General features: G+C 34.9%; 4 protein-coding genes across 5 annotated transcripts; 2 read left to right on the top strand and 2 right to left on the bottom strand.

Annotated features, from left to right (window-relative positions):
- Positions 1-21,332: 21,332 nt before the first annotated feature.
- Positions 21,333-27,405, top strand: LOC131609719 (chromatin assembly factor 1 subunit FAS1-like). 2 transcript variants are annotated; one of them, XM_058881507.1, is made up of 12 exons: positions 21,333-21,974; positions 22,171-22,270; positions 22,514-22,661; positions 22,759-22,942; positions 23,376-23,668; positions 24,284-24,604; positions 24,889-24,970; positions 25,053-25,193; positions 25,466-25,885; positions 26,035-26,172; positions 26,858-26,903; positions 26,998-27,405. In XM_058881507.1, the coding sequence occupies exons 1-12, from the start codon at positions 21,465-21,467 to the stop codon at positions 27,159-27,161; spliced, it is 2,547 nt and encodes an 848-aa protein (XP_058737490.1). In that variant the 5' UTR covers positions 21,333-21,464; the 3' UTR covers positions 27,162-27,405. The 2 variants fall into 2 exon arrangements, with proteins under 2 accessions (XP_058737490.1, XP_058737489.1); XM_058881506.1 differs by having other exon boundaries at positions 23,316-23,668.
- Positions 27,406-31,924: 4,519 nt separating this feature from the next.
- On the bottom strand, positions 31,925-35,268 carry LOC131609718 (putative metallophosphoesterase At3g03305). Its single transcript, XM_058881505.1, has 4 exons — positions 34,914-35,268; positions 34,556-34,797; positions 32,727-34,289; positions 31,925-32,636 (listed from the first exon to the last, which is right to left on the bottom strand). Exons 1-4 carry the CDS (start codon positions 35,143-35,145, stop codon positions 32,520-32,522), a joined length of 2,154 nt encoding a protein of 717 aa, XP_058737488.1. The 5' UTR covers positions 35,146-35,268; the 3' UTR covers positions 31,925-32,519.
- A 5,025-nt stretch (positions 35,269-40,293) lies between these two features.
- On the top strand, positions 40,294-41,118 carry LOC131614497 (uncharacterized mitochondrial protein AtMg00310-like). Its single transcript, XM_058886070.1, has one exon. It carries the CDS (start codon positions 40,294-40,296, stop codon positions 41,116-41,118), a length of 825 nt encoding a protein of 274 aa, XP_058742053.1.
- A 24,385-nt stretch (positions 41,119-65,503) lies between these two features.
- LOC131614496 (uncharacterized) lies at positions 65,504-68,906 on the bottom strand. The gene is made up of 3 exons (XM_058886069.1): positions 68,728-68,906; positions 67,054-68,683; positions 65,504-66,951 (listed from the first exon to the last, which is right to left on the bottom strand). The coding sequence occupies exons 1-3, from the start codon at positions 68,812-68,814 to the stop codon at positions 65,504-65,506; spliced, it is 3,165 nt and encodes a 1,054-aa protein (XP_058742052.1). The 5' UTR covers positions 68,815-68,906.
- Between the last annotated feature and the right edge of the window lie 3,183 nt (positions 68,907-72,089).

The following is a 72,089-nucleotide window of genomic DNA, read 5'->3' as shown; positions in this document are numbered from 1 at the left end:
GTCAACCACTGGATCTCAATCTAAATCGATCCCACGCTCCAGAACTACAGGAATACCTTGCACCTTCACAAGCCAACCTCACTGGATTATAAGCTGAGTAGTTATCTTTTCTTATTTTTATTTTACTCAATAACTAATTTGTTTATTTATTTTACTTAATAAATTTTCTTTTTAATCTTCCTTTAAATTTTCTTTTTTCTTCATAAAATCATTAAATAATTAATTTGTTTTAATTATTAATGACTCTTTTTTTTTAATTATTAAATGGTTAAATTAATTGTTCAATTATTAAATTAGTTTAGTATTTTTTATTAATTAATTAATTTACTTACTAGGGTTAGAAAATTTAATCGAAATCCTATTTTTACCGATTTAATTAATTAGGTAGAATACCAATAATTAATTAAATTGATTTTATTTATTCTATTGATTTTATTTAAGTCATACCTTAATCTGGGTTTACGAAGATCATTCCCTACACTAAGAATTTTCTGTTTCTTTGTGCATTGTTTTCAGGGCAATCTTCAGATACTTCCCGACTACGCGCCTCGCTCGTTACGAAGCTAAGTTCTTATTCCTATTTAATTTCTTTTTGCCACTTTTTTTTAAGTTAGGGTTAACTCTAATATTCACTGAATTAGCCATACACTCACCCTATTTTTATTTACGCCTTTTCAGGGTTTGTCGACCGCCAAAGCTACGTTTTTGGTAACCCTAAACTCTAACCTTTTATTTTTCTGTTTAATTATTACTTGTGTCAAACCCTATTAAGGGATCCGCTGGTTACAATTTCCCTCCCCCATATCTGTTTGATTATATTATTTAAATGCGTGGTTAGTAAAATAGGGAGTGACAACCATTAAATTGAATTAGCCTCACTAATTTACAAGATAATATAATTGAATATAATCACGTGATTGGTGCACACACGCACACTTTTGGGTAACCCTCTCTGTTGCCTTGTTGCCTCGTTGCCTTGTGTTTTTTGCAGAATAGTCAGTCCCTCGAATATGAGGATACCTCAGCCATGTTGCCTCGATAAAAGGTCATGAGACCCTAGAATGATGCTGCCTTCGATACACTAACATGACCTCGACCCTCGGAAGTTGCCCACGAATAAGGCTGAGGTATCTTCTGGTTGCCTACGAAAAAGGCTATTCTGATCATTCCCTTTAGACTACCTGCCTCTCTATGGCATGGGTCAGTCTTTGGGCGAATGATATCTCGACGACCCTTCAACCTCCAAACGAAAGGCTTCCTGCCCTCTTATGGCAAGGATAGACCCTTTCATTATGAAAGGCTAAAAAGAGACCTATCATCTGAGTTTAAGGTAATTGCCCCTAATTGCCTTGCAATGCTCAATTTTCATATTCTTTCTCACAATTCTTCAAAAACTGGCTACGCTCATTTATGAGTTAAAGTCCACTTTTTTTCTTTCATCTACTTTTTCTAAAGACAAACGAGCAAGCAAAGCAATTAAGAGCCCATGGAAAACCATGGATGTAAAGGGTGCCTTACACCTTCCCTTTGCATAAATTACCCCCCGAACTTAGATTTCTTTAAAAAGGTTTTTTTCTGTTTCTTTTTGCCTTTCTGAATTTGTTTGGATAAAATAAAAGTCGGTGGCGACTCATGCTTAACCGCGACATTTCGATCGATAAAAAGTCAGTTCACCGTATTACAGAACTGGCGACTCTGCTGGGGATTTAATTCGATAAAAGAGGGGTTACCTTAAAAGTCTAGGAATCACTTAAATGTTTTCTATTGTTTGCTTTGCTTGTTTTACTTTTCAGGGCTGTTTTGGGAAAATTGAAGGATGAATCCTATTCCCGGATTCAAGTACATCTAAGATAGGAAGTGGCATAGTCATGGCGACCTCCTTCATGTATGTGGAGGATTGGTCAATATGAGAGTTCACGCTTAAGTTAGGCCTCCATGGGTGTTTGCATGCTTCTCTTGTATGAGGGAGGTTCGTGCCGATGTCTGTGGGTGAGTCGGAGCTTAAGGACCTTTAGTTACCCTTAAACCATCCTGACTTTTAGGAACGTAGTGGGGGGACTACTCTTGATGTATGTTGAGAGCATAGTCGCCACCCGATACTACAGCTCAGATAGGTTCTTTCTCAAAGTATCATTGCATGGTATGTATGTATCATGTTCGAGGGTGCTTTAGGAGGGCTGACAATTCTGGGTCACTTGGTAGAACCCGTTGCCGAAATCTCCTTATCCATAGAAATACCCTTGGGAAGGACACCTGATCAGACTCCATGCAAGCCTTAAACCAAAAATTGTGTGACTTGTGTGACTTGCGTGACCTGTTTATGTTTGCTACTAACCTTTGTTCTTTGCAGGTTTTGTTAAAAGGACGTGTTTGCCCTTATTATCTCACACTATGCCTAATGAATTGCATTCGCATAACATTCATGACATCATGACATCATAAGCATAACATGATTTAACTAACCCTTTCAAGGATCTTAGGGATTTAGGGCGCACAATTTCAGGTGCCCTTATCAAAGGTTGATTTCCTAATCAAGGGGCAAGAGGATTTATTTTTCTCTAGTCGCATACCTTCCAATTCAAAGATACAATACCTAATCAAGGGGAAAGAGGATTTATTTTCCTCTAGCCATGTGCTTTCAAATTCAGAAGTATCCCGAATCAGAGGCGATGACCCACTCGATATGGTGAGCTTGATTCTCAAAGAAGGACGTTCAAAGACAAAATTTAGAATCCTTCAAACAAAGACGTGACCAACTCATTTTCTAATGCTGCTAACTAGATTCCTAAAGATCCTTGAAAACATTTCATTTGCATTCATAACATCGCATAACAGGTTTCCTATGATGGATTTCTCATCCTTCCTCGCTGTTTATTTCAGCATCATGAATCTCGAACAATCAGTTAAGGATCTCCAAGCTCAAAACACTGAGTTCCAAGCCTTGATTCTGAATTTGTCCAAGGGGCAAGAAGAGCTGAAAGCCATGCTGACTAAAAAGAAAAAAGAAGAAAAAAAAGGGTAAGAAGACTCAGGTGAAAAAGCTTAGACCGATCTTGCAACTCAGGGATGCTGAAGCCTCCGAAGAAAGTGATGAGGATGAGCAAGATGATGATGCTAGTATCAAAACCGATGCAAAAAGTAACCACGATTCTGCCAAACTCTCTGAAGAAGAAGAGGACTATTACCATGAGGACGAACATCCCAATGACAAATACAAGATGTTAGAAGAGCGCCTGAGAAGCGTAGAAATTCAGAAGATACCTGGGCTGGATTTTGAAGAGCTTGGACTTGTTCCTGGGGTCGTTATTCCTCCAAAATTCAAAACTCCCGCCTTTGCTAAGTATGATGGAGTCTCTTGTCCTAAACTACACTTGAGGTCTTATGTAAGGAAGATTCAGCCTCACACTGCTGATAAGAGGCTCTGGATCCATTTCTTTCAAGAAAGCTTATCTGGAACTCAACTCGAATGGTACTATCAATTGGAAAGTGCTAACATCAGTACCTGGGAGGATTTGATGGGTGCCTTCTACCAACAATATCGATACAATTCCGACCTCGCACCAACTCGCATGCAACTACAAAGCATGTCTATGGGCTCTAATGAAAGTTTCAAAGAATATGCTCAAAAATGGAGAGATCTAGCTGGAAGAGTCAAACCTTCCTTGACTGATAGAGAGCTGGTAGATATGTTTATGAATACATTGACTGGCCCTTTCTATAGTCATTTACTAGGAAGTTCATCATCTGGATTCACTGAACTCATACTGATTGGGGAACGTGTCGAGAATGGCATTCGAAGTGGTAAGATTCAAGCGGCTACATCCTCAAAGCATTTCAATGGGAGGTCGGATTCAAATGCTGTGTATGGGCAGAAAAGGATGAGCCATGATCAATCTATTGGGGCAGTTCTGAGCTCCACACCGGCGCCTCAACAAAGTCGTCAAGACAAACAAGTTACACCCAGACGTCAATTCACAAAGATCAACACGCCGCTAGCTCAGGCTTTACAACATCTGCTAAAGGCAAATTTGATCACCCTGAGGGATCCTCCTAAGAATCCTAACACCTCTGCTCCTAGTTATAAGCCCAATGCGACTTGCGCATATCATTCTAATAGTCCTGGGCATGACACAGAGAATTGTTGGCCGTTGAAGAACAAGATCCAAGATATGATCGACGCTGGTGAAATTGAGTTCGACCATCCCGCAACTCCTAATGTGATCACTGCTCCCATGCCTAATCACAACAAGATTGCTAATACTATGGATGGCTAGAAGGATGAACTTTTTAGATCATTAGATTTACTTTTGTTTGCAATTTCTATTCTGTTTGTTTAAACATTCGACTTATGATAGACATTATCTGTTTTAATAATTATCATCAGTGCATTGCATATGTTTGTCTTGAATACATTATTTCGTTATCACTCATTTTAAATTGCGTATTTACTTTGCATATGTTTTGTGTCTATTCAACTCTTGCTAAAGTTGTATACCTTTTGAGGGAGGATGACGAAAATGATACCGCAACCTCATACAGTATGCTTTGAATAGACTATGCTGACGATGTACAGGCATTGTTTCAATTCCTAAACAGTGGAGATATAAGGATGATAATCCCTCGTCAACCCTTTTTGAGCCTAAGAAGTAGAAGTTTCTTCCTTGTACTAATTAAAACCCTTGATCATAACCTGGGGCAGGGTAGTTCTTAGTTAATTTGGCGGTGCATTCTATTTCAAGAGAATCATTCCGTACACCTTCTAACAAAGGTTTCAAACACAAGCGTTCATCCGCACACATCAAAGAAGTGTTGGAGATGTCAATGATGGTTCATCAATCATCAAACAAGGCAGTCACTATCTTTCAAAAGAAGAAAAAATGAAAAAACACATACACGAAGAAAAGCCTGCTAAGTCAAAAAAATCAAAGGAGGACTTAGGCAAAAAATCAAGGCATCCCGCTGACTGTAAGCTCAAAATAGACAGTTCAGGCAAAAGTTAGGGATATCAAAAAGATGAAAACAGAGAAGTCAATAAATTCCTGAACAACACAATGTTGTGACTACCAAAAGGAAGAAGTGGCTGCCATCTCAAAAGTTCTCTTTGTTTACGAACCATCAACATTATCGAAGGCGCAAATCCAGAAATCTCTTGGAACCCGAATGCATAAGTTGAATTAACTGAGTTTAGGACTGAAGATCATCACGAAGAGGGGTGGGTATAAATAAACTTTGAGCCTTTATCCTTTGCTTCTTAAACCGTGAACCAAGCCACATTACAACCCTTGAAAGTCCTAATTGAAGCATGGTTAGTTCAAAAGCATATTGTCATCAAAAGGGTATCCTGACTCCTTAAGGTTTACCATAAATGCCGAGTTGATGTCACATTTTTACAAACGGCACATTGTTATAAATATCATGTTCCTACAAATGTCGTGTTTTTACATCTCCTGCTTTAATGTTTTTCAAAAACTCAAGACAAACGTATGCATTGCATCTCATGAATTCATTATTAAACATATTCTGCTACATAATTTCAAATGTTAGCATCAGAAAGAACTTGCACAGGGTACAACTAATGACTGAAAGTCATCCCGATAGACAAGATTACTCCGAGAAGCAGTGTCTCCTATGTATACAAGGGGCATGGCACGTTTGCCCAATCAATCTGGGGCAACTAAGTCAAGGTTTTGAAAATCTCTCAAGGATGCCAAAACAATCAGGGGCATGCATCCGAGTAGATATGGAGCTACTTCTCAACCAACATAGGACATTGTCATGGGCCTATGATTACTAGGGGCATGTCGCCCATAGTGCACATCTCATAAAGTCCTCGCAAGGCGAATCTTTCCAAAGTCCCTACTAGCAAGGGCAAATCTGTGCAAGTCCAGTATGACATCTTGATCAATACTCAATGGTGTATCCTAACCAAATCCAGGAATGGTAGTTACTATAATACTGGGGGCAACTTTCACCCATATCTCCCCACAGAGCCAGGTTCATAAGATCATATCCCCACAAAGTAATCATTAAGAAGATGTCTTCAAAAGTTCTCGTCCCGACACAGGGTACATCAAGTTACTGATCATCCCCAAGCAAGAATCATAAATCCCCAGCTGTACTTCTTCAAGACAAAATCAAACGACAAAATCACAATGATACAGAGATTTATTTTCTCAAGATACTCCAAATAGCATAAATCACTTTCATACATCATGTGTCATAGTAAATTCATACATAACATACATACGCCTTATTGCATAGGCATAACACTTTCATTCACAAACATTACAATACATGCATCACAATATTGCATAAAACTAATGTTCCTTTTTCAGCCTACTTTTACAATCAAATAAACATTGTCTTCTAGATATAGTGCAGAGATAATCAAGTCAAAGATTTAATTCTGACGCTCATTCAAGACAAAGATTTAGTTCTGACACTTAATTTTGGATATCTTCCAGAGATAGTTCAAAAATGATCAAGACAAAGATTTAGTTCTGACACTTAATTTTGGATATCTTCCAGAGATAGTTCAGAAATGATCAAGACGAAGATTTAATTTTGACACTCAATTTTGGGTATCCTCCAAAGATAGTTCAGAGATAATCAAGACAGAGATTTAATTCTGATACTTAACAGTTCAGAGATAATCAAGATAGTTATTTAATTTTGACACTTAATTTTGGATATCTTCCAAAGATAGTTCAAAGATAATCAAGACAGAGATTTAATTTTGACAATTATTTTGAAGATAGTTCAGAGATAATCAAGACGACGATTTAGTTCTGATACTTAGTTTCGGGTATCCTCCATGAATAGTTCAAAGATAATCAAAAGACTTAGATCTAATTCAGTTACTACGAACGGTGCTGACACGATCAATCTCCAATAAACTTTCTCTCAAGGCCCGGAGGGCATCTTTAAACCCATCTCCGACAAAAGTCCCTACTTCAGCTAGGGCAAATTTCTTGGTATTCTAGTGTTCAATCATCTTCCACCTTCAGATACCGACTGGCATACAAACCACTCTACATCTTCAGGTTTAAGATAATTGAACAGGGGCAGCTGTCATACCCCAAAATTTGCCCATACTATTTCTCCTATTCAAATTCAAATCAATACACAAAGCTCCAAGACACACTCTCACATGCCAAGGCTAAAAATGCTTCATTTGGGAGATATGGACCAAAACATTATAGGTTCTTCTCAAAAGTCAACAAAAAGTCACTTTTTTCAAAAGGACACACAAGGAGCATGGAAAATCATTTTGATATGAGACCAAAGACACTGGTTGGAGGACTCTCTAAGGTTTCTAGAAAGTCCTAGAACACTTCCATACCTCTAAAATTGAGAGAGATAGGCCTTGTCAAAGTTGGGCTATTTTCAAAGGAAAAATGTGAAGGAAAAGGCTTCAAAATTGATTTCTTTGCAAAGAGGCCCAATTATTTATGATCCAATCCTCATCCTTATGATTATCCAAGACCAAAAATATTATTTCCACGAATATATTTGATTTATTTAATTTATTATGATTTTTTATTCAATTAAAAAGGATTAAAATCAAATAAATTAAAAGAAAATCAAATATTTGATTCAAAGGCTTAAAGGAATCATATCTAATCATCAATTACACCCCACAATCATTCCAAATCAGTGCAAAGTAGAATGGGGGAGATTGAATCAAATTGTTGGCCAAATAATATTGTTTTTATGATATTATTCAATTTATATTGGATTTAATTCATTAAAATTCAAAATAAATTAAATAAAATCATTTTTAATTGGTAAGGGATTCTATGATTAATTTTTAAATCAAAAACCAAATCAATATCCCTTATATGGATCAAAGGAAACGTGGAAAGAGGACTAAAAAGAGTTTGGCTTCAAAATAGCAAGTTTAGGTGTAATTTGTAATCAAAGATTCAATGCATTCAATCTTGGATTTTCTCTTCTTTTGTTGACCTAAAACTCAAGCCATATAAGAATGCAAGAGGATCAGACTTAGGGGGGGGGTTTTGGACGAAAATTCATAAGGATTGCAGCAGACAAAACCATATTCAAAGCTCTTGAAAATTCAAAGAGAGGGAGAGGTCGAATTAAAGGTTACAGGCTAATCGAAGGAGTCTTGTTGAGTTAAGCACGTTCCTGGACACCCTCTGAAGCTACCTGTGTCATCTTCAAGGACCTACGCACGCTGACTCATCTCCCACGTATTCACGGTTCGCTCTTTTTTTTTTTAAAAACTCAATCTGCTGATTCACGCAATTTCAATGATATTCCGGCATACATACATGTTCCTATGATCGTTTGGGTTGTGTTTGAATCATCAATTGCAAGGTTTGATACGAGAATTACAAAGTGCCATGGTTAGGGTTCATGTCCAAGATTTTGGGGAAATTTAGCTATGGCTGATTTCAGACTGAATTAATCATGCCATCGGACTCGTGAGGCTGCATACATTCGATCCGGAATATTTGTTTGCCTTGATTGGTTTTGTTTTGCAGGTTTTAGGATTCAAAGTCTACAGCCATACACAAAAACCGTGGCCAAAAAGACTACTCTGTTTCTGAATATCAACGAAGAAGACAATGGGCTAGGCGCGGTTTCCATTGTTTAAAAATCTGACTTTGCCTTCTTACATTATGTTTCTGTTTAATGCTATTAACAACTAACAATCCTAGCACAGTTGGCAGCGCGTGTCGCTTAAATGTCTTGACCCATATGAACGTGGGTTCGATCCTTATCTCCTTCAATTGTTTTTGCTTCGTTTTTTTCATTTATTTCACAGATCAAGCGTGGCCCTTCAACCTGCGCCTACGATGCACCTTCATGAGTCAACCACTGGATCTCAATCTAAATCGATCCCACGCTCCAGAACTACAGGAATACCTTGCACCTTCACAAGCCAACCTCACTGGATTATAAGCTGAGTAGTTATCTTTTCTTATTTTTATTTTACTCAATAACTAATTTGTTTATTTATTTTACTTAATAAATTTTCTTTTTAATCTTCCTTTAAATTTTCTTTTTTCTTCATAAAATCATTAAATAATTAATTTGTTTTAATTATTAATGACTCTTTTTTTTTAATTATTAAATGGTTAAATTAATTGTTCAATTATTAAATTAGTTTAGTATTTTTTATTAATTAATTAATTTACTTACTAGGGTTAGAAAATTTAATCGAAATCCTATTTTTACCGATTTAATTAATTAGGTAGAATACCAATAATTAATTAAATTGATTTTATTTATTCTATTGATTTTATTTAAGTCATACCTTAATCTGGGTTTACGAAGATCATTCCCTACACTAAGAATTTTCTGTTTCTTTGTGCATTGTTTTCAGGGCAATCTTCAGATACTTCCCGACTACGCGCCTCGCTCGTTACGAAGCTAAGTTCTTATTCCTATTTAATTTCTTTTTGCCACTTTTTTTTAAGTTAGGGTTAACTCTAATATTCACTGAATTAGCCATACACTCACCCTATTTTTATTTACGCCTTTTCAGGGTTTGTCGACCGCCAAAGCTACGTTTTTGGTAACCCTAAACTCTAACCTTTTATTTTTCTGTTTAATTATTACTTGTGTCAAACCCTATTAAGGGATCCGCTGGTTACAATTTCCCTCCCCCGTATCTGTTTGATTATATTATTTAAATGTGTGGTTAGTAAAATAGGGAGTGACAACCATTAAATTGAATTAGCCTCACTAATTTACAAGATAATATAATTGAATATAATCACGTGATTGGTGCACACACGCACACTTTTGGGTAACCCTCTCTGTTGCCTTGTTGCCTCGTTGCCTTGTGTTTTTTGCAGAATAGTCAGTCCCCCGAATATGAGGATACCTCAGCCATGTTGCCTCGATAAAAGGTCATGAGACCCTAGAATGATGCTGCCTTCGATACACTAACATGACCTCGACCCTCGGAAGTTGCCCACGAATAAGGCTGAGGTATCTTCTGGTTGCCTACGAAAAAGGCTATTCTGATCATTCCCTTTAGACTACCTGCCTCTCTATGGCATGGGTCAGTCTTTGGGCGAATGATATCTCGACGACCCTTCAACCTCCAAACGAAAGGCTTCCTGCCCTCTTATGGCAAGGATAGACCCTTTCATTATGAAAGGCTAAAAAGAGATCTATCATCTGAGTTTAAGGTAATTGCCCCTAATTGCCTTGCAATGCTCAATTTTCATATTCTTTCTCACAATTCTTCAAAAACTGGCTACGCTCATTTATGAGTTAAAGTCCACTTTTTTTCTTTCATCTACTTTTTCTAAAGACAAACGAGCAAGCAAAGCAATTAAGAGCCCATGGAAAACCATGGATGTAAAGGGTGCCTTACACCTTCCCTTTGCATAAATTACCCCCCGAACTTAGATTTCTTTAAAAAGGTTTTTTTCTGTTTCTTTTTGCCTTTCTGAATTTGTTTGGATAAAATAAAAGTCGGTGGCGACTCATGCTTAACCGCGACATTTCGATCGATAAAAAGTCAGTTCACCGTATTACACCTGGTATTCCTTTCCCTTATAGGATAAATATATTAGTGGTGACTCTGATCCATTTTTTGCGGTAGCGACACTTCCCAAATACAAACCTCGTATTCCTAATCTCTTGTCTCCAAGTCGCACTTGGTAATAACTTCAATCTCTACCTCTTCGGCATAACAACTACTCCACAAGATATAAATCGAAGCACATGTTTTTGCCATTTCGACACCTTTTATATCCAAATACGAACGCCGCTTCATTCTCGCACATATATATACCAACTATACGCCGATCATTAGCAAAATGTACCAACGACTTTACTCGCCATTACTACCAACAATTTGAGGTAATACAACACCACGAATATTCCGGTAACTTCGCACAAACAACGAAACAATTTCGATAATCACCCAGTTACATAAATCCAATAACGGTTCTATAACGACACATTCACATTACTATTCTTACAAGATTCGCAATAATCTATGATCCAATGCAGCATCCTGGCTCATCGCACTTACTCCAACAGTATATCAATCCAAACAACAAGATAACTCCACTTCATAGACTTCTGACATATAGTCATTCACTTCTGGCATATAACGCTTTCGCGGCACAACTCTGATAATCCTTCTTTAAGTCACTGTCCTTGTTAAAATTCCGTCAAATGTATGGTTCACAAATTTTTAATCCAATGCAGTATTTCCTTAATACTCATCCTCACATCGTTGTTTCACTTGTTACTTCCAAATCTTTCACCTTGCGACATTCGCTTGCACAAAACTCACTACTCCGAATTGTTCATTTCATCCAACTCTTACTCAACCACTCCTCTCATCAAGTTACACAAACTGGTGAGCGACTACCTTCGCGATATAACATCAATACTCTTTTCCCACTATTAAGATAGCAAGACAAAGCTATAACATCCAACACGATTTTCGTCTACCATTAACAATGGATTGAGGGTGATCAGTTCCCCAATTTGTCAATTAGTATTCGACAACCATAGTGGAATATATACCGTTGTCACTTCAAAATAGTGTCATTTCTGGATTTTCACTCAAATCCATTAACACGTCATAATCCAATAATTCACTTTGAGTTTTTACAATTCCCACAACTTCCTACTCATTATATCTCGTCGATGAGACACCGACGTCCAAACATATTACTAAATCCACCTCATAATCACTTAGTATCACACAATCAGCAAACGTCTTTCGATCTCCAAAATTAATTATATACTCGTACTACACAATTCATCTCAACCAAAGTCCTCCTCGCGTAAAATTGGTGATAAAAATTTCCTACAATCCTTTTTATGATACAATTCATCTCGTTATCTTTCTGACGCTTCAAACGGAGCTCAAATCGGATATTCAGAACTCAAGTTATGCATTTTTTTTTAAAGTTTCACAATGATTCTGAATTTTCTGCGGCTTGCTTACGGAGATCCCACTCCGAAACTCACTTTTCTTCAACTCAAGCATGTTCCAAACAACCTATAGCATAACTGCGGCGTGAACCGAACATCACAAAACATCATCATCGTTTACTTCACAAAAATTTCGTCACAAGGCATACACCTATATCACAATTATTACCGATTATTAAAGGTAATATCATTTCACACATTTTACAACAACCTCATAAACAACTGGACAATTCCGATGATTCACATAATCAACGGTCGATGCCATTAACAAATAATCACAAAGGTATCCACAACAATTCATAAGATACAATCACAATTTGACACTGGTAAATCGGACACAATTCAATTCTTTATCGGTTATCTGATTTATCCGATTAATTCACTATCTACTGTCCTAGAATAATCCCCTTTTATCTACAAACAAATAAATGTCAACTCTATCAATTACATCAATACTCCATTACCTACACATTACTTCTGTTTACCTTCATTACTATTATGCTATTATACTTATACTAATATTTAAAAGTGATCTTCTAGCTTGCTTCCGAAGATCCTACACTAATCCCTGCTATACATTATTCTGTTAATCCAAACTTCCATAATTATATCATTCTGATTGTATCGTTGTTATAACTACATTAGTTATTACTAACTTAATAGTGACATGCTAATTATAACATGCATGGATGCTTATTTAAGGAAAGCTGAGAATGAAGCAAGGATACATGGAAAGACGGCCATCTCCACTTAATGGTGAAGCATGGGGCGCCCATCCCCACATGCTAGCACCAGCGTCTCCAAAGAAGGAAAATAAGGCCTAAGGCCACTGGGGAGGTCGTCTCCCACACGGAGACTCGCGTCTCCAGCCATGAAGAAGAATAAGGGCTTTCAGCTACAGTATCAATTGCATACAAAAATGGAGAATGAACAAAGAAAAACAATAGAGGCTTTGAGGTGCCCCCCTCCTTTCCAAGGGTGTGTGTCTCCAAACGTGGAGACTAGCGTCTCTAAATATCTCACTCCCTCGTCTCATTCCCATTTCACATATTCCATTAACACCCATAGCAACGTATTATTACGGTTTTATAATATTTCCAGTTCCTTATAATGTTCTTCAATCGAACAACAACAACAATTAACAGAAAACAACATTTCATAGATTTCTAATTTCCAGCAACAATTTAACACAACAAATGCAATAACATAAATCCCTAACCCCCAACATACAAGGTTTTATAAGCCCCGTTATAGGAAGAGAATCCCATCCATACCTTATTCAATTTGAAGCAACTTGATGGGTCTCCGATTGCACTTCCGATTTGGCACCATGGATGGAAATCTCTAAGCTTGTTCCTCTTCTCCAAGACTTGTCTCCTCCTCTTCATATCTTGTTTTCTCCAAAATGATAACACTGCTCTTTTCATTCTCTAAAACCCTAATTTTATCATTCCAATTGGGCTTAGTCTTTAACACTTCCTCTTTATTATTCTTCACAAACCAATTTAGGTCCAATAAGTTAAATAACTAAAATAACCAATACATAACTTTTAATAATATTCCATCGATATAATAATCCATTTGCCGACATAACCACTTATTCACTGAAATATACTTCTCAACCGATAATTTATGGAAAAAAATAATAATATTTAATTAAATAAATAATTAAATAATCGGGGCGTTATAGAAGATGTTTTTCGTTTTTTGGAATTCACATCCTTAATGTGCCTTATTTCTTAGGTGTCTTTTTGGAGGTACTCTCATAATGACCTTTGTGAACCGAAACACATAAGTGTTTTGTATGAGATATGTGGAGCGTTGATAAGGTTTACTTCCATTAATAAGTCATCATATTATTATTGAAGACTTACTTTCTCATTTCCATGAGATGTTCTTTCTGTTTCATTTTAATCTGCATTTCCATAACACTTTTCCTTCATAAGAAAGTAGTGGTCATCATGAGTCAAAAATTGAAATAAGATGCTCGTGCTTCTTGTGTCGATTTTGTTTTTTCTTCGACCATTAATGTTTTTGCTCAAGATGGTAGTCTCTATGGAGCCTTCTTTGACATGGGTCCATCTTCCAATTGGGGTGTATTGACTCCTGATGGAAATGATAAATTTTGTAGCAAGTATGGTGACTGTAACATTCCTTTCTACAAGTATATTGTCTCGATCCTAGGCTTTCGAATACCTTTTAACAGTTTCGAGATAGAAGTTCTAAGCCATTTTATGATTGCTCTAGCGTAATTGCTACTTATGAGTTGGGCGTATGTAAAGGTCTTACAATATTGGTGTGAATATTTAAAGGAGAAACCCTTTTAAACTCATTACATCCATCTCTTCATAGTTCAACGTGGTTCTGCGAATCAGGTGCGAGGCCATGGCTTAATTCACTTGGTGCCAACAATTTATAGTTTCGGGGCTATTTTTGGGGGCTTGAAGCATTTAGAAAATCAACTATTTTTGTCACCCCTCTCCACCCAGAGGCTCATGCAACCGTAGGCACCGTCAGGGACAAAGTGGGAGGTAGATGCACAAGCTTGTATCCCAAACACTAGAATGAATACCATTTTTTAATGGGGAACAATTTGTATGTCTACGAGGGTGACAACCTATCCCAGGATGACCTATATATGAATAAGAGGCTAATGATCTTTGTCTAAAATTAGGCTCCCCCGGGGGCATTATTCCTAGGGATGAAGCTTCAATAAGCACTCAAAACGGCTCATTGACACTTGTCTGCTGATGGATGCTCGTTCCAAGGAAGAACATAATATTATTTTTGGTAACTTTTGGAGGCACTAGGCTTATTCTCTATTGACTCGATTAATTATAACATGCTGACTTTTGTGATACTTATATACATGTTCAATGAATGATGAAAAAACACTAAGTCTTTTATGATGAGGAAATCGACCATCTTCCACCGTAACATGTCCTTCAATTGTTTAAGGTGGGTCATTTGGGAATGTTGTTGTTTTGAATGCTCCTTAATGGTCGTTGTGTGTCTTGGGTCCTCCGACTCTTGCATGTTGACGAGGCTAAGTCCACGTCCTCCTAAAGAACACCGAGCATCTCCCTTAGAAGAAGATTGTTCTTATTTAACAAACTTGATCGGGAATGCTCTTGAGGAAGAACTGGCGACTGTGGTGTCTTATACTCGATGTTGCTTTGCCCATGTGTGAAGTAGGTCGCTGGGACACTCTCTAGTCCGACCACCAACGCATGAGAACCAAGGGCTATAGAAAAATTTTCGCAACATGACACTTTAACAAGAGATGTGCCTGCAAGAAATACAAAACGCTTATACTTCTCCTATCGAGGTAGTGATGATTTTTGCTCCCTCGATCTCCATGGCTAACTTGTAGACCATGTGACTCTTTTAGTGAGGGCGTCTCGAGGAAGGACACGTCTCTAGATTCTACCTGGGCTACTTTATCGTCTTCTTAAACATTACTTTATGTTGTTTAGATAGGCTGATAAGCTTTGCATCTCGAGAATGCTTCTTTGGCTCATCATTTAACTAAGTGTTCCTTTGCTGGTGTCACATTCATTTCAGGGTCCTATGAGAACGCCTTAAAGCAAGTGGAATATTTTCACATTCTTCTGCATTTTTTAAGAGATCATATTCGATTAAATCAAATGCTAAAAAACATGAAGATCGTCTCCCTTAGGGGTTATTGTACCATTTTTTATCACATCATGTGTATATAGTATAGTTGTAATGAATAAATAAATTATGGTATTGTTTGCACCTGTTTTAGGTATATGGGTTTAATCACGAATGTAGTGTTTCAGATTCTGCATAAACTTACGAGGTATTCCCTCAAAATTTATTGGACGTCTCAGGGGTCGCTTCCAACCAAGGGTCGGATTCCCTTTTCCCGCCTAGGTGAAAACCCAGTCTTAGGTTGACATGTGACCAACCCACCACAACCTCTCGAGTGGCTAGCTGCTAAAAGGTGTGGACTATTATTGTTGTTTTAGTTATTTTACCGCTTCATTCATGTGTGTTCTTTATGCTATAGGATTTTAATTGTTGTGGTCGCATGCATGTGGCATTTGCGGTAACACCCATCTATCTTTGTCTCGAGGCTTTGATCCTTTTTATCGTACCTCAAACTCTTTGTTATCTTACACATTCACAAATAAATAAATATTTCAGAACTTACAATTTTTCATTACCAATTGGGAATTCCTTACATTTGTGGAAAAGAAAATCTGATTAAACGAGAATAAAATTGAACGTGAATTCTAAAATATAACCTGGTGAACTGGCATCCGCTTATTCTCCCTATTTTTCCTTTTGTTTGATAAGTTTTTAGGTGACAATATGGACATAAAGAGTTATATAAGGGGTTGACTAGACCTTTTCGTTTAAGACAATTTCAAAAATATTTTAGGTCCCATAAACGAAATCAGAGATTTTAAGAAGCGTAGAAGAAAAACGCAAATAAGAGCGATTTGAAGCATCTCAGCTCGGGTTTATACTTCCAATTACAGAGACTTTAAAAACCGATTTGTTCGGGTAAAGGGAAGTAATATATGCCCAAAAGTCTTGTATGCCTCCAACGAAGTTGGCGCTTCCCTTTTTTATTGAACTGAGAATCCCGTTCCCGTGCTTGGCTAGGATTATGACAAACTAAATGCCATCCGCCAGATGAAAACTAAGGATATCATGGAAAAATCTGACGACCAAGTAACACTCTTGGCGTATTTAGGTAATGAATTTGCGATCATACTACCACATAGATTGTTGTTTGTCTTTTAGTCTCAACGAAAATCTTTTTACCCTTTCATGCAGGGAAAATGACATCCGCCAACCTTGAGAAACAACGAAAGCTAATGGCTGAAGCTAGGGTGAGGCGTGCTTCCAACCAATCTACATCAAAGTCGTACCTTTCTGGTCTTCAAATTTGAGCTCTTCGAAAGAAGAAATCGGAGTTTGATAAGTGCCAAATTGTAGTTATTTTTGTATATAGTTTTGCGGCACTTATCGAGTATTTTTCCTCGACTTGTGCGTGAATGCATATATTTTTGTTATATTTGTACATATTGTGTATAATTTGAGTTTTTATTCATTTATACACTGTTTGATCATTTTTCATTCATTTTATAAGTATTGATGCATATTGGATCATATAGTAATAAAGTGTCGAAGACACGACTTCAAATATGCAATTTTGGAGAAAATAATGATTGATGCCGCTAAGCCCAAAGTCCAATGCACTACCACTTTTCTAGCAGAGGCGTAAATGATTTTTGAAGCCAGCTAAGCGTGCTAAGTCCGCTAAGCGCGGTCACTTTTACACAGCCAGATATTTTCAAGAGGCGGTTTAGTGCGTAAAAATAAAGGCAGCCCGCTTAGCGCGGGTGAGCAAATTTTGTTTATATGTATTTCATTTTCAACATTTCTGGGTTATGATTTGGGGAATTTTTGTCCCAACCCCGTCAATTCCATTCTTAAGTAGATTACGTTTTGGAAATAAACAATGAGTGATGCATTTTAATGATTGAGAGTGAGATGTGCATTTTTGTTGGAGAAATCAACATTTGTGTTTGTTTCTCTTCTCTCTTATCTTTGTATTTTTCATTTGTTGAGGATTATATGTAGTTTATTTGTCTTATATGTATATGTACTGATCATGCCATTGTATAAAATCTCTTTTACAAATCTTTATCGGTATTTATCCTTGTTTTTGTTTTATTACTGGGATTTAAGTTGTTATAGACATATACTTTTCTGATCTTGTTCTTGGATGAATATCAGTTAGGTTCTAAACTCTAGACATAGATTTAAGATTAATATTTACTGTGAGTGTCAATCCTCAATGCTCTATGTTTTTTAGTTGTGTGAGACATCCACAAGGAAATAATACAGTTGATACGTCAACTTTGTGTTAGACATAACCTTTGTAGTGAGCGATACATGATAATATTGATGGGTAACTTAGGTTGAGTACAACTGATCAGTAGGTTTAAGTATTTGACAAGTAGATGAAATTCAATCCCGTGAGTTCTCTTTTCTCCGAAGAATGTATTTATTTTCCTTTTTATACTTTTTTACTTTTTGTTCATTTAAACCCAAGCTCAAAAACACAGAAACTGTTGAATGACATTCTTTCCCTCCACCATTCTCTATGACACGATAAATCTCAAAATACTTCCAATATTTTTCTTGCCGCTCTAATGCGTCAATAGGGTGCCACTAGAGACTAACTTAGAAGAATTCGTTTAAAGTCTTGTCTGAGGGTTTAATAGAGGTTTCGCCGGAGAGGTTCATCGCCTCACCTGAGGGTTTTATAGTCTCATTAGCCAAGCTTAATATAACTTTGCTCGAGGGACTAAGAATTCCCATTAAACATGTTACATAAAACTCTTCGGCTGAGAGACTTGGAATTTCCTCGGGCGGGATCCAACATATAAATTTTGCCCAGGAGACGCAATTGAAGTCTAGCTTACGAAACTTAGTTTAAAGTCCTGTCTAAGGGTATAATAGAAGTTCCGCCCGAGGGGTCCATCGCCGACTCAAAGCTTAGACAATCTGGTTCATCACAAGAAACTTATGGCATATGGATATCCCATCGCTTTATAGTCTAAAATCACTTTACCATTTATCAAAGCCATTGTGCTTGATGAAATGTGTAGTATTATATTTGTAAATGTACTAGCAAAGGCGGGAGAATCGTAGCCCTTACAAGGGGTGATGACTTTACATCGCCCCTGGTGGGAATTGCCTCACCATAAGTGCCTCCCATTCACCCAGTTATGGGAAACATGGAGAAACATGTTTATTGGACAGTGGAAAGTTAGAGTCAATAGTTGATCCACCTCCTCCCATAAAGCACGGGCTTCAACAGTCCACTATTGAGTGTTGGTCAATTATCATTCCCAAGGAAACTCTAGGGCCAAAGATCGCTATAAACACTTCTCCATTAACAAGAGAATAAACATATCATAACTTACACAAAATACTGCGTAATACAAAGCTTATCACTTCACGTGAGTTAGCCTCTCTTACCATTATAAACACCACCATACAAGGAATATTGTCGCCAGCTAACCCTAACAACCTTACCTGTTATAAAACTACTGGGACCTTTGAGTATCCCTTACATGTGCAGGGATACCACACACATGTGTACTTTTTGACAAGTACAAGGTTGAATAAACTTTCGTGTGCATCTTTGACCGCTTGAAATAGATGATTGTATTTATGCTTTAATATCTCCACAAGTTGTCATCATCGAAACTACGCCATGCATGCCTTGCTTAGCTTTGATCACTTCTTGATTAAACTTACAAGAATGTAGTTCCACAAGGCTTGTGTCAGAGCCTTTCAGTATTGGTGCGAGTACAAGAAAAATGTGTCAACCTTGACATTTTCCACCCTTTTTAACGTCCAATGTTGTTATTATGATTCACCACAGGGTTAAGGCTTGCTCTTCCATAGGCAGGACCACAATATGCTTGATGTCCACTTTGATAATACAAAGAATTCAAAGACCAATACTACCCAATTACTCCTTTTACCAATACGGCATATGCGAGAATGTGTGACATTCAATTTGAGGCGCCCTTCAGATGTTCAGATAGGTTTTCTAAATTATGGCGTCAGAGCCATTTCATGGTTAAGGCTAAGGGAGTCAAACGAGCATACCCATTCTGTAAAAACTCGCAAAAATCGGGGCGCATGAAAGCATGCATAGTTAAGGTTGCGGGGCTAAAATCTTGGTGTGCTCCGCAAAATACGAGGACGTGGCATGCCCGCAAACACTACACAAAATATAGCCTAAAAATTGCAAAAAAAATTTGTACCTGCAAAAGTCCGCAAAAAATGAGGTAGGGTAGGGGGTGCATATTAGAGAGTGCAACCTAAGACCTTGGTCTGCCCCGCAAAAAGTGCGAACAAAATAGGCATGCCCGACGGGGCGGTCCATTTTGCTACTCTTTATTAAGGTTGAGTCTTATATCTTTCTTCTAAATGAATTATCTTATAAGGAGACATATTTGATGAGAAAATTGGTGACGTTTTGTGAATGTTTGAGATTTGTTGATGGCATTATGCTTTCTTGATCAATGTCGAAGAAACAAAGGAAGCAACACATAAAATTGCACTTGTTAGTGGATGCTGCTACTATAGAGAATACACTATCATCTTTGGTGAGTATTGTATGAATTTTCACGCTTTATTTTATAATTCTTGGTGATTATTTACCTAACCCACTTGATTTCTTGTTTGCTGATAAGACAAAGTGTCACCGGACGACACTTCAAATGAAGATGACACTTAGGGTCACCCATTTACCTATAAAATTCGTTCATATGTTGGATATAAGGATATTTCCAACTACGAGGTCCCCTGCCGACTCAACCATTCCAACTTCCTGTCCTGGCTAGGACGAGGATACAAGGTTCTCCCAATCAACCTGTGGCAGAGGGTGCCTTACAAATAACGTCATGCGTGAGCGACGCTAAATCTTATAAGGGTATTATGCTGTAATGTCCTATGGAAGAGGGCAAACCGTTAAAATACCTTCGAAATTTGCAATAGATTTGGGAATATCTAGTCCCGAGGATGCTTAACCTCGACCTCTAGCACATTGTAATTGCTACCTTTGGCCTGCAGTTGTCCTTTGACGGCTAGAGAGTTTCAATATTTTACTTCAAAATAACTCTATCCTTATTTTTCGAGCAAGACTGAAGTTGTTCATCAAAAGGAGCTGGAAGAAATGTCATGTCATATGCATATGGTGTCGGCTGTCCTAATATTTGGTGCCACCGAAAGGAGAGACACATGCAATACACCTTCCTTGTAAAGATAAGAGAAGTCATACACTATCAAATAAATATATCGCCATCTCTTGTCATAGTATTAAATAATTTTAAATATTTAGTTGGTGAAAAACTACCTATTCACTTAAACGGTTTGCCATATAGATAATAGAGTGCTCTTGAAAACACATTTTTTTCCACATTTTTTAACATTCATTTTTATCGGATGAAATTCACACGAATTTCCAATAATTAATTACTGTGTAATTTTTATTTAACTGAATTCTTATTTAATTTTAACGGCCGGAAACTAAAACATGATTAGAGTTTCTAACTAAGACTAAATCATAAAAATTACATTAGTTTTATGAATAAATAAAGTTATAATGATGTAGATGTACACTATTTCTAATAATAATACTTATAATTTAAATTACATAATTTTTTTTGGTTAAAATATAATTAAATATACATATATTATGCTATTAGCGTTGTACTAAAAAATGAAGAGAAAAAGACATTAATGCTGATATTTAGTACATTTATTAATTAATTAATTAATTAACTAATGAAAGGGTATGGAAGGTGAGAAGTTAAATATTTAGAAATGGAGGCAATAAAGCACGAAGGCGCGAAACTCTAAAATTTCACTTTCCCTTTATCGTTTATATTCCTTTCTCCATTTTCATTTCCCTCTCCCACCGATTAGGGTTCCTCATTTCATCTCAGATCTCACCTTCCCCAACCATGCAAATGGAAAACTCCGCCATAATCGACCTCGAAGCCACTCCTCCTCAGCCACCACTTCAAGATCCGACAACCAATCGCCCCAAAACCAACTCCCGGAAGCGAAAGAAAGAGGTCAATTCCAAGTTACCGAACCCTCGAACACCAGAAGAGAAGCTTGCTCAAATCGAAACCCTAGAAAAGGAGCTCGAGGGGCTGTTTGGGTACTACAGAGAGGTTTCGGGTAAGAAGGTTGTTGTTGACCTTAAGCAATGCGGTGGGTCGAGAAATGCGGTTGTTGCGGCGTTGATGGAGGAGAGTGAGCTTCCGTTGTCGAAGCTTGTGGACGATGTTTATGGGAGGTTGAATAGTGAGGTGGCGAATGGGGGAGTTGTGTTGGTGGAAGGTTTTAACTCCGCGTTGGTGAAGAGTAGTGTGCTGTTTGTTGGGCAGAGGATGATGTATGGAGTGCCCAATGCTGATGCTGATATACTAGAAGATCATTCTGATTCTTGTCTTTGGTGTTGGGAGGTGATTCTTATGTTTCTTTAATTATTCATTTGTGATGTTTGTTGATATTTTACTAACCATTTTTGCTATGTTCGTGTAAATCAATGTATTTTTGAAAGCTGGGTATGTTGATAGTAATTGTGTTTGCGTTTAGGATGAATGTATACCAGTACACTGATTGTTTAGTTGTAACGGATTTGTTGTGTTGTTATTGCAGACTAGGGATGTTAAGTTGCTTCCAAAATCTGTCAGAGGGGAGCTTGTTATCCGGCGCACAATGCGGAAAAAGATCAATGAGAGAATTATGGCTGTAACTGGTATGGATTACTTTGTTTTGGTTGACGATGGAGTATATCAAATATTATTACCTTTGTGATAGTTTGAATGTTATTAGTTGAGTGGTTCCTTTTTTTATTGCAAAAAGAAATATGCTGTTGATAGTGGAGTATCGTGTAATTAGTGTAGATTTCATTTCTGATGAATGCATTGTTTTGATCAATTTTTGGGAAAATGACAACTTCGTTTAATGTGTATTTTGTTGCAATGTCATTTCTTTGCAGAAATGATAGGGTCACTCAAGAAACATGAAAGTGAGCCTAATTATAGTCAAGACTTAATTAAGGCCTCAAAAAAGCTGAATAAAACTTCTACTGGGGCTGACATCCACTTGATAGTTGAAGGCTTGTTGCAGAAAAACAATGAAGACATGTATGTAATCTTATGTTCCTACATAACATGTTTTATTTCTACTGCAAGTATATAAATATTGTATTTTGATTTTTTTACTTCTAAATTATAACTGTAGGGATAAGAAAAAAGCAAGCCAAGAAGAAAAATTGCTGATTAAACAGTTGGATAGAAATAGAAGAGAAGCTGAGAAAGCTGAGAAAGAGAAGGAGAAAGTTGAGAAAGAGAAGGAGAAAGCTGAAGCAAAAGAGAAAGAAAAAGAAAGCATGCAGTGTGATATAAAAACAGAAACGACTGCCATTGTTAGTGCTCTTTTGATTCCATCATATACTGTTTATAGCTTTAGTTACTCGTTACTTGGTGACTGGTGTTGCTTTCATTGGCTGTGAAATTGTGTTTTCTATGAATTTAAGTACAGTTTCCAATTTTCCATTACAGCTGTTTGACGACAATAATATAGAAACCAAAAAAACCAATAAAATTTGCAGGATGTTGAAGTAGGATTGACAACTAACTTTGCAGACATCTTTATGATTATCTATATTGTTAGATGATAAATATTAATGACTAGTTGATATATTTATTCTTAATTTTTTTGACTTCATTCATCTAATGAAAAGATTTATGTTTGACAATTGACAACTTTCCTCTGTTCCAACTGCCTAATTCATCTAGGAAACTAATTTGAAATTGTCCCAAGGCGAGGTAAGAAGTGATGATAAATGTTGTGAACAGAAAAAACAACAGAAGAGGCTGGTTGAGGAAGCAGAAAAAGAACAGCGGCGCAGAGAGAAAGAAGAAGCTGAGTTAAAAAAGAAACGTAATTTACAAAAGCAAGTCTCAATCATGGAGCGTTTTTTGAAAAGAAGTAAGCCTAATCCTTCTGTTCAGAATGACAAAGTTTCAGTTGAGCCAACTGCATCTGATTTTATAAGCAGCAAGGATGAAAACCTGTCTAAGTCAGCTACTCTTTTGATGGATGATGTTCTTGCATCAAGTAGTGATATTTCGCCTGAGGATCTTCGCAGGTAGAACTGTTTTACCCTTTTAAGCATCAGTACTTCAAAAATTCATGTTGTACCTGTACTTGTTACTATATACCATAATTATATTTTACAAATAAAAATTGTATGCATATAAAAATAAAATAAATATCTATCTAACTTTTACTATGAAGAAATATAAAGTCATATTTTCTAACTCTTTTTTGGCTGATGTTGATACTTTTCCTATTATATGTTGTATATTCTTTCCATATTTTATACTATATAAATACCATTTTCTGACTCTTATGTAAGTAATCTGTTATCACCATTATTTTCTTGTTAATGTATATTTATTTCTTAATTCTATTTTAATTTGTTATGTAGTAATTTATCAATGATGCTTGGTTGTATGTATTTTTGTCAAAGATTATACAATGTTTCCTTATATGTTTTTTAACAAACCCATACATCTGTTTTTCTGAAAGAGACGAATGTATAAAAGAGGTTTCCTTGAATATTTTAATTTATGATCTAGTAACTTATGAACGATGCTTGGTTGTATGTATTTTTGTTAAAGCTTATACTTATAAGCGAGGTTTACCTTACTCTTTGATCCCAAACTGTTTTTAGATCTTAAAAAAATGCCTCATTCTGCAGGTCACACTTTTCTTCATGGCGCTCTTTAGGACAATCAATTCGCTCAAACAGAAAACAGAGATGGGGTTTACGTCAGAATCCCAAGATTGAAGCTGTTAACAAACTTAAGCTTACAGATAGTAAAGCTGCAATTCAGGACTATGAGTTGGGCATGGAAAACGATGTAGATCAATTGGGAGGAAGTAGTCCAGATCTTAATTCATGCTTGTTGAATGCTGACGGTACTAATCTTGATGCCAAGAAGTACCATCGAGGAAGACAATTATTACAGTTTGATAATGCTCCTAGACCAGCCTTTTATGGGTTTTGGCCATCTAAAAGGTTAGACCCTGCTTCATTAATGGATTTCGGATTGACTTTTAAAAGGCTATGTCTATATTTAAAAAATGGAAAACTCCAAACTCAGCTAGTTTGTTTGTCGGTCTCTTCTAGACACGCGGATGTTTAGTCACCACTTTTAAAGCCTTATTGGTTGGTTAACTTAAATCCATGTAATTGCTTATGATCTTATATTATTATTTATTAATAATTTCTTGCATGGTATGATGTCTGGTTCTAGTATATCTAGTTGAGGTTTGCTTATGTGTAAAAATTTGTATTTCTAGTGATGTTGTTGGAGCACGCCATCCTTTAAGGAAGGATCCAAACCTTGATTATGAAGTTAGCAGTGATGAGGAATGGGAAGAGGTGCTTTGAATCTCTGAATCTAATTTTATTAATATATGTAAATGTATTTGATCTGCTAACATCGGTCTTTTTTTTTTTTAAGGAGGAGCCTGGTGAAAGTCTTTCAGATTGTGAGAAAGATGAAGAGAAAGATGAAGAGGAATGTCAAGAGGAATGTTCAAAGTCTGATGGAGAAAGTGAAGATGGATTTTTTGTACCAGATGGATATCTTTCAGAAGACGAGGTAGAGTCTTGATCTTTTTACTTGAAGTTCTTTGTTTTACATTTTACAATTTGATGATTTTAGGGAATAGTGATAACCTTTTGGTGTCTTGAAATTTGTGCATGTCATGTTCATTTTTGTTTAATGTTTTATGATCCAATGACAACCTGTGGCACGTGTGGCATAAAATGTCCTGAGATGCCTTTGTTGAGCACTTGTACAAACAATTGACATCTGCTCTGTAAATTTGAAGGCCAGTACAATTTGTTAATGAAATCTTCATTTATATGTAGGGTGCACAACTGGACAAAATGGAAACAGATGTTAGCCATGCAGAGGCTGATAGCTCACTTTGCTCTAAGGATGACATAGAGGCCGAGGAATTTTGTGCTTTACTTCGACAGCAGAAATATCTTAACAATTTGACAGAGCATGCTCTTCGTAAAAATAACCCTGTGATTATACCAAATTTTATCCTTGACAAAGACCCTTCAGTATTGGATCACAATAATAGCGGCATTCCTAAGCAAGAACTTTTGTGCTTGCAAGCCTTGAGTATGCACACAATTCCTGGTGGCTCATGTATAGAATTAGAATTATCAACAGATAAAATTCAAGATGAAGACCAAGAAGCCTCTCCCTCTACTGGCAAAGGTGCTGCTACTCCACCGTCTGATTTGGCTGCCATACCAGACACAGATCTACCTATAATTGTAAGTTCTGATTTTGCAGAGACAGGTTGATCTGGCAACACTTCCCTTATCCTTTTATCTTGCTTTTCTGAAGTTGCAGCTGATTTTATATGTTACCCTGCAAATTTTATCACTTTACAGTGATTTATTTGATTTTGCTGGTTTTTCAGGTGACCACTATTCAGAATTGTTCTCAGGGCATAAATAAACTGTTAAGGTCTTTGCAACAGAAATTTCCTTCCGCATCAAAGTCATCACTAAGGAATAAAGTACGAGAAGTATCAGACTATGTTGATAACCGTTGGCAGGTTTGTGCGGGTGGAAAACCATCTTGCTGCTAATTTTTATAATGCAAATCATTAAAAGTTGGTAGGCAGATACAAATGTCAAGGGACTAAATATTTTCCAGGCACCAGGTCGTATAGGTGGCTGCATCAATCCCTTAAACATTTTGCAGCTGTAGTTGGTTGTGCCCCTGGATGTTGAAATAGATCCGCTCACCAATAGATCTAGAAATCTATTGGAGTTCATATGAACTTAAGCTGAATTGATCTCTCAGCTGGCTATCATGAGAAGTGACCTATGTTTGACCCATAAAGTCAATATCATGAGAAATGACTTATGTTACAGTTATACCCATAAAGTCAATAAAGGAGTTGTTGGTTCTTATTTAGCCACAGATCCCAATTCAATAAACTAATTCCTTTTCTACTGCCTAAATGCCTCCTGCTGATTTATATGGATGGATATATTATACGGTCTCATTTCTTTATTTGATCTGCAAGGTAACTAAGATGTTAGGTTATGTTGAATCTGTGTTCCACATGCAGAAATTATTTGGAACTTTTGTGAAAACAATCAATGTTGTTTTCATTGAATTTAGGAATAACCAATTATGCTGTGATCACATGCTAAAACTACTTTTTTTTTTTTTTTCTGTATGATTGAGTTTTGTACTACTTAGGCTGAGTTTATGCTTTTATATTTGTTCAGGTGAAGAAAGAAGTATTGGTTAAGCTTGGTTTGTCAGTTAAACCTGGTATGATATCCTGTCTTTTAAGAATTTAACCCATTTTTTGATTTAGTTGTTTTCTTTCTATATTAAAAACGAAAACGTGTGGTTGAACTGACAGAAAAGAGCAGTGGTGGACCAAGAAGTATTGCTGCATTTTTCTCTAAGAGGTGTTTGCCACCTGGAGGTGAAAGTGTGAAACCTGGTGAAACTTCACCACTAACATCCCTGAAATCATGCTCTGCCATTCAAGATCCACAAGCCACCAGATCACATAATATTTAGTATCTGATATTTACTGGAAGGATGATACTTTTGCTACTAATAGACATTTTGTAAAAATCAGAGATGGTGGTTGTGCTTGACGCTCTTTCACCACTGTAATATCATTTGCCAAACACTGTCTCACTTTTCTGTAATGTTGACTATATTGTAAAGAGTAAAGCTGCTTGCCTACAATTTCTGAGTCTCTTTTGCTACTCTTGACGAGATGTAATGCTATCAAATGAAAAGATATTTTCAGTCCCTTGCATCTTACCCAATGTTTCAATCCTTTATCACGTTGTGTGTGTGATGTTATGCTATCAAATGAAATTATAGTATTTTATTCAATTTTTTAGTCCTTATTCTTTTATAAGATTCATTTTGTTTGTTAATTATCATGTGGCATTTGTTCTACGTCAAAAAAAGTTGACAATATATTCTAAAAATCCCTTAATTTGAGGCAGGGGTCTTAATTTTCTACACTACCAAAAATGTAACTTAATGAGTTCTTTGAACTTAATAAACCAAGTGTTTAAGCTCGAGTGGCAAACAAACTCTTCTTAAAGAACAAAAGGGAATTTTGAATTAAAGAACAAAAAGTGGTAAACAAACTCTTCTTAAAGAACAAAAAAGAATTTTGAATTAAAGAACAAAAAGGAATTTTGAATTACTAGGATCCCATTCCTCTTCCTCTAAAAACTAGAGTGCAAAATAAAAGAAAAAAGGATCCTAATATTAAGTTTACATGGTTGCATTTTAATTTTGTAAATGAAATCATTACTATTTTACCGCCCTCATTTTTTCCTACCTCCAATGAGGGTGTATAATGGGTTAAAGTCCCTATTAGATAAAGCACCCCTTCTTGAAGATGTACTTGTGATATTTTGTAATGGTTCCAATCTAGAGCTTAACTTGATAATACCAGTGTTTCGTCAGAACTTTGATCTTTGGCTCTAATAGATAATGATGTAACCACAAACTTCTATAATGCTTTAGGTTACTTCCTCCGTTTTAAAATGATCGTCATTTAAGGTTTTTGCACACAGATTAAGAAATGCAATGATATTGTCCTAAACATTGCACTTTTATTAAATTAACCCTATTAATATATTGGAAATAGTGTACAGAGTAATAATTGAAGGATACAATTAAAATGATAGCAATCATTTTTACATTGAAAATTGAGAACAACATTCATTTTGAAACAATTTTTTTCTCCAAAAACGACACTCATTTTGAAACAGAGGGAGTAATATGTATTCTAGGTGGAGACTAGGTTTAGAATAATGTATATCTTAATTGTAGATGATGTTGTGAGTCTTATATAACCTTAAAGATGCAATATTGTGCATGTGGACTGAGCCTAGTTTGGAATAATTGCCACCACATCTTTAGGTGACAGAGCCATGTGATGATTGGAGTTTGATATTTTGGTCATCATTTGTAGTTGACAAAGCTCATTTTAGGGGTCACACTTGAATATATAAAATTCCCTTCGGCGAAGTCGTAGTTGTTTGTCGTGATATTTCTTTACTTAGGGTCGTATATGAGTTTGTTGTATTTTATGTTGGTCTGATGATGACGTTAACTAGTGAATACAATCTTTTATTTTTGGATTTGATGCGTTTTTAAACCCGTATTATCATTTTGAAGGATGTATAACTCTTGAAGGCCGTGTTTTGATCTTGGTTTTTCGTGTCTGGTGTTATTCACATCCTAACATCTCTAAGAACATGTCATCGATTAAGATGTAAATATTATTGTGAATTCCCTCAAGGTCTTCAAGGGGGAATCATTGGATCAAGGTGGAGATGGTGTCATTAACCTTTATGAATCAATGACTAGCCTAAAAGTGAGTGTACCAAAAAAGTCTGAAGTTCTCACTTAACCAATCATAAGATATTAAAAGGGGAATAAACCTTATTGAAGTTGAGGGCCAAAATTCTCACCCAACCAAGCATATGAGTTTGGAGGGAGAATTCAACTTTTTTTTATAAGCAAACGATGAATTAACAAGCGGCGCAAGGGTGCACAACCCATCAATACAACACAACACCGAAACAAAATCGGGCACAAAAGAAGAAACTACGCAAAACAAAGGCCTAGAAAGGTATTCCAACCCGACCAAGAAAAATCAACACCCAACCTATTCCCTACAAGAAACTAATCCCACAAATGTAATTTAAGCATTCCCAAACTATCAAATTTGCTCAACATTCCTCTATAAAAAAGAATCAAATTTCTACCATTCCAAATCATCCAACAAAAAGCTAGCCCAAACAACCAACCTAAATTACAATTAAAGAGAGATAAACAAGATATCTCCAAAGCTTGCAATCAAGCAACAATTGATCTAGAAAAGTAAAAAAGATCCACACGAAGCCAACGACAAAAAATATTCCACCAAAGATTTGAAACTCGACAACCTCCGAAAAGATGCTTTAAATCTTCTTCATGCTCAAAACATAAAGGACAAATCAAATTGTGACCGCCCACCAAAATGCTTTGCTTTGCCAAATTCATTATAGTCGGAAGCCTATTTAGAATCAACCTCCAACCAAAGATAGCAATTTTACTTGGCACTTTTGCATTCTAAATACTCTTAGACAACTTAGTTTGAGTATGATCCAACAAACCATCAGTACTTCCAACCAAATAAATGAAACCATAGCAAGACTTAACGGAATAGCCATCCTTATGCCGCCATCAAACATATCAATTCGCCCGATCCAACAAAGACTGAATGCAAAATCAAATGCAAACCCGACAGCAGCCGTGTCACGGAGGAATGAGTGCCATCCGTGAAGAAATCCGGCTGCCACATCCAACCATCAACCATCCAAGCACCCATTTCCGCCACCTTACCTTGCTCCGTCGAAGAAGGATGAAACAAAGATGAGAATTGAATATGTAAAGGGGCTGCCCCAATCCAATGATTATGCCAAAAATCAATAGAGTTGCCATTGCCAAGCTTACACACAATAAATGACTTGAACCAATTCTCCGCTGTTGTAAGCTCAGTCACACCAATAGAACAAATGTCACACCACCAAATCGAAGCTCTTTTAGAAATAATACTCACACAATCATTGAGCATACTCCTCTTAATGTCACCATACCTACAAAAAGAATGTAGTCCAACAAGAATTCCACTATGTTTAAAATCTCCCACTTCCATTTACATAGAAGCGCAAGATTTAAAGTTCCGCAATGTTTAACTCCAAGCCCCCATTCTTCTCTAGATAAGCACACTTTATCCCAACTCACCTAATTAATCTTCTTTCTATCCTCCATACATTCCCATAAAAAACTTTTTGAAGCATGATAATATCTTTAATAGCAACCCGAGGAGCATTGTAAAAAGAGAATAAGTAAATCGGCATGCTCGACAAAATAGAATTTAGAAGGACCACCTGACCCCCAATAGATAAATGCTTATTATGCCAACTCAAAATCCTACGTCTCAACTTTGAGACCATAGGTTTCCACACCTCTTTTCTTCTTGGTTTCACGCCAACGAGAATGTCAAGAAAAATGAAAGGAGTTGAACCAATCTCACAATTAAGAAAAGTAGCCGCCGTTTGAGTGAAGTTCCCCTCCAAGTTCGACCATAAGTCTACTTTTGAACAAGTTAACCCGAAGCCCGAAAACCAACTTAAAACCTCTAAAAATTGCCTTAATGCTCCAAAGGTTTCTCAAAGAACCATCCCCAATCAATAAAGTGTTGTCGGCAAATTGAAGAATTTCAAAGTGAGTTTGATTTGAAGTTGGGAGCTAGAATTCTCTCTAAACAAAGTGTAGGAGGTTGAAGGGAGAATTCAAATTGTTGAAGTCGGGGAGTCAAAATTCTCGCTCAACCAAACGTAGAGTTTGTAAGAAGGATGCGACTTGTACTCTCTAATAAAAGAAACACATATAAATTTCAAATGAAATCTCATTAGCAAACACAAGGAAATGACACCACCTATTGATTAAAGAGTGTTTCGGCCTTGCAATTCAAGTCTTCTACAACAAAAATTTAGTTCATTAGAAGTTATTAGCTGATTGAAGAAATAACCTGGACAATATTTATTCATTTAGATTAAAAATATCTCATATCTTTCGCAAAGGAAATACATGTGGAAATAAATTGTCTCAAACAAGACATTTTGTGGATCATGTTACGTGATAGACTATTTTACCATAATGTGCTCAAGATAATTATTTTAAAAATCTTTTTGATATGTTTAATTACTATTTTTTTAAAAGTTTTGATGGATTAGGTACATGCTTCATCCTCAGTATGTTTTTTTTTTTTTTTTTCATTTTTCAAAACAAAAAATTTTATTTTAAAAAGTTATTAAAATACTATTTAAAAGATTTATGACTAATACAATTTTATTTTCTTTTTTGGTAAAATTAATTTTCTATTTTTGAAAATAGGACAAAAATAAATAGAGTAAAAGAGAATGCAAATATTTAACCTATTATAAACAAAGGGAAACAGTAAGACCCTTAACAACTTTTAAATGGGTTCATGATGTTAGAATTGGTGAGGTGGATTTTGAACTAGAATTCAAAACAGGGTAAGACAAAGTCTATATCAAACTTTGATATCTCTCAAAATCTGGTGCTCTCATTTTGGAGGCAATTTTAGGAATTTTCATGTTGAGTTATTTCCAAGATCAGAATGAGGTTGCTCATGTTCTTATAAAGGTAGATCCATCTTTAACTAGTTTCCTTTTCTTTTTTTCATTGGTATCCCAATATGTATTCAACACCATAGTATCATGAGAGAAATACTTAAAACTTTTTACCATCAATTTTTTTCTACCTCAGATTGCACAAGATATTGCACAAGATACCCTGTGTTAAGTACTTGAGCATTTCAATGTAGTTTTCCTATTTAAATTTCATTTAGTTTGTCTCAATTTAATGCAGCTGCATCAAAGTAAATTAACATTCTACATATACAAGTTTTAACTTGTTTTTGTAAAGTGACTCAGCCATTATAACAACTTGTTGCATCCTTCTTCAACCCTAGCAAAACCAACAAACCACAGTGCATACTGCATAGCCCTCTTCTTTCTTCTAACAGTAAAGTTCCTAAACTAAACAAGAAAACAACACCTTATAGTACAAACAACAGAAATATCACTATTAAGAATGGTATATTTGGGTTGATAGACTGAGAACCAAAGGCAGATTACAGGCATGGTTTGCCAAACAACCAGCGCTCCTGTTGCTTGTTCACCGGTGTGAAATATTTGTTGACCCCCCACTAGTTTCGATCAATTTCAGAACGGACCCCGTGCAAATGTGTGTGCTCTGTAGTAGAATCCTTAGGAGAAGATTTGGCCCGAGACGAGAAGCTGTGAACCCTTCAAACAAGTTCATTCATTAGGAATTCCGGGTTTCACTGACAGCAGATGCCAATAACAAGGGGATTGCAAGACCATAACCCAGTAAATGGAGTACTGGGTTCATATCATAAGCTTTTACAAGAGTTCTGCAGTTCTGCAATGAAAATAGTCAAGTAAATACGATAAATAAAAACAAGACAGGCAAGGATAGCTGAAAAACTGCCTTGCAATGATAAAATATTACCATAAAATGCTTCCAACATATTGCCAAGCAAAGCACACACAGAAGCATACGGATCCTTCGCTTGCCAAGGTGGAAATTAGATATTGTGCCGCTGTGGTTTCTATTTATTAAAGATCTTCTAGAGTTTGAATCATGATCGTCTTCTTTCTTCCCTGAAAATGCCAACACACGTTCCCGGTAAATTGCTCTTTCAGCCGTCAGAGCACTAGTGACCAAAATTGCAGGCAAAACAACGAATAATATATGAGGAAGAACCAACACCAGAATATCTGGCGATCCAACAAACTCGAGCTTCCCCTTTCCATTAGAAGTCTCTAAAGCCCAACCCATATAGGTCATGTACACCATGTTCTTCCCTTCAGTAAAAACTTGCCCCATAAACCAGGGGACCAATACAAGATAGAATAGGTATCCTACCCAACCAAACCATAATGTGTGAACCCTGCATAGCTCCTGAAGAATCCATAATACACCATTTACTAGGCCTTTATTGGCGATAAAGTTCTTGTAAGTATATATATTCTTTTGAAAAACAAGGAGAGCTTTAGGTACAAGAAGAACGGATAACATAAAGAACAAAGCAGACCATAATAATGGGTAATATAAGGAGGCCCATTGACATCCCATGACATAAAACTCCTTCCAGCTCCAAGAAATCTTGAAGCTATGACCATTAATAGAAAATGGTCTTAATTCGGTCAAAGTTGATCGACCCATGATGTCGTTTGATTCGATTTGAAGCCAAAACCTATCAGGAGAAGTATCCTCAAAGGCTTTGCGATTCCATGGAGCATAATAGAGGTTCCCCTCATCATCATGCTTGGTCATATGGGCTTCTAAAACTAATTCAAGACTTCCGGACCTTGAATCATAGGCCCTAGCAATAACAGACTCAAGTGGAGAAACAGAAAATACCAAAGCCCGGATTGTGTCATAAGATGAAGTGGCCGCAGTTTGACATTCATAGTTATGATGGCATGAAGATGTCTGCATGAAGCGAGAGTCTAACGGAAAAGTGGGCACTATAATTGCATGTTTGACCCCTGATTTGAAATCAAGATCAACATATGAAACATGGCCTCTATCAATGGTTAAAATTCGAATGGCTCTACTCTTTCTCCAATCACCCATCTCCCACTCCCAAAAGTCTTCTGGAAGGGATTTCAATGAACAATTTCCAGTGCTTTCAAAAGAATTTTGATGTATGTTAAACTGAAAAAAATTCTCCAGGGATAAAAAACGATTACTCAACTGATGGTGCCGTTTTAAGTTCTTGCCAAACCTAGAATGGAGATGCCCACACAAGTAGGCTGATATGGAATGTTTCAGAAAAACATCTTTCAAGGTTCTTCCAGAACTAGAGGCTGCAGAAAACGAGAGGGGAAAATGCCCGAAGGATATTTTGGTGACTGGTTTTCCCGATAGAGAATCCCAGTGTGAAAGTTCCAAGTCCAAATCATTTAGTAATTGATCCGTGGGATGCCCAAAAAGATTAGTCGGACCTCGTAAGCCAGTTGTCATAGTGGTATCAATCCCAACAAAGAGATGTTTCCGCTCCTTGGTCTGTGCCATATAATGCAAGTATGTGAAAATGAGAAAGGAGGTAAAACATTACGCAAATAATAATAATAACAAAGTTCAAGCCTTCAGTTACTGAGCTCCCTATTTTTTGGACTTGTCCATGCATACACATATTTTCAAACATGAAACACATATTTCTATACTCTCTAGTCTTTCATACTTTAGCAAACCAAATACACACAGAAACATAAAAAATTTCATAGAATGAGAACTAGTAGTTATCGCAGTAAACACATGGCGAGACTAACCTCAATGGTGACACTATTGACACTCCCATTCCTCCCCAATCGTCCATTAATGCTGTATTTAGAAAAGAAATCAAAGGAACCACCAACATCAGGAACACCAAAACTATCATGATTCCCTCTGAGATCATAAAACAAACTCTTGTGAAGTCCACTTCTCTCAATAACATCATCCATCACATTCCTATACTCCACCCATTCATCCTCATTCTGCTTCATCGTCAGCAAATCCTTACTTTTCCCATCTAATAAACAAACAACATCCACAAAATCACTACTACAAATACCACAAGATTCAAATACTAAAACACCCACACACAATTGAATCACAAACGAAAAGTGATTGATGAGTGCTAGATACCTGTGAGGTCACCGGTGATGAGGACGAGGGAGGGGTTGATGATGTTAAGAGCGGGGCCAACAAGGTTGGTGAAGTCTTGGCCTCTGTTTGGATGATGAACGCTGAAATGAAGATCGGAAAGCTGAACGATCCAAACCACTGAATCAGGTTGTTGTTTTGACTCTATGACTGTTGCGCCACTGCAACAGTATATGCTGCAAGCAATGATGATGGTGGTGAGAAAGAGGGTCATGGTGTTACAAGCTTCTTCCGTTTTGGGTTATGATGATTTGATTTGTATGGGAAAGTAAGGTTAGTGTGTTCTTCCTGTGTTGATGATGTTGGGAAGAACATAGTACATTTGTGTATTGTTATGTTCCTGATCTCAACTTTAATTAGTTTAATTTTTTTTCATTAAAATAATTGTTAAATATGTTTTTAATCAATTTTTGTACCAAATTATGAAATTCGAGAATAGATAAAAATAAAAAAAACTTTTTATACATTGTTTTTATATTTGTACTATATTTGATTAATTACATGAAAAATATGATTAATTTAATTAAATAAATAATTAATTCAATTAAATTAACTATAATTTTACGAGTGAATTGAATTAAGTGTTTTTACAGATGATATAAATAAATGTCGCATGTAGAGCTGTCAAATGGGCCGGCCCGGCCCAGTCCGCTCCGGTGGGCCAACATATTTAAATAGACTGGTCCGACCCGATTGTTTAATGGGCTACATAAAATGATCCCGATCCATTTTCCAAAGGCACGTGCGGCCCGATGGGCCAGTCCGGCCCGTATTTCAATATTATAGTTTTAATTTTATAAAAATGGATGTAATGAACAAATGCAACATAACATAAGTAGAGAGTCATTATAAACGTATATAAGTGATGTTTAAAATATTTATCCATAAATATATATGAATACCACAAAAACATCCATGTAAAAGTACAAAGTAACTTAATATTATCACCAATACTTATCAAAATTTCTCTTCATCTCATAATCATTTCCTTGATCATATCATCTTGAAAATATATCTTCATTCTCTTTAACTTTTCCTTATCACTTGAAAACACATTTATGAAATCATATCTTATCTAAATCTTTTTTCCCCAAAATTTACCAAAATCTTTTTTTAATGGGCCAGCCCGAAGCCCGCTTGACCCGACCCGACCCAGCCCATGAAAAACATAGGCCCGATAGGTTGGCCCAAAAAGGCAAGGTCGTGTTTTTTAAAGGTATTTTGCGGCCCGACCCGTGCTAAATTGTTGAGCTTATGGGCCGGTCCGATGGGCCGAGCCCATTTTGACAGCTCTAGTCATAGGATGTAAAAGAAAACAATTGTACATATATCATTTCTTTCGTATGTGTTACTATTGGATTTTATTTGGAGTTGCTCTCTTTCTTCTTTTTGATAATGTCGAACGGAGATAAATATATTATTATTTAGGAGAATCTTTATTTGTAAGAGAGATAGTTAATTATTTCAAATCTTTTATCTATCTTTTCTATTTTATCATTTTGAGAGATGTATTGTCATCATAAGAAAAGGGAGATAATATGAATCTATGTGTTGGACATGTATAATAGTCATTTGATTTTAATGATGACAATTGTCAACCAGTTTAAAAGATAGGAGTAATTAGTAAGATACCGTGCTCCCGCACGAGTAATTTTATTTGATAATCTCCGTCCCACAATGAGTGACCTATTTGTAATAAAATGATGTCCCAAAATTTGATGCGATATAAAATGTATTTAGATATTAATGCAAAATTTGAAATGATTTACTTAATGAAAAAATTAAATATTTAAAAATAAGGATTTTGTCTCTCAAATTAAGATAATGATTAATTAAAATAAAACAGATATGTATTGATAGTGATTACTTAAGTTATTATAACTTACTCCACATCTTGACCATTGATTCTTTTCAATTTAATGGTTAAAAATAATAAGTAATTAAATATGGAGAGAGAAAACTATTACTTATTATTTTTAACCATTAGATTGAGAAGAATCAATAGTTCAGATTTGTAGTAAGTTATAATAACTTACTCTTGAAGTAAATATATCCCTCCTCATAATTAAATATATCATTTTTATCAAGAACATAACAGTGGTGATGGTTCTGCAGGAAACTCAGTGCATAATGATGAGGAGGTTCCGGCGAGTGTTGCACACGTGAATACTAAGGCACGTGAGGTTTACAATAGAGTGGAAGTGGAAGAATCTGCTGCAATTAATTCTAACAGCCCAAGGTATCAAGTGGCTTTAGTGGAGAATCAAGGAGCATTTAAGGGCAATCATAGAGACTTAAATAGTATTAACAAACCTGTTCCACCTAATAATACCCAATACACACAAACTTTTTCATCGGGCCCACCTATCCTCACAAAAGTTCAAATAATCCCTAACCAGAATAACACACTTGCCGTAAATAGCCAAACTTTTTTTCCTAGCCATAACAGTTCTTTCCCATTTTCAATGCCTAGTCCTAGCTGCACCATGGTGAACCCCACTAGCACGGTAACCAATAGCAACCTCTTGGCCGAAAATCCCATGCAACAACCGATTTTACTTCTGCATGAGAAACCTCTTGATACTACCCCACATCCCATAAACAAGGATATAAAGTTTAATGCTATCCCTCTCAATACCAACCCAACACACACTAAAAATGTCTCAGTCTCAACTACTGTGCTTAATCCAAAACCGAACCACGTTAAAAAACAAAACTCAAACACTAAACAGCCCGCTATCAAACACAAATATTCTAAAACTGTTAATAAGCCTAGAAGCCCTTTGAACCAGTCCCTGGTACACTCTCCGCAGTATATTAATAGTTCCTTACATATTGAGTTCAACGGCCCACACAGTAAGGAGGAGCAGGTGGAAAAAAAACGCAGAAGGGAGTCGGGTGAACTCGCTGAGAATAAGAAGGAGGAAGACTTAGCAGCTAATCAGCCTTTTTTAACGGCACGTCCTGGCAGCCAGGACTGTCGGGACTCATGAAAATCCTTAGCTGGAATTGTCGGGGTTTGAGCAGCCCGAGTGCAATCCAAACTTGAAGAAGTTGGCTCAACAACAACGGCCTGATATAATCTTTCTAGCCGAGACTCTCTAATTCTCGTAAGCTGGAACATATTCGGGTTATGTTGAAATTCGACACTTGTTTAGTTGTGGATGTTGAAGGTAGGAGTGGTGGACTTGCGGTTTTATGGAAGAACACTGAGAGTTGTAGTGTGTTAAACTACACTAGAAATTTTGTGAATATTTTGGTTACTGATGAAGAGAAAGGGGTATGGAGGCTCACCTGTTACTATGGATTCCCTGAAAGAAGTAGAAGGAGACTTGCTTGGGACATGCTTCGGGAGATTCGGGACATGTCGAATTTACCGTGGTGTATTATTAGAGATTTTAACGATCTCCTATCTCCACAAGATAAAAATAACAGACTCCCTCACCCTAATTGGTTGTGCTCTGGATTTCGTCAAGCGGTGAGTGATTGCGACTTATCGGATATTCCTATTGAAGGCTATCAGTTTACGTGGGTGAAGAGTAGGGGAACGAATCACATGATAGAGGAAAGATTGGATCGTGCTCTTGCTAACTCCAATTGGATGTCGACATTTCCTAATGCTAGACTTACAAATCTCATAGCATCGCACTCCGATCATATCCCCATACTGTTAGCTTGTAATACTGTTCAGAATAATGCTAGAAGATATCATTTCCATTTTGAAAACAATTGGTTAAATGAAGAGGGCATAAAAGATGTTGTGTGTAATGGCTGGAACGTTGAGGAGCATGCGGAGGCGGTGAAGAAAATCTCCTCATGTGCAGAGAATCTTGAGAGGTGGAGTAAATATATTAGGCGGAGCAGAAAGGGTGATATTGAGAGACATAAGCTTGCTATGGATATGTACAGAGGAGGCCAAGATTCGCTTTCGGCGGAGCGGTATCTCGAAGGGTCCCATGAGTTCGATAAAGCCCTGTTATGTGAAGATGTTTACTGGAGACAAAGAGCTAAGATGCATTGGTTAAAAGAGGGAGATATGAATACGAGATTCTTTCACCATTCGGCGACAGCTAGGAGGAAAGTTAAGAAAATTCTGAGTTTATCCGATGAAGGTGACAGAGTAGTAAAGGAACAGCAAGGCTTATGTGATGTTGCTAAGAAATATTTTGAAGATATCTTTACGAGTAGTAACAGTGTTGATTATGAACCTGTGCTGAATTTTATTCCGCAAAGGATTTCGATGGAAGACAATAATAGGTTGAACTCTCCCGTGTCCAGAGCTGAATTGTATGCAGCCCTGATGGATATGCACCCAGATAAATCCCCGAGGCCTGACGGTTTCAATCCTGGCTTCTATCAGCATTTTTGGGAGGTTTGCAGTGAGGATATCTTTGAGGCAGCTTCTGTGTGGTGAGAAAGAGGCTACTTTCCTGAATCCCTCAACGATACGAATATATGTTTGATTCCTAAATGTGTGCAGCCCAGTAGGATGCAAGATTTTCGACCCATATCGCTATGTAACGTTAGTTATAAGGTGGTTTCTAAAGCTTTGGCAAATAGGCTAAAGCCTTTGTTGGATAAGTGTGTCTCAGAGGAACAATCAGCTTTTATGGAGGGTCGTTCTATCTTGCATAATGCTATGATTGCAACCGAAATCATTCACACCCTTAAGAGAAAGACGAAAGGTAGGAGAGCTCATTTGGCACTTAAAATCGATATCAGTAAAGCATATGACAGGGTGGATTGGGGGTTCCTTAGAGGTATGTTGTTGAAGACGGGTTTCGCTGAAAGATGGACACATTGGATGATGATGTGTGTTACTTCGGTTCACTATTCTGTACTGGTTAATTCAGACATTGTAGGACCTATTGCACCAGGAAGAGGACTCAGGTAAGGCGATCCATTATCGCCTTATCTTTTTATTCTTATAACTGAAGAACTGTCGACTCTCATCAAAAGGAATGTTGCTAAGGGAGATATCCATGGAGTACAAATATGCAGAGGGGCACCTAGTGTGTCGCATCTGCTTTTTGCTGACGATTGTTTTCTGTTTTGCAGGGCCAATGTAAATGAAACAACACATCTTATGGATATCCTAGAGACTTATGCTAAAGCATCCGGCCAAGAGATCAATCTGAATAAATCCGAGGTTTTCTTTAGCCGTAATCTGAGCTTGTCAGCAGAGGAGGACCTCGCCAAGGTCATGGGTGTAAGTCATGTGTTAGGAACGGGGAAGTATCTAGGCTTGCCTTCTATGATTGGTAGAAGTAAAAAGGCTACTTTTGCGTTTATCAAAGATCAGATTTGGGGAAGAATTAATTCGTGGAAAGGCCGGTCATTATCTAAAGCGGGGAAGGAAGTCATGATTAAATCGGTTCTCCAAGCTATCCCGGATTATATGATGAGTATCGATATTCTTCCTGAAACGGTGATTAGTGACATTGAGAAGATGTTGAATGCTTTCTGGTGGTGCGGGGGCTCTAATCAGAATGGTATTCGGTGGATGGCTTGGGATAAGTTAGCTTGCTCCAAGAAAGAGGGGGGCCTTGGATTCAGAGATTTTAGAGCTTTTAATATGGCTATGGTGGCAAAAAAAGGTTGGTTTCTCATGAATAACACGCAAGCGTTGGTGTCCAGGTTCTTTAAAGCAAGGTATTTCCCTAAAACTACCTTCCTTGATGCTAATCTCGGCTATAATCCTAGTTTTGTTTGGAGAAGTATTTGGAAAGCTAGAGAAGTGCTAACTTTTGGGTGTAGGTGGAGTATAGGTGATGGTAGCCAAATAAAAGTTATGAATGAACCTTGGATTCAAGGAAAAACAGAGGGTTGTATGCATGGACCGCAACAACAAGGTATCTATGATTTAGTTGTTAAGAACTTGATGCTTCCTAACGTTAAACAGTGGAATATGGGAGTGATTCGCGATTTGTTTGATTGTGTAGGAGTAGAGGAAATTATTTGTGTCCCGCTTGTGGAGGATGTTATTGCAGATAGACTGGTGTGGAAGGAAGAAAAAGATGGTCAGTATAGTGTCCGGTCAGGGTATCGAGTTTGGAAGAGTAGAAAGAAGTGTTATATCCAGGAGAATCAGGAGGTTAATTACCATGGTTTATGGTCTATCCTTGCACCACCCCGAGTGAAGCGTGGCAGATTTGTACTGGATGTTTGCCTTCCCGGGTTCGGCTGAAACAATATCATGTTCCTTGTCCTTCTACTTGTCAGTTTTGTGAGGTCTCTGAGGAGGATGACTGGCACGTTTTTTTCGGGTGTCCTGAAACTAATTCTTGCTGGACGTCAGCAGGTTTGCATGATACTGTCGCACCTTTTATTAACCATTCTGATGACATTAAATCTCTTATTTTGAAAGTTTGTAGTGTGGTGGATAGAAAGGTGGCTGGGCGTTTTGCGATTATGATTGAAACATTATGGCAAAATAGGAATAATTTTATTTGGCACAATCAGAAAGAGGAGGCGTCAAAGCTTGGTCGGTTAGCTTTTCACAAATGGCAGGATTGGTTTTTGGCTCAAAATTTTTAGGATAGAGAGGCTGCCCCCCTAATCCGCAGCATTAGACCCCCCCTTCGTTGGGTTGGCTCAAGTGTAATGTTGATGCGGGGTACAATAATAGTCAAAGAACTACCAATAGAGGTTGGTGGATCCGAGATAATATGGGGAATTTTATTCAGGCGAGTGTTGCGTGGGATGTTGGTACTTTATCTATGTTAGAAGCTGAGGCGATGGCTTTGAAGGAAGCTATCCAAGGAGCTTTAGCTTTTAATCTCGATCAAATAGTTTTTGCAAGTGACTCGCAAAAGGTGGTGCAAGCTATCCAATCCAATATTGTCGGATGTTCCGAGTTTAACTATATTATTCGTTCTATTAAACGTTTGTTAATTGATTTTCCAAACTTTGAGGTAGAGTTTGTTAGGCGTCAAGCGAATATGGTTGCTCATTGTTTAACAAAGGCGGCCAATTCCTGGTCTCGACGTAGTTACGTTAATCATATACCTCCTTGCATTGAAACTATTTTGTTGAATGAAAGAAGTTAGTTTTGCTTTGGTAAAAAAAAAAATTAAATATATACCATTTTTATCATGATATATAATTAATTAAATATTTAGTCGCATAATATTGTGACAAATTAATTTTATAATTTAAAAAAAGTAATTACTTTTATAATCTAACCTTATAATTATTTAACCGTATATTAAATATATACCATTTAAAAAATAATTACTTTTATAATTTTTAAAAAATTGATAAATAAATTATTACAAAATATTTAATTTTTTTATTCTTTATTTATAACAATTTGTATTTAATTATTCCTTATTAATAATAACTCACTCTAATTATATTATAACTATAATTATAAATAAATATTTTTTAAAAATAAAATAAAAAATTGGAATATTGAAATACTTTGGATATGCATATCCAAATTAACCAATATTTTAAATTTATTTTGGGAAGAGTTTTTCCGGATATGTATCTTCGAAAAAAGACTTGACATTTTAAATCAAACGTTTAAATGAAAAAAATTTAAAGAGGGGTGATTTCGGATATGCATATCCGAAATCAATGAAAATGTGATATGGATGACTTCAGAGATGCATTTCAAAGGGTATTTTGGAATTTTCAATACTGATTTTTACCCTATATAGATGTATAAAGAAATTGTCAAATAAAATGATAAGGTGTGATGTAAACTTTTAGGATGGATGTTATGTAACTCCTACGGCCCCAGGTCCGGCCCAATCCTTATAGAGGCATAAGGCAAATTTTATAATTTCATTTTTTAAATAGTAAAAAAATTTATTTAAAATTTATTTTTAAGATAAAATTAATCATTAAATTTATTTATTTGTAAACAAAACAAAATTTTATAATTTGTTTTAGAAAAAAATACTATTTTTATTTTTATTGTTGTTATTATATATGAATGATAAAATAAAATAATATGTTAGCATGCTCATTTGCGATGCACAATATTTAATAGATAAAAAAATATATAACTCACTCATTTTTACCACGTATTTTAATCTTAAAATATTATAATAATCAGCTACTTAAAAATAAGGTTGTAAAAGAAATCGCATTGCAAATAATTATAACAAATGTAACAAATATCCACGCAGAAACACTTTGAGCCCGTTTGATACACATGATATGATAGAGACATGATATGATATCAAACAGAATAAAGATAGAATATGATACAAACATGATAAGACTTATCCAATTATGTGTTTGGTTCACACGGAATACTATATATATATATATATATATATATATATATATATATATATATATATATATATATATATATATATATATATTCACGCTTGTAAAGTAACTATAATTTTTGTAAATTATTTTATAAAATAGTTTTAAATTTATAAATTGATAAAAAATAAAATTTTCAATAATTAAAAAAATTCAATGATACTATTGAGTCAATAATTTCAAATAATATATATATATATATATATATATATATATATATATATATATATATATATATATATATTCTTGTAAAACAATTATATTTTTTAAAATATTTAAAAATTTATAAATTGGTAAAAAAAAATATTTTTTTTTATAATTAAAAGAAATTTATTGACACTATAAAGTAAATAATTTTAATTTTTCTTGAAAAAGATCATGAATTCTAGTATGTATATATATTAGATAAACAAATTAAAAGTATGTGTATGTGTTTATATATATATATATATATATATATATATATATATATATATATATATATATATATATATATATATATATATATATATATATATATATATATATATATATATATATATATATATATATATATATATATATATATATATATATATATATATATATATATATATATATATATATATATATATATATATATATATATATATATATATAAAGTATGTAAATGATAAAATTACCCTTGCAAGAAAATATATTTAATATATATATATATATATATATATATATATATATATATATATATATATATATATATATATATATATATATATATATATATATATATATATATATATATATAAAGTATGTAAATGATAAAATTATCCTTGCAAGAAAATATATTTAATTTGATAAAAAATAAAATTAGTATTCATATTTTTACAATTTTAATATTTATTTTATTAAATAAATTATTAATATTTTTAATTTAATATCAAATTAAGTTTTATTTATATTATTTTAAATTATATTTTATAGGGGTAAATTAGTAAATTATTTTCTTATCCTATCCTGCCGGATTCTATCCCAGCTCATATTCAGGATAACAATTTGAACTAGTGAGGCAGGATAGGATAAGTTTCAGGATTAACTTATCCTAACTTGTTGTGTTAGCAAACACTGGATTGAGATATGATATGATACAAATATCCTATCCTGTCTTTTATCCTGCGCAACAAACGGGTCCTTTATGTATTAAAATATAGGACATGCATAGTTTTTTTTAGATGTACTGATATAATACTTGAATAACTAGTTAGAAAAAGATAATTTCTTTATAGATCGCTTGGGGTGAGAATCTCTGCTAAAAACCCCAAAATACCTTTTGATTTCGGAGTTGCATCTCCGAAGTCACCCATTTTCACATTTCCTATTATTTCGGAGATGAATCTCCGAAAACACTCATTTTTGGGTGTTTTCGGAAAGGCATCTCCGAAATAAACCGAAGAACACTATGTTAACTGCTGTAGCTTCCTTACCACCCATACTTAACCTCACACTCAAACCTCACTGTGAAGCAATCATACCTTGATTTTATGTTGTTTCCGTTTTTTAATTTCCTTTCAATTGCAAATCTTGTACTATGTAATCTGCTGAACATTAATGAGAATTCGTTGGGTTTGGGGATTATTGGGTTTAGGGTTCCAATTTTGTGATGCTTGTTTGAATCGTGAGAGAGAAGAGAGATCGAATTTCTTCTCTTGTTTATTTGCGACGAAAGCGAGCGATGGAGAGAAAGCGACACTTTGATTTTTGAGTTTTAGGGTTGGAGGCTTTCTTGGGGGTGGCTATTTTGAAAAACAGAAAAACGCAGGTTATTTCGGAGATACATCTCCGAAGACGTGAAAATATGTTATTTTAGAGATGCATTTTTACGTCTTCGAAGATGCATCTCCTAAATATGGGGGCATTTAAGGAATTTCGCCATAGATTCCTAAGAAGGTAGGGAGGTCTATAAAGAAGTTGTCTAAAAAAATAATTGAGGCCCAAGGCGACAGCCTAAGTGGCCTATCCCTTGAGCCGGGCCTGTACGGGCCAAGTTGAATTTCTCCCTTAACAATGGACTATGAAACATCATTCTCAACCCCACGCCGAAAAAATATTATACTAAATTTATTTAATAAGGTGTAAATTTTATTTAGGTATTAAATATACATGTAAATTAAAAAAAATATAAATCACGAAGAAAGACTCAAATTGTAGGAGGAATGAATTGAAAATGCTAGACGATCAAATGTGAGTGTTGATTGGAACATAGTTGAAGGAAATGTGTTCAAAAGTGATCATTGTAAGTAGCGATAGTAGTAGCTTCTTTTTGTGATGAGGCGGTGAGTTACAATCATGCGCATCACTGAAGATAAAGTGAAAGAGTTCCGTGAAGGAGCATTGATCTTATTTACCGGTAAGAATGTTAATAGATATCTAGGGGACAAATAGTATGATATCCGTGTCCGCGCCGTTGGATAAATATGATATCCATATCCATCTATATCAGTGCGGGTATCCGCTAAATAGAAAATTTATGGGTTTTAAGGTATCCCTGGATATTTATAGATATCTATGGATAACTTTTTTGTTCTAATTTTTTTTTTGAAAAAAAAATATTTTTAGCTTCTTTTAAAGACACAAGAAGTTATTATCACATAACATCCATACAACCTCTCTTATTTTAAGAGCAAAATTTCATCACATTAATTTCCTTCATTTTCACCAAAATATAATATCCATACATTTTATTTCTAATAAAAACTGAAAGATATTGTGATTTTAAATTATGGTGGAAGAGTGGATGACAGAGGAGTAGAAAGCAAGCACTAGTTGGACTGAGAAAGGGTGGTACTAGATGGTTGGACGGTGTTCTTATATATTTATGGGATGAATGAAGTAGGAAAGGGAGATAGATTTATATTAGCGCCCTTCCAAATATAGAATTCTTCTTCTTGTACTTCTCGAACTATAAGAACTGGAAAACATAGTTTTTTCAAGTCCATGGCAAAGATAACTGAACATAGGTGAAGTTTGAGAATGTAGGTGGTAATAGATCTACCCTATATTGAAATAGTGACCCCATGTCCATTACATGTCTTGATTATGACGCGCTTAATGAGTCTGGGAATAACAAGGTCGGCCTGTTGGAAACAATGCATATAATGAGCGTTAGAGATCTGATGAAAGTGAAGGGAGATCCCACATGTATTAACATCCTTATAAGAAAGGTTTTTGTATACCAATAAGGTTGCTCTTGCGAGTAGATTGATCTTGTTAGGGGTAATGATGTGGAAATCTAAAAGGATATTTGAGGTAGATGCCTAACCCATAAGCACCACCATTTATCATAGTCTCGCCACTGAGTTCGGGTAAGTCCAAGGCTTATCCAATGAAAAATTAAGAGAGATATACATGGAAGGGTGTCATTGTTGGCAAGGAATCCTTAGGGTCCCCTAATATGTGCTTTTGGATATATCGCCTAAAGGCCTTGTTGGAACTTCACAATGGGATGATAAGTTAAATAATGTTGGTTTTGTTGGCAAACATCTTGACTTACGATGATTATTCAAGTAGCACAAAATATGGTCTATAATATATGGGCCAATGTAGATACCTACCTCTTAAGAGGTGTGTTTTTTGGAACAATGATCATTAGTTAGTTTTCCTCTGCATAAAAAATGAGGAAGGATTGATGTTAAAAATTGAGGAACTGTAATGTGTTTGAGGATGTGTGAAGCCAACCCGAGGTTGGCAAAAGAAAACTTATAATTGATGAATATTTTACTTTCTAAAATTACAATGAGTGACAACCTCTAGCTGTGTAGGATTGTCAGAGAGTTTTAGGCTTGTTATGGTGATAGAGAAAACTCGTGCAGGGATGATGAGAAGCTCTGACTATTGTTGTTTTACAAGTGAATTGAATGTCTTCCCAACCTTAGGACTTAGGTATATGAGAGAACCTTTTGAGCTTGGGTCCTTGAACCCAAGAAAGTGGTTATCACGTCTTTCTCTCGGGAAATGGAGTCATTCTTCCTCTATTATTCTTGGTAACATGGTTTCCCTATTTGAATGCCTCTTCCACTCTATTACAGATTTAGAACATATCATCCCCCACGTTTTCATAAGTGGTCTACAAAACTAGATATTAGACGTATTCTTAAATAAAAGGGAGATTGATTTGAGACATAGATAGCTTTATGACTTCTATGTGCCCCTTTCAAAAATAACAACACATAGTTCCTTAAGGATGAAGACTTGTAAAGGAAGAAGTAATTTAGTTTTATTGCCTCTTCAAATTTTTTTAAGTTCACCAGACTAGAATTTTAAGTTAAGTCCCTCAGGAGAGATTTTTAAGTTGAGTCCCTCATTTGATAGTTTTAAGTTAAGTCCCTCATGATAGAATTTTATGATGAGTCCCTCTGGCAATACTTTTAAGATAAGTCCCTCAGACAAGACTTTTAAGTTAAGTCCCTCAGGATAGACTTTTAAGTTGAATCCATTAGGCCATACTTTTTAACTGAGTCCCTTAGGCCAATATTTTAAGTCGAGTCCCTCAGAAGATACTTTTAAGTTGAGTCCATTTAATTATACTTTTAAGTTAAGGCTTCAAGGGAAACTTTTAGTTGACTCCCTCAGACGAGATTTTTAAGTTGAGTCCCTTAGGAAATGATTTTTAGTCAAGTCCCCCAAAAAATACTTATATGTTTAGTGTCTCAGGTGAGACTTTTAATTCAATTCCCTCATGTGAAACTTTTAATTTAAGTCCCTCATACGATACTTTTAAGTTTAGTCCCTCGAGCGAGACTTTTAAGTTGAGTCCCTTAGGTAAGACTTTTAAGTTGAGTCCCTCAGATAAGACTTTTTAAGTTAAATCTCTCAAGCAATACTTTTTAAGTTGAGTCTTTAGGGTGAAAATTTTAAGTTGAGTCTCGTACCAATACTATTCCTTGGGCATCAAGGATCCTTCAATAAAGTTCAATATTTGTTGGGAGAGAATATGGAGTATTCAACGATCTAGAGGGGGAGTGAATAGACCTCCCATATAAAACCTTAGTTAAACATAGTTTAAAAAACCTATATCAGAGCTTTAAATAAAATTGATTTGCGCAGCGAAAGAAAGTTTTTAGTGTAAAAATATAATATGCTTATAGATTGGAATTTTCACATAATCACTTATATGATACACAAAGTAATTAAAATCAAATTGAACAAAATTCACCAAAATATACAAACTAATGACACATATTGAGTATATATCAAAATTGCATAAGATGTGTGCTTTTACAATATCAATACTATGTGGATTCTACGAAATTGAGAGAGAGAGGGAGGGAGAGAGAGAGAGAGAGAGAGAGAGAGAGAGATAAGTACACTAGGATTTATAGCAGCTCATTTATCGTCCTTGCTAAGCTTAATCCACTCTCCATTGGTTGGCCATCTAAAATGTGGTCTTCCAATATTATTTTGTGACAATCACACGAGTTTAGTATTATCATAATATCCAAATTAATGCTGAAAATATAAAATCTTATATCCAGATCCCTTGATTCATACACAATAATCAATTTGAATTCTTTGCGAAATCTTCATTAGAAATTGTCTTGCATCTTCCTGCCCAACAACCTACTCAAAAGTCCCTATTCTTCTGAGATATTTCCTTGATCCTACCAGTATCTTGAGCGTTAGTTTGTTCAAAGATTAATAAGAACTGCCACCTTATATGCCGGCTTCCACACAACACTACCAAGATGAACTTGGAAAGAAGAACCTCTATCTTTTTCACTGGAATTGTAAAAACTAGTTACAACACCATACACCTTGTGAACCTCTAAAATCTTAACCAAATATTTAAAGGATATTTAAATTCAATAAATAAATCTCCTCAATATTCATAAACCTCCAAAGATAAGATTTGGATCCAAGCAACAATGGAAAAGTAATGAGGTAGAAGATGAAAGAAATCACTTGGAATTGTTTATGAAAGATTCAAAAATATTTTAAAAATATGAAAGAACACGTGGTTTGTGAGTTTTCAAATTAATATTGGAAGTGTATGTTTTCTAACATTTTGAAGATTTTGAGGGAAAATGGTATTTATATGTGTTGGAGATATAACACAAAATAAGAGTAAAATGGTGCATGATTTGAGTCAAAATAATGAGTTATGGTTGGAATCATAAAACTAAGTGATTTGAATCAAGTAGCAAGAGCTATATGAAACTCATTCGCGTGATTTGAATCAAAAGATCTGTGATTTGAGTCACTTGATTCGATTCAGACATACCGGTGATTCAAATCAAAGTTCTAGAAGCAACCAGGAGCATTTCCATTTTCGTTTGATTCGAGTCATGCAATTCTGTGATTTGAGTTTGACTACTTTGATTCGAATCAAAGCTTCTTTTGATTCGAATCAAAATATTTGGAAATGCATCTCTGAGCTTACTATGGGTCTGATTCAAGTCAGACTAACTGCATGATTCAAATCACATAGACATAATCTCCTTTTCACTAACTTTGAAAGGGTTTTTGAGATTCGACAATGGTTATGACTTGAATCATTCTCAAGTATAGTTATTGATTCAAAAATTTAATAAGTTGATTTCAATCATATTACTTAAGCTATAATCAAACACTTTGATTTATGCATGCTAAAATATACAGATCTAAAACTTAATCAAGAAATGGACAATTGATGAGGAAACTCAATGACATAAAACTAAAACCAAAAGCTTAAAAAACAAGCAACAAAACCTTAACCCTTAAGGTATCAGAGACATGCAACTTCAATATATTCATTGCCTCTAAGGCCAACAAGTATCTTCCTATAGAAGTGTAACATTCATATTTCCTCCGAGGGCGACAAGGATCTTCTAGTAGAAGTCTAACATTTATATTGCCTATGATGGTGACAAGGATCTTTTCAATGGAAGTTCAAAATATATATTATTTCTGAGAGTAGCAAGGAACTTCCAGTGGAAGTTAAACATTTATATTAACTTGACAATGGATTTACTTTATGTGAATACAATAATAACTAGTTTTGAAGGGGATTCTTACATTGGCTGGAAAAACGCCATTTTCCTTATTCAAAACAAATGTAGAAAATAACTAATTTTAATAATATCTCAGATTGACTGAGTACCATGTGTCATACCCCAAAATTTGCCCATCATATTTCAAGATATTTTGATCCACCTGACTTTCAAATTCTCAAGCACTAAGGATTAGGCTCACTTACCTGTCTCATAAGCAACAAAGCCTCCAACTAGGGTTTTTCCTTTCCTCAAGGACAAATCAACTTCTGATGCCTCAAGTGGACTCCATGGCCTATCATATGCTTCAAAGGATCCTCATGCCAAGTTTCAAGCTTTGATCCATAAGATTGCTCAGTCAACAGTTCAAATGGTCAACAGTCAACCAATTTAACCTAAAAGTCAACTATGGTCAAATCACAGTCGAAATTCCTGATTTTTTGTCAACATCCTTATTTTGAATTATCATTCATTATTTGGTCAAGGATTGATCATGATTCATCAAGGAAAGTTCAGAAATCAACAACACCAAAAGTTTCTAAATTAGGGTTTTTGACCTAAAAGTCAACTGAACTTTGACCAGCCATAACTTTCACATGGAACATCAGAAATTTTCCATCCAAAGCTCATTTTTAAGTAAATTGAATTCTCTACAACTTTGTCTCTCACATGCCAAGGCTAAAAATGCTTCATTTAAGAGATATGGATCAAAACATTACAAGTTCTTTTTGAAAGTCAACCAAAAGCAGTTTTTTGTCAAAGCCCATATCATTAAGATAGAATCTTCAAATGGAAAAAAGGTTCCCAAAGTGGCTTGTAGAGGACATCCTGAGGTTTCCAAAAAGTGCTAAAAATTCTCCATATCTTAAAAATTAAGGGAGATATGCCTTGTCAAAGTTGGATAATTTTGAGAGAAAAAATGTGAAATAAAAGGCTCCAAAATGAATCTTTTTGCAAAGAGGCCCAACTTTTTATGGCCCAACCTTGTTCCTTAAGTAACCCAAGAGATCCAATCTGAATGCCACGAATTATTTGTGATTTTTTTATTTTATGTGAATTTTTTATTCATTAAAAATCAATTTAATCAAGTAATTAAAAGGGAAAATACCAAGATATTTGATTTCTTTTACTTCCAATCAAATCCAATCATCTAAGTATCATGATTATGATCAAATTTCATGGTAAATGTGATTGGAAAGAGATGGATATAATATGGAGACAAAAATAGAAAGATTTATTATAATTTTCAAGCAAAATTTTAATCTTTCTTACAAGTCAAGATCCAAGCCCAACTATAACCCTAAATATCACTCATTATATATTCTCAAAGAGAGAAAACAAGGGGAGGACGAAAATTGGGTGGAAGAGAGCAAGAAAATAGGGTTTGCAACAAGTAAATATTCTTTCAAAGCTAGGGCACGTCCAAAAAATCGATTTCAGTCACTTTCAAAGCATTCCAACCGTTCTAATCCATTATTGAGGTACTAAAGGGTAAGGTCAAGTCAATATCTAAGCTTCATAACACCTGGAATGCCTATATCACGTTCACCATGTTCATACATGTTCTGGTTTTTGATAACTTGTATTTTAACATGTTTTAATTCGAACTAACCGTATGTTAAGTTCCTGTCGCTATTTAGAGAAGATTTGAACGCTTACAATGAAGCTTTAACGTCTGGAATCGAATGTGCCATGGCTAGGGCTCATAAGCTTTCTTCTTCGAAACTCTCAGTTGTAGACGTTTTCAGGACATGAAAACACTTCCATTAGACTCAGAAGGATTTATATGGTAGATCTGGGCGCTTTAGATTTTATTTTGTTTGCGTTCTTGGTGCGTTATGGTTTTGCAGGTATAGAGAAAAATAACATGCGGAAAGATCCGCAGGTAAAGTCGAAGTTGATTCCGCAGCAGTTTCCGCAGGGCAACATGAAGAAGACGATGATGTGGTGTTTGGACTTCTTGACCTCGCGTGTGGCCTTTTTATTTGTTGGTCAAAATTCCACTTTCTCCTCTTCCATGTGATTGGCCACTCAAACGGTTTCGTTCCCTCTCTCCCATAGTTATTGGCTCACGTAAAGGATATGGGTCTCACTTTGTTTTAATTTTGACTTTTCCTTTTTTTGTTAATTAACACATATTATTTACGTTGGGTGGATATATTACAAGATGATAAAATAGCTGAGATGGCCAGTGCAAGAACTTTGAATGCATGCAAACCTGGGTTCGAACCCAGGTGATTGCAATTATTTTCTTTATATTTTCTTGCCCATTGATTCAATGCTGCGCGCTCGCTTACGACCACCACGCATCCTCACATATCCACCATCAGATTCAAAAAGTGCCTCATCCGGTGGCCCAGGAAGCACAGGTCCATGATACACTTTCAAGAGCATACCACAACTGATCAGAGCTGCTTTCTCAATTTTATTTTTATTTTTATTTTAATTACATAATTCCTTACTTATTTTCTTTTTCTTTCTTTTATTATAATTTTTTTATTAAACCATTTTATTTAAACATTTTATTTTTTTATAATCATTTATTTTATCGAAGATTCGATTTTAAAAATAATTGTTTGTGTTATAATAAAAAGTATTATTTTTGATATGTTTTTTTTGTAAATTGATTAATTAATTTGAATTAATATTTTAAATCATGTGAATATTATATTCAATCGCACGTTCGATTTTCTTAATTTCTAATCAGTTGTTTAAAATGTTAAATTACTTGTTTTGCCTATTTTTGTTTAAATTAGGGTTTGTTAAATAATCAATAGATCTTTAATGCACTAACTTTTCTCTTCTTCGTTCGTAATGTTCAGGGTTGATCAAGGATCGATGAAAGCTCAAGCCATTCGATTACCCTAAGATAATTATATTCCTTCTATATTTTGCCTCTATTTCCCTGCAGGTGTTTATTGTAATAGTTTAGGTTTATAATTCCTGTCTTTATTTTTCTGCCCACAGGTGTTTATTGTAATAATGTAGGACTATTAAACTGTTTTATTTTTCTGCTGTGGTTAGTAATCTAGGGAGTGCAAGATAATTAATCGAATGTAGCTAACATTATTTATAAGATAAATATCTGAATTTAACCACCTGATTGTGCCACACACACACTTTAGGGTAATCTCTCTTGTTGTCTGTTGCCTTATTTGTTACCTTGTTGCCTTACTTTAAAATAGTCAAGACCCTCGATTCCGAGGATACCTAAAGCAAAGGTTGCCTTAATCATTGAAATCATCATATGAGATCTAGTCCCTCGATGTTGCCTCGGTAAAACATGATGATTGTCCCAATTGCTAAGGTATCCTCGCATGATGCCTAAAAAGATTAATGACTATTCTATCCTTCCCTAAAGACTACCTACCTCTACATGGTAGGGACAATTTTATGGCGACCGACATCTCGATGACCCTTCAATATCCAATGAAAGGACTTCCTACCCTCGTATGGTATGGATAGCCCTTCCAATCCGAAAAGCTGAAAGAACATTTTTTCTAACTTAGGGTAGGTACTCTTAAATGCTTGCTCTTTTCAAATTCAAAACTATCTTTATCCCACTAATTTCAAATTAATTCAGAACAAGACTACGCTTATTTACAAGCTAAAGTCCTTAACAAAAGTTTTATTATTCACACACGACACTTCAAACATTTTGAAAACAAAGTGAGCTAAGTAATTAAGAGCCCATGGATAACCATGGATACAAAGGGTGCTTACACCTTCCCTTTGTATAACCTACCCCCCGAACTCAAAGTCTTTTAAAAGGTTTTTTCTGTTCTTTTAGCCTTTCTTATTGGATAAAATAAAAGTCGGTGGCGACTCTTGCTATCCGCAACATTTTAAAAGTCAGTTCTCCCACCGTATTACACCATGTTATTGGGAAGAGTCATCCGTACAACTCTTCTAGCTTGTAGACTCCATGGGGGTAGTTTCTGACATATGTGATATGGGCCTTACCAATTAGGTCGTAGTTTGCCTTGCTAAGGAGGAAAAACCACTTATATGTGCACAACGTTGCCTTCTTGCACATCTCTTGGGAATACCTTTGATTTGTATCTTCTGGTCACCCTTTATTTGGCCACCAATTTCCTGATGTGGGCGACATTTTAGGTCTCGTCGGTCAGGTTGACTGCATACCTAAGCCCCACCTTATTTTCTTTTTCATGAAATTTAGAACGCCTCCATGTGGGTGTGTCGATTTCAACGAATAGCATAGCGTCAGCGCCGTAAACCATTATATAAGGAGTCTCCTTTGTGGTTAAGTGTAGGGTAGTGTGATACGATCATACGATCATACGACCGTAGTACTGTGTGAAGCTGCTAAGCCTAGAGCCCTTGGTTAATCAAGCTTTTTATTTATCCCTCTCAATATTATTTTGTTTGCCGATTCAACTTGCTCATTTACCTTTGGATGAACAACAAAAATAAACTTCGTCTAAACACCTAAGTCGCAACATAAATGGGTTATAGTGGATCTAGAAAACGAAGTACCATTGTTAGAATTGATAACTCCTGACAAACTGAACCTACACATGATTCCTTGCTAGTTGAAGCGACGAACCCTTTCTAATGTGATCTTGGAGACAACATTAACATTTATCTATTCTGTGAAATAATCTACTCCAACAATTAAAAACTTCAGCTGGTTAGATACCAGCAAAAAAGAGCCCAAGATGTTCACGTCCCATTGGTTAAGTGGCCAAGGTGCCTTTACAAAATGACTCATTTAAGTTGGTGCATGGTGTAAATTGGCATGCTTTTTCGCATTTGCCGCACTTTCTAACAATCACTGCAATATCTTTCATCAGAGTGGGCCAATAGTAGCCCTTCATGTTCCTCACTACTTTTGCAACTGATCTAAGATTGTTCCATTTCTATCTAAAAGCAAATATTGTTGTCAGAGACCAGCCATGACTTTAAAGATTTTCCTGACAAATTATTGCTCGACAAGCCTTGGGAGAAACTTTTCTAGACCGACCTAAGGCCGAAAGCCAAGACCCAACCAGATGTATGTCCAATCCAAACAACCCAACATATAAAAGCCAACACACATGGTATTTAAGGTACTTTTTTCTGATCTACAATTTTACTACACTCATCTTAAATTCTGAACTGATTTAGGTGTTAAATTATTAACCTACGCCGCGTTATAAAAATCAATATCACTCGTTCATATCCCTCACCACCTATTCATAACCAAAATGAAACGAAAATCCTATTGAAAGAATCCAAAACACTATTTGAAAATATATGCCTAAATGATATTTCAATTTTTTAACCATATTTTTACTTAACATGTTTTTTTACCTAAATAAAAAAGATACTTTCAACCAAGTGGAAATTGAATCCAAATTCCCAGCTTACAATACCCTTTCCAACATCCAAATATCCATTCAGGTACAATCTAGTAAACAGAGGTGATTGAATTAAAAAAATTATGGCCCATGATTCGTGTATGTATCCTATAGGTATTGACACTACAAGGTGTAGGTCAAAAGTACTAACTTTCTCTGTCAAATTTGTGGTATAATTTCAGGCAGCAATTTAATCATATTATTATAACTAGTTGTATCCAAATAACATTTTGAACGTGTCAAAGAATGCTTAAGTTAATAATTTTAGAGGATGGCACCGGCAAGAACCTTTTAATTTAATAATTGTTTTACGATAAAAGCGGTTAAGGGCATGTGTGGTTTTTAATTTACCTTAGTCTTTGATTCCTTAATTTATGGTCAAAGTTACAGTATTGAATTGCACCATTCGAGATAAATCTTTATCAATCCTCACCCCAACTCTACTAAACAATTCACTCTCATGTTTCCCTCTATGCATTGTTTTTTCTTCTTTCTATGATTTCACCTTTATAACTTCAGTGTGAAATCAGCCCGTTATGTATGACCTAAACAAAATTTACAAATGTCAATTAACTTCTTACAGATATAATACTATTATAGTAGTAAGAATTTGCTTATATAATAAAAGAGTGATATTAGTTAAAGACCTAAAAGTTCACATTTATATTTTTTCTTAAAAATGGATCGAAAACCAAAGAAAAAAATTATAACAATCAATATAAGAATAGAGATTTCAATACAATAGACTAATAAAAAAAGAGAAATTTGAAGAAGAACTCATTCATAAAACATCAAATTAAGATTTATATTTGTGGCAAGTATATCTGCACAAGTATTCGACTCAGGGACGGACCCAAAAAAATTTAGGATGTGGAGGCATTATATAAGGGAGAAGTTTGGGTGACTTTGAAGATGTTGAGAATGTAATTCTTTATGTCGATGCAGGTTTGTTCGACAAAAACATGTAGTGTCGAATAGTTTAGTGTGTGCACTGTTTAGTTGTCAAAATTTTGAAGGAGTTGCTTCGACAGGATTTCGACTTAGGTCTATTTTTTTTGTAGTTAATATAATTAGGTATTTTGGCCTTTTGTATTTTGGACTTTAGCTTAGAGAGCATGCAAACCAAAATATATAAATAAGGAGTAATCCTTATTATTGTAATACACACTTACAGTTGATCAAAAGAATAAAATAGAATTTGTGAGCAGAGAGAAACTCTATGGAAAATCTTTTCTTCTTTTCTTATTTTCGTTAAACCCTAATTCACTTTTATTCTCCAATTCATATTTTCTTTCTTCATTCATTAAAATTGTTGCTCAAAATCATCTTACAATTAAGGTTGGTTGAATCACTCGAGTGAAGAATAAGGTATTTCAATCAGATCGATTGGATCTTATTCATCAAGATTGATTAAAAATTCTCCATAAATTTGATGTAATTCCTACAGAAGACTCATGACTTTGATGACTTTAATTATATTTAAAGAACAAAAAAATTGAAGAGAGATTAATACGTAAATGAAAAAAAAACTCAAAATCATAGTAACTTTGGTCATCCAAAGTCAATGAAAGTTTACCCTATATATGTTATATTAACATGTGTAGTCTTTGTTAAATAAAGTAAAGTTATATATTGTCATCATAAAGAAACAACTGTTGATGTATTGCATATTTTTTTTATCAAACGTTGATTTGTCTTTTAAAATATAAAATAAAAATAATATATAAAACGTAAATAAATAGTGATAATTTATCAAAAAGAGATTATCAATACGTTTGTGCTGCCTTAGAGGATTTTAATTAAGTTTCATATTAGTAGTTGCATGCATTTAGTGTGGTGAGAGAAAAAAATAGTGGTCTCACTCTGGTTGAAATATTATACGGTGCAACACTTTGCATATTTTTATTAAATAACCTACAAACAGGGAGCAGAATAATTACATTTACAAGGAAGTATCACATGCCAATATATTAGGATATACTTGGATATCATTGAAATAGTAGTGGGGGCACTTGCCCGCAATAGTCTATGAACAGATCCTTCCCTGAATCGACTCACAGTAAATATTACAAATTTGTCCCTCCCAATCCAGTTTGAGCAACTGTTAATAAACTTGTTGTATCAATCATATTATAATTATACTATATTATCCACAATCCAAAATATTTTGAACAACCACTTTGTAATCTATATTAAGCTCAATAACTCAAAAATCAAGCTCTTTTGCTAATCTTAATCCTTCTATATGCCCTATAAGAACCTATATATCTTGCGAAGCCTCCAAGCCACTCACCCGTACAACCTCTTAAATGACTACCACTTTTAGCTATCAAGTCATTCTTACTAGCTTCATTCGTGTTCAATCTCACTCAATACGAAGGAAGAGGAGAATGCCTTATTTGCTTGGTCTCTCGAGTCAACTTCATCTTACTACCATGCAACTCCGCTGCCAAAAAATACTCATGAAAACTTTAATAACATGCCGCCACAAAATTATATGTCTCAAAAAATTCTCATCCTGTTGTTCCTTATTCATCCACATCCGAAGTGCATGTCAAGAGGTTGCCCAAAGTTTCGACCACAACGAATCTCCATTAATACCAAAATCCAAATACAAATAAGTATCCACCCACTCCTTAATATTACTAGCGAAAAAAGAGTTCCTCATATCCAACTCAACCATATTAGTCCAAATAGCAATAGCAAAAGCCAAAGGACAATCATGTACACTACTACAAAAAAACATTACCACAACGATTGGAAAATGGATACCACAATGCTTGACCAACCGTTGTGAGGTAAGGTGTGATTGTATGTCTGGTGCTTTCCACCACGGTCTCGAGACCATGGTAATAAGGTAGAACACGCGGTACATATCACAACGGTTATACTAACCAACCGTTGTGATATATACATTTAGGCAATCGGTTCGAAACCCAACAGTTGTAATTTATTTGGAACATAAATAACATTTCATCACGGTTACACTAGATAACCGTTGTAGAAAGTACCCAGATTTTATAACCATTCAAATTGATGAAGAAGTATATAATATGAAAATAAAACTATTCTTGAAAACCAACTTAAACAAACCATTATTTTCCGAATTACATTCGTCTCATCATTCATTTCCCGCTCTTTAACATGCAGAATGTAGTTCAATGGTCTAAATTATTCATGGCATCGATTCCTTCAATTCTAATTTAATTTGAATAACATCAATTTATTGGCTAGGTCTACCCCATCAACGTCGCTTATCATCGTGATTGTTATGATGACTTATCATCATAACAATCACGACGATAAGTGACGACAATGAGGTAGACCTAGTCAATAATTAGATTTTATTCAAATTAAACTATAAAAGAAGATATCAATATAATGAAGGAATCAAGTCATTGAATCACATTTTAAATGCTAAAGAGCGTGATATGAATGATGAGACACATGCAATTCAGAAAACATTAATTGATACAAGTTGATTTTCAAATAGAACTTAATTTTTAGATTATAAGTTTCTATGCCAATTTAAATGAATGTATTTTCAGTGAAAGGTTAGTGAAACAAAAATTCTACATAACCTATAATAAACTTAACTTCATCTACTGTCAACCTTCGCAAGAATTTAAAGAACAAAATATTGCTAAGTCACAAGAAGCCTCTTTCTTGTGACTTAGAAATGTTTTGTTCTTGTTTTGAGAATATTTATCAACAACAAAATACAACAACACAACAAATACTTACAACAAAATAAAAAAAATATACCCTTTAGCAACAAAACACTAACAACATACAACAACACAAGATATAATAAAATGTTTCAAGAACACACCTTTTATTGAAACTAATCATGGAATTGGAATAAACTATGAAGTTCATCTAGTTTATGATGCTATGAAAAAGAAATACAAGGTGGATGAAGTTTCCACAATAGCTTCATACTTCTTGTATTTTTTTCATAGCAACACAAACCATATGTACCATAGCCAAAGTATGCACTTTGTTAAAGTGGTGAAGACGAATCTGAAAAATTGAGAACATTTACCAAATGAAAAATATGTGAACCCATTTTTAACAAGAAACATAAACGAAATCAGAGCATAAGTTTAATGAACGAACCTCAAGGTAGCGATTGGTGAAGACGAATATGAAAAAATGAGAGCATTCACCACATGAAAAAAATGAGAACTCATTTTTAACAAGAAACATAAACAAAATTGAAGCTTAAGTTTAATGAACGAACCTCAAGGTAGTGATTGGTGAAGACGAATCTGAGGTTGCAGTATGTGTGAAGAGTGACATGGATGTTAGGGTTATGTTTTGAGAGAGAATAGTGAAATATGTTAGGATTTTATTTAGAGAGAAACTACTGTTATGTACTGGGCGGCAAAGCACCTTCGCTTATATATTAAAAAAATATCACTTTTCATCAGGTTGATAAGAAGAACCGTGATGCAATGATTAGACTTTACACCATGGTTGAAAATAATAACCGTGATGATATACAAGGAGCTGGAATAATGAAGGAACTAGGATTTGAACCCTGTAACTCCAGGTACATTTCACTACATAGTTTAACAAAGGTCGTAGTGAAATACCTTTTAGTAAAAACAAAAAAAGTGCCTAAAAACGTTATTCCACCACAGTTAAAGAAAGATCGTTGTAATATTGTTTGACGAAAGGTGTTTTCCGTAGTAGTGGTAAGACATGTATAATTGATTCCACTTCTATTTCACAGTGACTACAAAAATCCCTCCTAGTTGCATTTTATTTTTCCTCTCATTGGTCATTATCCTACCATGATACAACAACCAAATAAAAGACCTTATTAGTTTAGGGATTTTATGCTTTCATATCAACCTCCAACTACCCTCGCCATTTTGCCTACAAAAAGTACACATTAATGTATAACTTGGTGAAATAGTATACTCACCTTTTTTTATAGCTAGTCAACAACAAATGTCTCTTCCACTATTATCATTGGGAGGGAGAATACCTAGGATTTTAGTTACCATATTTTGAGGAAATAAAATGCTTTAAAAGATTGCTACTATGGAAAACCCCTTACACAATATTTGGAAAAGGGGTACCATCTCGATTGCCATACCGTTGTTAAGTATGGTGTGGTTGTAAATTCGCTGTTTCCAACACGGTGGAAACTGTTATTGTAGGCAGGGTACGCACTACATATTACAACAATTATTCTTATAAACCATTATGATATATACACGTAGGTAATGGGTTTGAAACTCAGCAGTAGCAAATAATTTAAAACATAAATTACTTTTGACCAAAATTATAATAGATAACTGTTGTTGAAAGTATTGATTGATACAAAAGCAATTATCAACAAAACAACATCATACAACAGAACCAGATATCATACGTGGAACAAGAATCAATTACGAAGTTCATCTAGTTTTGAAGCTATGAAAAAGAAATATAAGGAGTAAGAAGTTTACACAACAACTTCATAATTCTTATATTTCTTCTCATAGTTTCTCAAACTAGATGAAGTTTGTTGTTGTTGTTGTTGTTTCTTCATTTACTTTTCTTGTGACTTAACAATGTATTGTTCTTGTTTTAAGTTCTACAAACACCATGACAATAACAAGGTATCAAGATGTGAAATTGCAAACTTAATTTTCAACAACAAATACATGCAACAAAATAAAAACACTAACAACTTACATCACCAATGGATATACATGAAGTCGTGGAATTGTAACAAAGTATGGATTTCATATTGTTTGTAAAGCTATGAAGAAGAAGTACAAGGTGGGTGAAGCTTTCAACATAGATTCATACTTTTTGTACTTTATTACTGTTAAGTCCATGAAGACAAATCTTAAAAAAAGAGAACATTCAACAAAATGCAACAAAAGAGATAATCAGGAACTATCTAACAAGAAGATGGGAGAAGAATAATACCTTATGTATGAAGAATAAGAATCATGACTAATCACTAGTACAGAAAATAGTTTTTACATCGGGCGAAAAAGACTTTTTACATCGGTTCTAGGCCCGATGTAAACACAGGCGATGTAAAAAGTCTGAGACATTTTACATCGGGTCAGAGCCCGATGTGAAAGTCATCATACCACATTGGTTGATTTCATAGGTCTGATGTGAAAAACAATAAAAAAATTTATTAAAAAAAAATACGTAACCTTTTACATCGGTTTCTAAACGTGGCCGATGTAATAGACTGCTTTTCACATCGGTTTAGGGAAAATGTCTGATGTGAAAAATATTGAAATTTTTTATTTGAAAAACATAAGCCACATTTTACGTCGGATATAATTTTACACCGATGTAATAGACTGCTTTTTACATCGGTTTCAGTAAAGCCCGATGTAAAATGTCTTATGTTTTTTTACCACATAATGGCCGTTTTTCCTATTTTCCTGTTTTAACCTGTAATTTTTTCTGTACCTAATTTTCAATATAAGATTCATATACCACACAGACCAAAGATGTCGCTATATATTTTTTACTCACAGCACACAGACCAAATAGCTAAGATGCATATATATGTTCGTCAAAATATACAAAAATATTAATCTAGAATAAACAAGTGTTCAAAATGATAAGAAAGGTTTACACACGATTTTCTACTACAAGATAATTATCTCAAAGAAACATAAAGTACTTTCGCGCACTTGAAAAACCAACACGCATCCACGAGAAACATAAAGTTATCCTTTATATAACTCAAAGAAACATTTTGCCCAACGGAGTCGCAAATCATACAAATCTTCTTGTGTCAATTCTGTAGGATCATTAAATACCTACAATACGTAAATAACAATATAGAGTTATTCTTTGAAAATTCCTATTAAGTTGCAAAACGCAAAGTAAATAACAAATTAGAGTTATTTTATTACCTGCATCCAAGATTCAGTTATATTGGCAGAGACAATATCCAACATATTTTTCATCACATAGTATCCACAATCAGTATTGTTATGTTGTTTCCTTGACTACAAAATGAAAGACATAATTAATGAGTAATTATCATAAAATTAAATATAGAATTATAATTTACATCACACTTACATCGGGCTTAAGCCATGTAATAGCCTTTTTTCTATTGCCATTTGAAATTTGATGAACCTCAAAAGCACTGATTCAAATAAAAATCCATATTCAGCCACATATATATGATATATACTATTGAAAGTAATAAAAGAAGAAAATGTACTCACGTGCTCCAAACTTGTAGAGTAGACACGTCAAGGCAATGAAAACCCATCAACAACTCTCTGATACACTTAGCTGACATATAAAAATGAATGGCAGAGTTACAATGACTTAAATCCATTTCCAAGTGGTTGTCAGCCATTTTCAGAACCATGAGTAACAATCTCTGAACATCGTCAACTTCAACCTCTTTGGTGCTTCCTTTTGCAGCTGAACAACTTCCTTTTCCGCTTGCTTCGACTAATTCCATTTTTTCAACGCATTTAGCATTATCAGTACTTTGCGACAAACCCATAGACTTAAGTGTCTCCATAAAAGATTGTTCCAACGCCTTGCACTTTTGATCAAAATCAGCTCTAAGTTTTGCTTCCAATTTTGATGAAAGTTGTTCAAGTTGTTCATTCACATCTATGTGTTGTCCTTGACGTGAATAAGACCGTCCAAAGTAAGTGCTTTGTTTATGGTGTTTTCCAACACCACGAACACGGCCGCCATGCTCAGATGTTCCAAGGGCTGCTGTTAGGATATCGTTACGTCCATGTGGAACAAAGTCACCTTTTGCAGCTTCTTCAACCAGAGAATCCTACAAAATGCAAAAAACACAACTAAATTCAATATGGGACAGCAATGCACACTTGTGTAGAAATTCATGGAAACATGCTTCAATTTTGAAATTTTATCATATGAATCAACACTTTAAGAACATGCAAGCAAGGATGGATACGAAACGAAATTAGGCAACAAAAATTATGACTCTAACAGCCCTGGTACAACCACGAAACAATCAAGAGAAAGTCACCAAAATCCACATTTTAGTCCACAAAATTATACATCATCACAAGAATTTGGTTTATGACAATTAGCACAAGAGTAAGCAAGCAAGACATCAAAGTTTGGTACGTAGAGACATGACTTCAAGTATGTATGACATATGACAATCAATAAAATTCCAATTTTTGCGCATCAATTTGTCATCACAAACATGTCAATTCACAACGACTACGCAAGCTCACATGACAATCCGCAAATATATTTCAAATTCAAGTTTTACTTACAATTTTCTCCGCAACAGCTTGTGTAGACTTTGATGTGTATTCTCCTCCTTTCTTTTGTCGTGCTCTCTTCCATAACTCATGGCGTGACGGTGGAGATGGACTACCATTATCATCTAATGTAGAATCATCTCTTGATGATATCCTTTCATTTTTAATTGTCTCCTCGAGCATGCGATACCCTCCACGGGATAATACATGTGGGTATACATTCTTAGCCACATTCTCTCTACCCTTTCGAATTTTTTCCTATTAATTATAAAATCAAACAGTTACCACTAAACATAATAAAAATGCTATTAAAAAAACTCAAATATAACTCTTACTAACCTTAAATTCTTGGGTATCTCGAGACTTTAGAAACTCTTCCCATACTTCTTTATTAATAAAATTATACCTGACATATGCAGGAGCGAGATCTTTTTTGGGATTATTAACATACTCGTCTGTGAGTTGTGTCTTAAAACCTCTCCATCTCTCTCCTGCATATTTAATCCATTCCTTCTTCAACGGATCCTTGATTTTACCATCCTTGTCTTTAACACCCCAATCTGGAATAGTGAAATGAATCTACACATACAGTATATGGCATATGTTAGTATATATGTGATTATAAAATATAATAAAGTATTGAATTTAAAATACCTGAACATCAACCCATATAGCGTCTTTTATTCCATTTTCTATGTCTTTCCACTCATCTTTCAAAATAGAACATTTCTGCCGAGCAAGAGATGCTATGTAACTCTTAAAATTTGTAGCATTTTTACCAACACCAGTACATTCATAAGTTCTTTGATCAAACTCGACCTTTAGAATGTGTTTGGATGAGGTAATTGAAAATTTTAAAGGAATTTAAAATTCAAAGCAATTCAAATGATTCAATTGAAATTCATTCATTTTAAATTATTTTGTTTGGATGAAGTATTAAAGTAATTCATTGTTAAATTTTTGGGTACATTTTTTATAAAATATAATTTTTTTAGACCAAATTAAAAAATTGAAAAGTAGGGACTAAATTGCAATTTTTAAAATTTGAAGGACCAAATTGTAAATTTTAAAAATTATTAAGGACTAATTTGCAATTTTTTTTAAAATTTTGTGGTCAATGTTATAATTTTGAAAAATATGAGGACCAATTTATAAATTTTGAAGAAATAATAATAACAAATACATTCCATGGAACATAGAGGAATTTCAAAGTCTTTGGTTTTTGGTGTCATTTCAAAATGATTAAATTTAACTTAGATGAAATACTCCATAAATTCTCATCATTTTAACAATTCTTCATTTTTGTATCCAAACAATGGATTTTGGTCAAATCATTTTAAATTCCCTCAAAACATTACTTTCCCTCATTAAAATGCTCCATCCAAACACACTCTTATCTTTTCACCCGTTTGATGAACTTTGTCAATTTGTGTCATCATAGTTGGACCTCTAACTCTTTTTTTATTAGGATTACCGGATGAAGAGGACTTCTCGGTTGAATCAGCCATGTATCTGTTTAAACAAAAATAAAATAATTAGAAATCAAATTAAACACAAGATAAAAACAAATAGACATAAAATTAAGCACGAGATAAAAACGATTAAACATAAAATTAGGCATAAAATTAAAACAATTAGAAATCAAATAAATGTCGAATTAACTTATAAAAAACACCTTACTAGTTCTCCCATATCCCTTCTTCATGATCTATGCGAATAGCATGCACATCATCCTCTACATCTTCTTCAATGAAGGTAGGCACATTTGTTGAGAGAGGAGGAGTTTCGGAAATATCAAGATTCGCATCTTGATTTTCATCACTATCATGCACCTTTCCTTGTAGAACAACTGACCACCTTTTATTACAAGGATCTGTGACATAAAAAACTTGTTTTGCTTGAGATGCCATGATGAAAGGTTCGTCCGCATAAGCTAACTTGCTAAGATCAACCAATGTAACTCCAAATTCATCAATTCTTACACCACTATTGATATCAACCCATTTGCATTTAAATACAGGAACTTTAAACACAACATAATCAACTTCCCAAATCTCTTCAATCACCCCAAAGTAGGGTGTAGATGCCATAACCGGGTTTTTATCTTTAGCACTAGAGAAGTGCATGGACTCGGCCACAATCATAACCCCACTATTTTGTGTGGTACTACGGTCATCCTTTGCCTTTGTATAAAATGAAGTTTTATTAATATCATATCCACTCCAAGTTATTATGTTGCATTTAGGCTCATAGGACAACCACTTAATTGTTTTTGAAGCACTATTATCACCAGCAATTTTTTCTTTAAACCACTCAGAGAAACTCTTATTATGCTCTTTTAACAACCCTTTTTCACTCATCTTGGGGTACTTTTTCTTTATGATGCTTTTGTGAGCAAATAAGTAAGGTTGAACTTCATCCGTGTTATTCAATATATACAAATGCGCTTGAACAACCACATCAATACTTAAGCTCTTGATCTTTAAACCTTGTGTATCCACACCCTCACATCTTCCATCATGACGAGACTTGGGAACCCCTACAGCATTCACTTCCGACAAATAGTTAGAACAAAACTCAATTGCTTCTTCTGCAATGTACCTCTCAATAATCGATGCTTCCGGACAGTGTGGGTTCTTGGTATACCCTTTTAGGATCTTCATGTATCGCTCTATTGGATACATCCACCGTAAAAAAATTGGACCACATAATCTAATCTCCCTTACTAGATGAACAATCAAGTGAACCATAATGTCAAAAAATGAAGGAGGAAAAAACATCTCTAATTGGCACAAGATAACTGCAGCCTCATTTTCCAAATCTTCTAACTTTAATGGATCAATGGCTTTGCAACAAATTGCATTGAAAAACAGGCACAACCTAGTTATAGTCTTCCTAACATTGTTAGGCAATATCCCACGAATAGCCACTGGTAGTAGTTGTTGCATTAAGACATGACAGTCATGAGATTTTAAGCCAACTAATTTGAGATCTTTAACCGATACAAGCCTCTTGACATTTGATGAGTAACCATGCGGCACTTTGATACTTTCTAAACACTCACAAAAACTTGTTTTCTCTTTTTTCGACAAAGTGTAGCAGGCAGGAGGCAAATACGTCTTGTTACCTACATAATGTTATCATCAAGAATTTCAACAATTAAAGTTATGAACATGCTATTTTAACATCAAAAGGTAATGATAGCTTAATTTGAACACATAGTTGGTACCTATATATTGTGGAGTTAGCTCTTCTCGTATACCCATCACGCCCAAATCTAGACGAGCATTAATACCATCCTTTGTCTTTCCTTGAATGTTGAGAAGTGTTCCGATTACACTATCACATACATTTTTCTCCACGTGCATCACATCAATACAATGTCTTACCTCAAGACTAGACCAATATGGAGGATCGAAGAAAACCGACCTCTTTTTCCATATATTTTTCGCAATAGGCCGTTTTTGGTACTTTCTAAAAACAGCAGTAATGCCCTGTTGTCGTTGATAAACTTCCTCTCCAGTTAAGGGCTTTGGAGCAACACCATACTCTTGTTCCCCATTGAAAGCTTTCCGCAATCTACGATATGGATGATAATGATTTAGAAATTTTCGATGCCCGAGATAAATAGTCTTCTTTCCTTTTTCAAGCTGATGGTAACATGTGTATTTTTCACATATAGGACACGCTTTATGCCCTTTAACTTTATACCCAGACAAATTGCCATATGCCGGAAAATCGTTGATGGTGCAAAACAACATGGCACGCATATTGAACTGTTCACCAGAATGCGCATCGAAAACATCCACCCCTTCCTCCCACAACACTTTTAAATCATCGATCAGTGGACTTAGATAAACATCTATGTCGTTTCCTGGTTGTTTTGGGCCCGAAATCATCATGGATAACATCACATATTTACGCTTCATGCACAACCTAGGAGATAGGTTGTAAATCATCAGAAGAACAGGCCAAGAAGTATGGTTAGTATTTAGATTACCAAACGGATTCATTCCATCAGTAGAAAGTCCAAGTCTAAGGTTTCTCGACTCTTTGCCAAAATTTGGAAACAAAGAATCTATTTTCTTCCATTGCAAAGAATCAGCTACATGGCGGATTTTTCCATCACATTTTCTTTCTTCTGCATGCCATCTAAGATTCTTTGCATCGTTTGCATTAGCGAATAATCTCTTGAACCTTGAAATTATTGGTAGGTACCATACCACTTTTGCGGGAGGACCCTTTTTGACCTCGTCATCATCACTAGATTCACCATGTCTCTTTTTGTAGCCTGACGCCTTGCACTTCGGACAATGGTTATAGTTTACATACTCTTTTCTGTATAATATGCAATCATTAGGACATGCATGTATCTTTTCATACTCCAAACCCATCGGACACAGTATTTTCTTCGCCTCGTAATAACGACTTGGCAGTACGTTACCTTCTGGAAGCATTTGTGTCAACAGTTCAAGCAATTCGGTAAAACTTTTGTCAGTCCACCCGTTAATTGCCTTCAGATTAAACAATTTTAACACGGCTGACAAACGTGTAAAATTTGTGCATCCCGGGTACAAAGGTGTATCCTTGTCATTGCATAAACTATCATACGCATGTGCCCTCTTAAACGAATCTTGTCCAATATCACACATCATGTCTTCCAGACGATCATCCATTTCTACACTAACATTATCTCTTTGGGACACATTTGAATTTTCTACCACTTCACCGTGCCATATCCATTGTGTATAGTTTTGACAAATCCCTTCACAAATTAGATGATCCATGATTTTTTTCTTACTAAGCTTTGGTTCTTTATTTGCACAACGAACACATGGACAGAAAAAAGCGTAGGCTGACTATCTTCAGCATTACTTTTAGGAGGAGGAAGATCTTTTTTAGCATTACTTTCAGCAAACTCTAGAAATTCCATCACCCCCTGTTCGTACTCATCACTTAATCGATTAGCTCTCATCCAACTACGATCCATACCTACAACGTAAACTTAATTAATACTTAGAATAAATTCTAAGTATAGTTTTTATATAATATCAAATAATTGTTATAGCATATGTTATGAGGGACAACACTTTAGGCTCAATAAAGTATTCTTTTAATTAATACTTAGAGTCAATTCTAAGTATAGTTTATATATAATATTCATACCAACAACATAAACTTAAGAACAACTAAAACATTGGTGAAATTTGAATGAACTCAAAATTTACACCTTCTTTTAACTTTTAACGAGGGAGAACACTTTAGGCTCGCTCAAGTAATCTTTTAATACTTAGAATCAATTCTAAGTATAGTTTATATATAATATTTATTTTGAGACGTGTATATATATATATATATATATATATATATATATATATATATATATATATATATATATATATATGTGTGTGTGTGTGTTCAAATCGCATAGGTCAAAGTATACTTTACCTTGTCTCCATGCAACCATGATACCACCCACGTAACCTCTAACATCATTGTAATGCAAGTCATCAAAACCCAATAATTGAAAAGTTTTCTTAAGTTTATTAGGATCACATCTGGTTTCCGTAATCACAAGGATACTAGTATGTTATTTATCCACACATTGTTTACTAGTACGATAAAATCCTAAACTCACCACCCCACAACAGTTCCATATAAGAATACTATTATGTTGACTAATCCTGACAAACACTTAATCAAGAAGCATCAAATTCTATTACTGCCTATGGTTAGAGAAATCCAAAGTCTCAAAAACCACTTCCATGTCAAAATATTCAGCGGTTGAAACACCTTTTTCATGAGCATTCAAGAATTTATCTTTCTCCAATCCCTCTTGGACATTGTCTATCTCAACATTGTTTTGCAAGTTTGCATGTTTCACTTTGGCACCAGGGGGTCTATAAGATTAGAAACCTCAATATGATCCTTGTCATAATTTTCTTGAACTGAGTCCACTTCATTAATTTGTGAACCATCATTTTTAAGTATATTAGTAATTTGTGGAGCTATAACCTCATATCTTGTCTCATGTATTTTGTTGGTAGGAGCATGAGTAAAATATTTGAAACAAACAACAATAAATGTTTCCATATTATTGATATCACGGGGTGCCATAAGTTTCTTAACAACTGACATATAGTATTCCCTTGTTGTCCTTTAATATTATCATGTGGTACCTAAGAATTTCCTTTTTTTTTTTAACTTTAGTTTTTTCATACGATTCAGTATAAAAATTCTCCATTCTTCCTATAAGGTGTTGTACATGTGACTCCATACACAAGAAGGGAGGGGGTGAATTGTGTGTTTTAGAAAAACTTAAGTTTGAACAAAAATTTAGAATCATTTTCAGAGTTTAAAACCATTTTAGAAAAAGTTTTAAAAATAAGCAATGGGAAATAAAATGTAGAAATTAAATAGTTAGGGGATAAAGAGAAACCAGAAGTTATATAGGTTCGGTAAAAAATAAAAGACCTAATCTTATCCCAAGATTTGTTCTTGAGAGTACCCAATAGACTTAAGAGCTTTTAATATGTTGAACTCTCAAACTCCCTTATACAAGAAAAGTGAATTTTGTGGCTAACTTCTAACCAAACAATGAACAAGCGAGAAGTGGTTTAGTCTTATTTTCACAAGAAACTTGGAGCGGTTAGTCTTCAAACTTTGTACTAAGATTTTACACGGGTTGTTCTTGAACCTGGGTGAGCTTTCAATCATGGCTGAACTCATGAACCTAGGAGATTTTATATCGGAATAACCACCAACATTAGTAAGCTTTTAACACCGGTCTGAGCTTAAGAATTGAAAAGAGGTTTTACACTACATAACTACCAACTAAGCTGAGATTTAAATACAAGGCTGATCTCGAACCGATGAAGACTTTTGAATGGGTATAGCCTTTGAATCGAACCGATGACATAGTAACTAAATCCCAAAAACCAATATTTTAACAAGTTTAGATTCGAACCCAAATAAATATTCCCTAAATATAAAAATTATTCAACAAATGATCCTTAGTGAATTTACAATTCTACCATTCCAGGATTACAAATGCCTCGCTTGCTAAACGATTTTTTCGAAAGCGCTGCAACTAAATTTGAGTGAGACAAAGTAAAGAAAAGTATTTTAGAGAGAGACTAATGAGTGAGGTATGAAAGCTCATGCTTCTTGATATGAAAATAGGTGGGAAGGGACCTCTATTTATAGGCTAGAGTTTGACACAAAAAGAATTTTTTTTGGCCAGAATTGATGATCCAATTGATTGACACATGTTCCAATTGATTGATTGGACTAAAAATAATCATTTGGTTTGTTTTAAAAGGAAAGAAAAGATATATAGTCATTTCCACTCATTAAGATGGTGTCCTAATCATTTAGGGTACATTTTTGCATTAACCCAATCGATTGAGTGAAGTGCCAATCGATTGGCAGGAACATAAACTTGCCAAGAACTTTTCTAACAGTTTCCAAATCATTTGGCACGACTTTAAGACATTTTTTTAGAAATATTTTCTTAATAAAAATAAATTTAAAATATTGTTTTAGTCTGTTAGTGATTAACCATATAACTTTACAAAAAAGCCCTTATGCTTTTACGATGTATATTTACTTAGACGTATTAGAGCGAGCTTTCAAACTTCAAGTCTTGTCTGATGCTTCAATCTTGTAGGAACTTTCTTGGGCTTTACTTAGAGATCAGGCTTGATTTATATTCCATTTAGGTGAAATCATCAGAGAACCAAGTTCATCAAACCCTATTAATCTAGTTGCATCGTTAACCACATTTATACTTGACTTTAGTTGTCATCATCAAAAATAGTTTTCATAATCAAAAGCATGTCTATATTCAATAGAGCTTCTTTGATCTACAAACTGTAAAACATGGTTCCACATTTTTCTCCCTTTTTTATGATGACAACGCATCTCTTAGGGAGGTGGTAAAAGAAATAATAAATATTTGTTTGAAGTAATTAAACTCCCACTTAATTAAGTAGAGAGTATACTCTACTTCCCCTGAGAGCATACTTCTTTCCCTTTATCGAAATCAAAAAGGCGGAAAAAGATGCATTGCGATAAATTAAATACGCAAACATATTGACAAATAATCATTTGGAAGAACAAATCATTTTATTTGATTCAAGGGAAAGTACAAAAGAAGGGAAAATTGCAAGAAATAGAAATAGGCGACAAAAGGCAAGTAAGTAGCACTTAGTTCATCTTATCATCATCATCATCACCGCCCTTGCTTAACATTATTGGAGATAT

The sequence above is a fragment of the Vicia villosa genome, linkage group LG6 (genome assembly GCF_029867415.1).
Source record: "Vicia villosa cultivar HV-30 ecotype Madison, WI linkage group LG6, Vvil1.0, whole genome shotgun sequence".
NCBI lineage: Eukaryota > Viridiplantae > Streptophyta > Magnoliopsida > Fabales > Fabaceae > Vicia > Vicia villosa.
Note: the sequence above shows the minus strand (reverse complement) of the source record. Positions and strands in the feature narration are given on the sequence as shown.

Coding starts and splice junctions, on each gene's coding strand:
- LOC131614496 (XM_058886069.1), bottom strand. CDS start 68,814: ATGGATCGTAGTTGGATGAGAGCTAATCGATTAAGTGATGAGTACGAA. Junction 68,684..68,727: donor TAGAGTTTGCTGAAAGTAAT/GCTAAAAAAGAT, acceptor TGCTGAAGATAG/TCAGCCTACGCTTTTTTCTG. Junction 66,952..67,053: donor GCTAACTCCACAATATATAG/GTACCAACTATG, acceptor AACATTATGTAG/GTAACAAGACGTATTTGCCT.
- LOC131609719 (XM_058881506.1), top strand. CDS start 21,465: ATGCAAATGGAAAACTCCGCCATAATCGACCTCGAAGCCACTCCTCCT. Junction 21,975..22,170: donor CTTGTCTTTGGTGTTGGGAG/GTGATTCTTATG, acceptor TTGTTATTGCAG/ACTAGGGATGTTAAGTTGCT. Junction 25,886..26,034: donor ACACAGATCTACCTATAATT/GTAAGTTCTGAT, acceptor CTGGTTTTTCAG/GTGACCACTATTCAGAATTG.
- LOC131609718 (XM_058881505.1), bottom strand. CDS start 35,145: ATGACCCTCTTTCTCACCACCATCATCATTGCTTGCAGCATATACTGT. Junction 34,798..34,913: donor CATCACCGGTGACCTCACAG/GTATCTAGCACT, acceptor TTTGTTTATTAG/ATGGGAAAAGTAAGGATTTG. Junction 34,290..34,555: donor TCAATAGTGTCACCATTGAG/GTTAGTCTCGCC, acceptor TATATGGCACAG/ACCAAGGAGCGGAAACATCT.
- LOC131614497 (XM_058886070.1), top strand. CDS start 40,294: ATGATTAAATCGGTTCTCCAAGCTATCCCGGATTATATGATGAGTATC.